The sequence below is a fragment of the Palaemon carinicauda genome, chromosome 3, assembly GCF_036898095.1.
Source record: "Palaemon carinicauda isolate YSFRI2023 chromosome 3, ASM3689809v2, whole genome shotgun sequence".
Classification (NCBI taxonomy): domain Eukaryota; kingdom Metazoa; phylum Arthropoda; class Malacostraca; order Decapoda; family Palaemonidae; genus Palaemon; species Palaemon carinicauda.
Window position 1 is genome coordinate 201,427,493 of NC_090727.1, and position 72,089 is coordinate 201,499,581.

Here is a 72,089-nt window from a genome sequence, read left to right on the forward strand (position 1 = left end):
TAATTTATTAAGGGTAGGACACTTTATAAATCTTGCGCTCCCGTTTATTATTATTATTATCATTATTATTATTATTATTATTATTATTATTATTATTGTTGTTGTTTTTGTTGTTGTTGTTAGCCAAGCAACAACCCTATTTGGAAAAGCAAGATACTATAAGCCTAAGGGCTCCAACAGGGAAAAATAGCCCAGTGAGGAAAAGAAATAAGGAAATAAATAAACGATGAGAACAAATTAACATAAATCATTCTAAAATCAGTAACATCGTCATAACAGATGTGTCACTATAAAAAGACTAATGTCAGCCTGTTCAATATAAAAACATTTGCTGCAACTTTGAACTTTTGAAGGTCTACTGATTCAACTACCCGATTAGGAAGCTGCACTTTGAGTTATAATCGATAGAGTTACAGTAGTAAATCCTGGTAATAATACAGTTTATCACAAGTTTTTTCACAGAATATTAATTAAGGAATTTTTTTTTGTCAAAAGTAATATTTGCAATGTGATATCCAATGATTCTTGCTACATTTATTATTATTATTATTATTATTATTATTATTATTATTATTATTATTATTATTATTATTATTATTATTATTATTAATATTATTATTATTATTATTATTATTATTATTGTTAGACAAATTACAATCAAGTAATACACCTAGATCACAAAATCTATTAAATATCGGGACAAAGTTGTTAATATCTATTTGGATGTCAGCCAGGTTTCTTAAATTATCTCTCTTTCCTATGTAGGTTTCTTATATTGCTTTTCTCTTATTGCAAAGTTCAGTTTATTTTATAGTTTTAGTTGTTTAATTCTCATCCATTCAATAATACTAGTAAGAATATGGTTTAAATTATCAGCTGTATATAATCAAATTTCATTTATGGAGAAGTAAGATTGTGCATCATCTGCAAATAGTTTGAACTTCACTTTACATCTCTATAGTAGTTTTAATAGAACAATAGTAGGCCTACATATATAAAATAATGCTTCATATGATAAAAAAAAGTCAATTCGTACACTAGTTTCTGTCAACCAAGTGATGTTTTAGACACTCAAAAGCTTGATCTTCAATCATTTATACACAACTGTAGCAAAAGTAGAACTTAAGATAAAATAAAATCAAGACACTATATGTCATCATCCATAATTCCCGGTAAATCATTATTTTTTACAACAAATACTACACTGTATATAGCTGTTACGGTAGAATATAATTGCCTGTACAGTATGCTGACTAGTTGTCCAGCAATTATTCAACTATTAAAGATAACTACCGTAACTACTTATTGAAGAAATATTATTACTTGCTAAGCTACAACCCTAGTTGGAAAAGCAGGATGCTATAAGCCAAAGGCTCCAACAGGAAAAATAGCCCAGTGCGGAAAGGAAACAAGGAAAAAATAGAATATTTTAAGAGCAGCAACAACACTAAATAAATATTTCCTATATTCTAGCACTTTTAATATGAATAATAGTTTTTAAATAGCTCTGTATGTAAAGTTAATTATGAATTAGAACGTAAATGATAAAATTAGAGAAGTAATATTTTATTAAGAACCTATTTTCTTAGGGTAGATTCAGCAATGATTCAACTATTATGGATAACTACTGTAACTATGTATTCAAGAATTACATATTTTATCGCATTTAATAAGAAGGATAGTTTAGAAATAGCTATGCATGAAAAGTTAATTATGAATTAGAACATAATGATAGAATTTGAGAAGTAATATTTCCATAAGAACCTATTTCCTGAGGGTAGATTTTTAACAATAAACTAGTCTCTGACTCTCTCTGTGCACCTTGGTTAAGTAACAATTTTATAACAAGTTATGGATCTGACTGTAGTGTGTATGTAACAAAGTGCTTATTTAACCGGCAAGTCTCCCACATTGGTAAAATAACCGTGACACGCTTATCTAGTTTTATAGATACCCTTGGAGAGGGTAAGTTAGCTTACTAATATATAGTAACGCTTGAAATTTTCTTTGAAATTTAACTAATGTTATGCATAACTTTGTCTGATATCCATTTAACCATAATTACGTAACTAGAACAATTACATACTAGAATTTTAATAACAACCAATTCACAATTACCCTAAACAGTTTCAGGATTGAGTTTTAAGGAGCAACCCCAGGGTTGCGACTTTGTCTTAGGGTAAGCGAAGGATACGGCGCCCTGATTTCATCGGGTGATGCTCTGGTAATTTTGTATTGTATTACAGGGTGAGATTTCGAACAGAAAATATATGTTTTCCTATAGTATATAACGTGATTTAACCGAATTTGATATTCATTTCAATCTGAAACAAACAGATCAACCAATTCGGCTAACTTTAAGTTGCCAAATTGGTTGCTGTTATTACGGATGAAATGAAGGTGAAAACCGGTTAAATCACGTTATTTCCTACAGGAAAACATATATTTTCTGTTAAAATGGTTAAATATTATCACTGATGTCATATATGTTGTGTTAAAATATTTAAATATAAGCATTTCTTCAACGGTGTCACTTCTCTTAAACGAATGTACTGCAAACGATAACATTAGCAACGTTACCAATAATACAGTGTTACTAATTTCTCCATATAAGTTTTACTCATTATACAAAAACTACAAAAAGGGCACCGAACCTAACAAACCCATCTAACCTAGCCTAGTAGTATGACAGGTCACAAACCTCAGGTATTTACTGAAAACGGTAAAAAACATTTGATCTCCATCGGACGTTGGCAGCACTGGTTACTGTACTTTTTCATGACACAATCTTTGCAACGGCGCCTCCAAAGTTTATCCAGATATACTGTTTTGTATTTTCCTCTGATTATTATAATTTCAAGAAGGTAATGTATAGAGAAGAAAAGGCTTGTTTCACGTTTATATACCGATTCCCCAGTATGTTTTCCCCACCCAAAACCTTGAGTTCCCACTGGGGGTCCCCCATTATCGGAGGATATAGATGTACATATATTTCTGAAACTATTCATTTTCGACAGGAACGAGTGGCATTTTCGAAGAGAGCGTAATTTTTTCTATAAAAAAAAGTAGTTGTTTTCTTAGGTTACAATGCCCTGTAGTACACTACAATGAAACCGATGCTCTAATGTTTATCTTATAAAATGTGATTTTTCAGTCATAAATTCTAGAATTTAAAATGTCCATGCTTTGGGTTAACGGGCCAGCTGGTTGCATAGAAAACGAGAATCCATCATATCGTCACCCGTGTTTTATTGTAGGGGTGTTTGTATGAAAGCTGCCAACTGTATGTATTATGTCTTAGAATATGGTAGGTAAGGTCACGGGCTGTAGGTTAGGTTAGGGGGGAAAGTTTAGGTTGGTTGATGTCCATTATAATGCACGCGTGAGGAACTGGTCGCTGATATACAAAGGCTCCTTATTGTATATGAGTATTGTGGTTAACGAATTAATGTACATTATTCACTTATTGGTCTTTGCTCTGCTGTGGCTCACCATGCTCGCAATTAAATATTTTAGTTTTATTTTATTGCTGCTCTGTTCTGACAAGCGGTACAAGTTGCGGTACGCGCGTTAGCCGAGCGGCCGAATAATTTGATAGACAAAACATTGGTGATCTGACCACCGACATGCTACCCCAAAGTACCTTTAAGGTAGCCTTGAATAAGGATGGACAGAACTTCCCTTGCGCCTAAAACAATACCTAACCTAAACTCCCCCACCTAACCCAACCGACAACCCATGTCCTTACCTACTTATCTAACAAGAGGGCTAACGTCTCCCTGTGAATCCCCTTAACCTAAATGGCCCCAACTAACCTAAACTTCATCAATTAACCTAAATTTCCCCACCTAACCGACAAGCCTTGTCCTTACCTACTTGCCAATCAAGAGGGTAACGCTCCCCTGTGAATCCCTGGAGACTGTCACATTAACGCCCCATGCAACCCCCCTTTAGACTGTCCTATTCTTAATGATAGGGTTGAAATTACACCCCCCCCCATTCAAGTACATCAGGTAAATTGCTACCTCATCAAACATTAATTATTCACTAACTGGTCTTTGCTTTGCTGTGGGTCTCTTCGCTTGCACTTCAACATTATCTCTTTGTTCCTTTGTTCTAGTAAGCGGTATGTTACGCTACACGTGTTGGCGAGTATTTTGGCAGACAGAAATTCTGTGACCCAACTACTTACACTACTTGGGTGAGGGTAGTTTTTAATGGCTTGACATAGCTTAGTTACTTTACTTTACTCACCAATAATTTAAGGGGTGTTTTTCGGGTCCTAAACAGCAGGGGAACTTTACTACAGTACCAGTAGCCTATCCAGCCATCCAGGTTTCTGAATAAGCAAACCAAATCGCTGCAAAAGTTTACTTATAAAACTAAAACCTACTTGTATATTGAAAAATAAATAAAAATTGAATGCATTATATTGGGCAGGGTATGGTTAGTTTGAGATGTTCGTAGTGGTGCCTCTCCTATTGGGTTGAAATCTGGTTCCTTAGGTTAGGATGGGTTAGTTTAATTCTTAGAAGACTGCTAATCTGGATCCACAAGATTTGTTTGCCATATACTTCCTCTTTTGCTGAACTAATATCTCTTTGGGGAATGTGAAGAGCATGGTCAAACCATCTCTATCTCCATCTACCCCTCATCTTGATCTCGTCTACATAGGCACTCGAGTAATCTCTCTTATAGTTTCATTTCTAATCCTGTCCTGGGCTCTCCAAGGCACTAGAAGAATTGGAAGATCCAGGCCTACATAGCTGAGGACTATGAAGCATGAAGTAGATGATGATGAATGGAGAAGTATTGAATTAAAAGCTCAAGATAGACAACTGGTGAAATCTAACTGAGGCCATTTGCGTTAATAGGTGTAGGAGTAGATGATGATACTTTCTTTAAATACAGTACTTGGAGAATCACAGATGTAGTTCATGTTAATTGTCAAATCCGCAGGAAATCAAGAAAGTCTTCAACTTCTTGAAAGACTTTGTATCTTCTGTTCTCCCTACATTAAGTGGGGGTATTTTGTTCAATTTTGGAACCACAACCAGTATTTGAAAGCTCCCTCCATTTCATTATTCTCTAGGCTGTATGGTTTAGATGTTCACGACCCTCCACGGCCATGATGCCTTTTCTTGATTTTAGTCGCCGTCTTGTTGCCAGATGTTCATGAAGTGGATGCCATGGATCATACATCTGTTTGATCCTTTCATATTTAGGAATAGCATTTCGTCGAATTTGAGGTGGTGCAATTCTGGCCTTGGTCAGTCTATAAAGACATAGGGGTGTTGCCTTTAATGTGCCTGTGATTATTCGACAGGCTCTGTTAAACTCGGCACTTTCTTTGCATGGCACGATCTTTCCCACACTAGTGAACAGTATTCTGCAGTAGAATAGCAGACTACTAGAGTTGTTTGCTTAGGGTTTTTTTTTTTTATTTGCTCCCCAGCTGGTGTTGGATAATCTGTTAGGCAGTTTGTTCATGTTTATAGTTTTTCCTGTAGTTTGTTTGTGTGTTCTTTAAAGATGACAAATTTGTAGATAATTTGTATTTTTCCTAACTATACAAACCTTAGCTATTTGATAGGGGTAATTACTTTTTGCGTAGCTGAAATGACGAGCCATTAGATTTTTAACGAGGGTTTACTACCCCACCGGTAGTTAGCGGGGGTTAGGTCGGGGTAGCTTGTTACTCCCCCCCCCTCACACACACACCTGTGATTAAGCTCACTGTGCTTAGAGGTAGGACTTTTCCCGGGGGACAGGGCTGGCGGGTAAGTTTGATTAAATAGCTAAGGTTTGTATAGTTAGGAAAAATACAAATGACTGTATCTACGAATTTGTCATTTGTTCCGTAACTAAAATACAAACCACGCTATTTAATATGGGTGACTCATCCCTTAGGAAGGGTGGTAAGTCCCGGCCATTACTGTCTATGGCTTTTGCCCGGGGACTCCATATTTGAGTGTGTCAGTACTCGGTAATAAGGAGTCCCTGCACCTCACTAGCATCTTGCTGTGCAAGTGCTGCAGCCTATATAAGCTGTGTGTGAAGGTGTGCAGTGTGACACGTCCTAGGAAGTTAACCTGGAGTTCTTTAGATGGAACTCAAGGCTAGGACTCTCCCAATACCACCTCGTCAGGGTATGGGGACGTGACAGTATTAACTTAATACTAGGAGCACAAGGAAACATGGTTTTCCTGCAGTGGTTCGAGGTCAGCTGTGCAGAGAACCCATGATGCTGCTTTCCCCAAGAGAGGGGAGGATGAAGAAAAGAATAAGGGCCAGACAAACCTTTTCATTCATGCAGACTAAGACTGGGTAACAATGCCCTCAACCTTCTACTACTTGTCCATTAAAGAGCCTGAGGTTTTAAACCAGCTGTTGTGCAGCCATCACAGGGCCGATAGAGAACGTATCGAGCCTCCTGTGTGTCACGTCTTGCAGGTAGTGGGTTGTAAAGGTAGTTTGACGCTTTCACATTCCTGCTTGTAGAACCTGCGTCACTGAATAGTAGCTACGTCCCGTAGCTACACCCCTGACATCATGCGCTTTAAGGCAACATGACAGAGGAGGATCAGGATTCAGGGACAGATGGATCACCCTACGAATCCATGCGGAGATGGTATTCTTGGTGACCCTCCTCTTTGTACACCCAGTGCTCACAAACAAAGCTTGCACTTGGGGACGAACTGTAGCCGTTCTTTTGAGACATAACCTCAGACTTCTTACTGGACACAATAGGGTATGGTCTGGGTCATCCGTTACAGAACGAAGACTCGAAATCCGGAAAGAGTCAAATCGAGGTTCCGGCACTTCCAGATTCTGTGTCTTTACAAAGTCAGAGACGAATCTGAACTTTACCTCCCCCCATTCCCTTGCATGGGCGATGTCATACGAGAGACCATGAAGTTCACTGACTCGCTTGGCCGACGCCAAAGCTATTAGGAACACCGCCTTCCAAGTTAGGTGGTGATCTGAAGCCTGGCGTAATGGTTCGTAGGGAGGTCTCTTAAGAGGCCTGAGAACTCGAACCACGTTCCATGAAGGAGGTCTCACTTCCGACTGAGGGCAGGTAAGTTCATATCTTCGTATGAGTAGGGAAAGTTCCAGCGAGGAAGAAATGTCCACTCTCCACTCCTTTGAGCCTGAAGGCTAGACTTAAGGCTGAGTGATAGCCTTTCATTGCCGAGACTGAAAGGCATATTCTTCCTGAAAATATACGAAGAACTCTGCTATTGCTGGAATAGTGGCATCGAGTGGAAAGATACCCCTTTCACGACACCAACCACAGAAAACTCGCCACTTTGCCTGGTAGACCCCTGTGGATGACCTACGCAGGTGTCCAGACATCCCGTTCGCAACTTATTGCGACAATCCTCTCTCAGTGAGGAGATGCTGGATAGTCTCCAGGCGTTAAGTCGAAGCGAAGCTGCGGCTTTGTGAAAGATGTTGGCGTGTGGTTGTTTGAGTAGCTTATGTTGCAGAGGGAGTTCTCCCGGAAGTTCCGTTAGGAGTTGCAGAAGGTCCGAAAACCATTCCGCGTGATGCCATAGCGTAGCTAATAAGGGTCATCGAGAGATTGACCGATATTCTGGTCTTGTTGAGCACCCTCCTCATCAGACAGAACGGGGGGAAAAACGTACCCGTCAGTGCTGTCCCACCGTTATTGGAAAGCTTGAAGTTCAGGGCTGTAGTGAACAGATCCACAGTCGGGGAACCCCACAAAGTCAGGGCTTTGTTGGCTACTGGATGATCCAAGGACCACTCGGTACCCATTATCTGAGTCGCTCTGCTCAGACTGTCGGTGAGCACATTCCCCTTGTCTGGAATGAAGGGAGCTGATAGTGGAATCGAGTGGACTTCAGTGTATCTCAGTATCTCTACTGAGAGATGGGATAGCTGCTTTGAAGAGGTACCTTCCTGCTTGTTGATGTAAGCCACTACTGTGGTGTTGTTGCTCATCACACTACTGAGTGATCTGCCAGGTATTGTTGGAACTGTTGAAGGGCCAGGAAGATGGCCTTCATCTCTAGCAGATTTATATGGAGGCACTTTTCCGATTCTAACCACAGGTTTGAGTTCCTGTGGTGCAGAACGTGCCTCCCCTCCTCTTCCTTTGAGGTGTCCGAATACCGCATGCAAGAGAAGATCCACTCTTCTTCATAGGTTCTCGTCTGTCACCCACACTGGCGGTTCGTCCCTTCTGCAGGATCCATAGGGATCATGATGTCCGGGGAATCACAGCCTTGATTCCACCAGAACCTGGGCCGCCACTGGAGAGACCTCATCTTGAGGCGACCGTTGAGAACTAGACGAGCCAAGGGTGAAAAGGTGACCGAGGAGACATAACCACGATTGGGTTGGAAGCTCCTCTCGTCTGAGGAAAGGGCTTGCGACTCTTCTCAGCATTGCTATCCTGTCATCTGATGGAAAGGCTTTGTGGAGATTGGTGTTTATAATCATGCTTAGGTGAACCAGTCTTTGCTTGGGAAGCAGAGAGGACTTCTCGAGACTTACCATGATCCTTAGATCCTGGCAAAGTCCTAGAAGTTTGTCTCTGTGTCAAAGAGGGAATGACTCAGAGTCTGCTAGGATCAGGCAGTCATCCAGATAATGGAGGAGGCCGATCCTGAGTGCCCGCGATGATATTAGGGTGAACACTCTGGTGAAACCCTGTGGTGCTGTGGAGAGACCGAAACACAGCACCTTGAACTGGTACTCCTTATTGTCAAGGCTGAATCCTAAGTAGTTCCTTGTAGACAGATGGACTGGGGTCTGGAAGTATGCGTCCTTCAGATCCAGTATACACATGAAGTCTTGCGGTTCAACTGCAAGACTGACTGTGTCTGCGGTCTCCATGCTGACTGGAGTTTGCTTTAATCTGGACCTCTGCCCACAGAGCTCGCCCCCTTGCTGATCCCATGGCAAGGGGGCTAAATGACACCGGATTCGTCCTCGGAAGGTAGAGATGATGTAAACGGGACGCGATATCCCTGACTGATTACGGAAATCGTCCAGAAATCCGCCCTGAGTTGTTGCAACCTGTCTGCACAACCTTGTAGGCATCCCCCCACTGGCGGGCATGCAGGGGAACTGCCAATCCTAACGTTGCGGCCTTGGCTGCTCCCTCTAGGATTCTTCCCTCCCCTGGGGCACTTATTGCCTTTCTTGTCCTTGACCGGAAAGGGCTTAGACCCCACTGTCTTAGCTGCCGTTGTTTTGGTGGGACGTGGCTGCTGAGGTGCTGGAGGTTTATAGGGCTTGAATGTCAAAGCCCTATGTAGGAGGGAGTCTTGGTGACTTCCTACACCTCTCAGCTGCCTGCTTCACGTCCTGGTGGCCTTGCACTACGCAAGTGTCGTTGTCGTACATCACACACACATCACAAACACTGAAAAGTAAACTTACTACATTTCTATACACAAATATATACATAAACATAAAGAATGTTTTTATTTATATTACAAGTATAAGAAAAAGTAAAAAGACAAAAAGCATTAATGGCTGTCCAAGAGGCGAGGGTGAAAGCGGACACTAAGTGGGTGTAAGGGGTGGGTGGGTGGGTAGCAAGCTACCCCTCCCTACCCCCCCCCCCGCTAACTAGCGGTGGAGTAGTAAACCCTCGTTAAAAATCTAATGGCTCGTCATTTCAGCTACGCTGAAAGTAATTACTCATATTAAATAGCGTGGTTTGTATTTCAGTTACGGAACAACTAAGAGTTCTCTCAAGAGTAATATCTAGATGTATGGGATATTGGTGGTTATCTACTGTAATTTCATTTTTTTCAATATTAAACTTAGCCGGTGATCACATAAGCTGTCAGCTCTGCTGCCCGACAGAAAAATCTAAGGACAAAATACGCCAGCGATCGCTATACAGGTAGGGGGTGTACATCAACAGCGCCATCTGTCGAGCAGGTACTCAAGTACTCCAAGTAAACACAGAACCAATTTTCTCTGTCGTGCCACCGGCAAGACCTACTAAATACGCTGTTGCTTACTGGATTGATTTTCACAGTTTTGGTGAAGTACTCATTTCTAGTTATTAGCTTTCGCTTTGCAGAGGTTATCTTCAATACTTCCTTGCATTCTTTGATTGAATTTTGGATTATTTGTTGACGACTTGGATAGATTTTGAATTCCCCCTTTGACTAATTCAAGATGTCTGACCCTTCTCAAGTCCCCAAATACAGAAAGTGTAGTGCTAGGGACTGTTCAAGGCGTCTTCCGAAGGCCTCTATCGATCCTCACACCATTTGTTCCAATTGTCGGGGTAAATCCTGTCAATGGGAAGATCGATGTGAGGAATGCGTTGGGCTTTCGGAATTCGATTTTCTCGAATTCCTTAAATATTCACGTAGGCTAGAGAGAGATAGAGTCAGGAGGAGTTCATCTCGCTCAGTTGATTTTTTCTCTCCCCATGCCCCACAACCTATTCCTTCCCCTGTAGTGGTTGCTCCTGATCCCCCTTCTAGCACTCAACCTTCGATGGCAGATATGATGCGTGCCATCCAGGCTCTGGGTGAGAGAGTCGAGTCATTGGCGAGTGACCGCAACCAACTCATGGCAGACGTCAGGGAGTTGAAGGGTAAAAGTGCAGTGGGAAGTGAAGTGAGTGGTAGTGCTGTGAAAAGTGTTAGTGTGGCGCATGAGGGTGCGTCTGTTCGTGCCTGTCGTCCTCCCAGTCCGGGACCTCTTGCAAGCTCCCAAGCCCAGGGGAGAAGCAATGTCGTACGACCAAAGGGTTCGACAGGCTTTAATCAGCGGACAGACGTTCCCTCCGTGGTTTCGGACGTATCTTGCCAAGATCGACCCACCCACAAGAAGACGAGAGAGCCCGTTCATTCCTCGTCTGCGGAAGAAGTTTCACGCCAGAAACGATGGACCAAGGTCTCACGGCCTCTCAAACGCAAGGTCCCTTCCGAGCAAGTCCAATGGCCCAGGTGTAGCCACTGGGTCAGTTCGGACTCGCTGCAGTCTTCAGATGACTGCACACCTCCTAAGAGAGGCAAAGTGGTACCGCAACGGGCAGTAACACCGTCTGTTGCCGCACCTGCTGCTGTAGACCCTAAGTGGTCTTTGCTACAGTCTATGCAGACACAGTTAGCATCTTTTATGCAGGAGTATCGTGCGGAGAAGGTTGACGCTGCACCCGTTAGCCTACAACCAACCACGGTTGTGCGTCCAGTAGACGCTGAGGCTACCTTCTCCCGCACTACAGCTGTGAGAGTTCCACCACCCGTGCGCAGTGTACCCTGCCAGCCGCACGTTGACGTTCACCGACGCACGGAACCCTCCGTTGACGTTCGCGAGCTACCACAACAACAGGAGGGTGGAGTTAAGTTGCTTTGTTTTGACGCTGTGCGTCAACCTCCGCAACCCACTGTGGTTACCGCTACTCGCCCGCAGCAGACTAAATAGTCAGGAGTAGAAGCTTTGCGTCCCCACACAGCTATGGTTGTTGCCAGCTCACAGACTGAACAACAGTTCCATGACGTTGCGTCCAGTGCAATCACGCATGCACCCGTGCTGCCGGACTCAGCCGACCAGCTGATTCCTACTCCTTTGCCGCTTCCTCCTCAACATTCAGACGATGGACTCTCTGATGATGACGACGCTGCACATCTTGACGACCCGCACACGGACATCGACGAACCCAAGACCACGCCTCCCTCCTTGGACTTTAGGAAAGTGCTTGCACTGTTCAAGGATTTATATCCTGATCAGTTTGTGTCTGCAGCACCACGCTCTCCTCCCTCTGAGTTCGCTTTAGGCACGCAGTCTGCCGCACCTGCCTTTACGAAGCTCGTCCTCGCCCGCTCGTCCAAGAGAGCTTTAAGAGTGCTGGGAGATTGGTTGCAGTCCAAAAAGCAACTTGGGAAGACAGCTTTCATGTTTCCCCCTGCCAAGCTTGCTTCCAGATCTAGCGTCTGGTATGCCACGGGAGAAGTTCTCGGCTTGGGAGTTCCTGCCTCTGCCCAGGGCGACTTCTCAAGTCTTGTAGACTCTCCCCGCAGGCTGGCCATGAGACGCTCCAAGATTTGTTGGACTCCTTCGGATTTAGACCATCTGATGAAAGGAGTATTCAGAGTGTTCGAAGTTTTTAACTTTTTGGACTGGTGTTTGGGAGCGTTGAGCAGGAAGACCTCCCCTTCTGACAAGGAAACTTCCATGCTCATAATGTCCTGCATGGACAAAGCCATACGGGACGGTTCTAGTGAGCTTGCGGCTTCTTTCGTTCCCGGGGTCCTCAAGAAACGGGAACACCTTTGCTCCTTCTTGTCAGCTGGAGTAACCCCATGTCAAAGGTCGGAGCTTATGTTTGCTCCTCTCTCGAAGTGCCTCTTCCCTGAGGAGTTGATCAAGGAGATTGCTGCCTCCTTGATTCAGAAAGACACACATGACCTGGTTGCGTCATCCGCACGCAAAGCCACCCCTTTGCCCTCCGTGTCTAGGCCCAGGATGGATACTCCAGCGTCAAGGTTCATTCCGCCCTTTCGTGGCAGAGCCTCCAGCAGAGGAGGTGCTCGTGCCGAAGGTCTACGTGGGAGCAAGAAGAAAGGTTCCAAGTCCTTTAGAGGCAGAGTCTGACTGCCACCTTCTTCAGACAGCAGTGGGAGCCAGGCTCAAGAACTACTGGCAGGCCTGGGAGAACAGGGGCGCAGACGCACAATCTGTGAAGTTACTCAGAGAGGGGTACAAGATTCCATTCTTGCGCAAGCCCCCTCTAGCAACAACTCCCATCGACCTCTCTCCCAGGTACAGAGAGGAGGACAAGAGACTAGCTTTGCAGCAAGAGGTTTCTCTCTTACTTCAAAAGGGAGCGGTAGTCAAAGTCCTGGACCATCAATCCCCGGGCTTCTACAACCGTCTCTTCTTAGTCGTGAAGAAGACAGGAGGGTGGAGACCGGTGCTAGACGTCAGTGCTCTGAATGTCTTTGTCACAAAGCAGACGTTCGCCATGGAGACGACAAAGTCGGTTCTAGCATCGGTCAGGAAGGAAGACTGGATGGTCTCTTTAGACCTCAAGGACGCTTACTTTCACGTCCCCATCCACCCAGATTCCCAACCTTTTCTAAGGTTCGTTTACGGGAAGGTTGTATACCAATTTCAAGCCCTGTGCTTTGGCCTAAGCACGGCACCTCTTGTTTTTACGAAACTGATGAGGAATATTGCCAAATTCCTGCATTTAGCAGACATCAGAGCCTCCCTCTATTTGGACGACTGGCTTCTAAGAGCTTCGTCAAGTCGTCGCTGTCTGGAGAATCTAAAGTGGACTCTGGATCTGACCAAGGAATTGGGTCTCCTGGTTAATATGGAAAAGTCCCAACTTGTCCCATCCCAAACTATAGTGTACCTAGGAATGGAGATTCAGAGTCAAGCTTTTCGGGCTTTTCCGTCGGCCCCCAGAATCAGTCAAGCCCAAGAATGCATCCAGAACATGCTAAAGAAGGACCGATGTTCAGTCAGACAGTGGATGAGTCTGATAGGGACGCTTTCATCACTGGACCAGTTCATTGCGTTAGGGAGACTGCACCTCCGACCCCTTCAATTTCACCTAGCTGTTCACTGGAGAAAGGACAAGATGCTAGAAGCGGTCTCGATCCCTATTTCCGAGAAGATGAAGTCTTCACTGACTAGGTGGAAGGAGAATATTCACCTCAGAGAGGGTCTGCCACTGGCTGTTCAGACCCCCAACCACGTTCTCTTCTCGGACGCATCGGACACGGGCTGGGGTGCGACTTTAGACGGTCGGGAATGCTCGGGCACCTGGAACGCGGATCAGAGAACGTTACATATCAACTGCAAGGAGCTACTGGCAGTTCATCTGGCCTTGAGAAGCTTCAAGTCTCTCCTTCTAGGCAAGGTGGTGGAGGTGAACTCCGACAACACCACAGCCTTGGCGTACATCTCCAAGCAAGGAGGGACTCATTCGATGACGTTATACGAGATCGCAAGGGACCTCCTCACCTGGTCAAGAGATCTAAACCTATCTCTAGTAACGAGGTTCATTCAAGGCAACATGAATGTCATGGCCGACCGCCTCAGCCGGAAGGGCCAAATCATCCCAACAGAATGGACCCTTCACATGAATGTATGCAAGAGACTATGGGCCTTGTGGGGCCAACCTACCATAGATCTATTTGCAACCTCGATGACCAAGAGGCTCCCAATTTATTGCTCGCCGATCCCGGACCCAGCAGCAGTTCATATAGATGCCTTCCTTATGGATTGGTCCCATCTAGACCTTTATGCATTCCCCCCGTTCAAGATTGTCAACAGAGTACTGCAGAAGTTCGCCTCTCACGAAGGGACACGGTTGACGTTGGTTGCTCCCCTCTGGCCCGCGAGAGAATGGTTCACCGAGGTACTGCAATGGCTAGTGGACGTTCCCAGAACACTTCCTCTAAGAGTGGAACTTCTGCGTCAGCCACACGTAAAGAAGGTACACCCAAGCCTCCACGCTCTTCGTCTGACTGCCTTCAGACTATCGAAAGACTCTCGAGAGCTAGAGGCTTTTCGAAGGAGGCAGCCAGAGCGATTGCTAGAGCAAGGAGGACATCCACTCTTAAAGTCTACCAGTCGAAGTGGGAAGTCTTCCGAAGCTGGTGCAAGTCGGTATCAGTATCCTCAACCAGTACCTCTGTAACTCAGATAGCTGACTTCCTTTTATACCTAAGGAAGGAAAGATCTCTTTCAGCTCCCACGATCAAGGGTTACAGAAGCATGTTGGCAGCAGTCTTCCGTCTCAGAGGCTTAGATCTTTCCAACAACAAAGATCTACAGGACCTCCTTAAGTCTTTTGAGACCTCGAAGGAGCGTCGTTTGGCCACACCAGGTTGGAATTTAGACGTGGTACTAAGATTCCTTATGTCGGAAAGGTTCGAGCCACTACAATCAGCCTCCTTTAAAGATCTCACTTTGAAGACTCTTTTCCTCGTCTGCTTAGCAACAGCTAAAAGAGTCAGTGAGATACACGCCTTCAGCAGGAACATCGGATTTTCATCTGAAACGGCTACATGTTCCTTACAGCTTGGTTTTCTAGCCAAAAACGAACTTCCTTCTCGTCCTTGGCCTAAATCGTTCGACATTCCAAGCCTTTCTAATTTGGTTGGAAATGAACGAGAAAGTGTCTTATGCCCTGTTAGAGCTCTTAAGTACTATTTGAGACGAACTAAATCTTTACGAGGGCAGTCAGAAGCTTTATGGTGCGCTATTAAGAAACCTTCTTTACCTATGTCGAAGAATGCAGTTTCCTATTATATCAGACTTTTGATTCGAGAAGCTCATTCCCATCTGAATGAGGAAGACCATGCTTTGCTGAAGGTAAGGACACATGAAGTTAGAGCTGTCGCAACTTCAGTAGCCTTCAAACAAAACAGATCTCTGCAGAGTATAATGGACGCAACCTATTGGAGAAGCAAGTCAGTGTTCGCGTCATTTTATCTTAAAGATGTCCAGTCTCTTTACGAGAACTGCTACACCCTGGGACCATTCGTAGCAGCGAGTGCAGTAGTTGGTGAGGGCTCAACCACTACATTCCCCTAATCCCATAACCTTTTTAATCTTTCTCTTGAAATGTTTTTTATTGTTGTTTTTGGGTTGTCCGGAAGGCTAAGAAGCCTTTCGCATCCTGGTTGATTTGGCGGGTGGTCAAATTCTTTTCTTGAGAAGCGCCTAGATTAGAGGTTTTGATGAGGTCCTTTAGTATGGGTTGCAACCCTTCATACTTCAGCTCCTAGGAGTCGCTCAGCATCCTATGAGGATCGCGAGGCTCAGTAAGGAAGACGTACTTAAAAAGGCAGAGTAATTGTTCAAGTCGACTTCCTTACCAGGTACTTATTTATTTTATGTTTGTTATTTTGAATAACTGCTAAAATGAAATACAAAATACTTAGCTCTTAAATGTAAACATATAATGCTGGTCTCTACCCACCCCCCTGGGTGTGAATCAGCTTATATGATCTCCGGCTAAGTTTAATATTGAAAAATGTTATTTTCATTAGTAAAATAAATTTTTGAATATACTTACCCGGTGATCATATATTAAAGGACCCTCCCTTCCTCCCCAATAGAGACCCAGTGGACCGAGGAGAAAATTGGTTCTGTGTTTACTTGGAGTACTTGAGTACCTGCTCGACAGATGGCGCTGTTGATGTACACCCCCTACCTGTATAGCGATCGCTGGCGTATTTTGTCCTTAGATTTTTCTGTCGGGCAGCAGAGCTGACAGCTTATATGATCACCGGGTAAGTATATTCAAAAATTTATTTTACTAATGAAAATAACATTTTTTTTTCATATGATCTTTAGTTGCCAGTTTTCTAACAATTCCTCTATTAGAGGGCATCTATTTCTAACAATTCTTCTATTAAAGGGTGTCTTTTGTAACAATTATTCTAATAAAGGGCATCTATTTCTAACAATTCTTCTATTAAAGGGCATCTATTTCTAACAATTTCCAACAATTCTTCTATTAAAGGGCGTCTATTTCTAACACTTATTCTATTAAAGGGCGTCTATTTCTAACAATTCTTCTATTAAAGGGCATCTATTTCTAAAAAATCTTCTATTTGATGAATAAGTACCTGGTAATATGAATATGGTTAAGAAGGTCACCAACGTACAAACGTTCGACTTGAAAACATGCGGAGATACAAGCAAATGTCCAACTGAAAATAAAAAAGATAAAGAAATACTGTAATAAAAAAAATGTTACAGTGTTTAATACAGTAAGCAAAGCGACATTTGTAGTAATCTGATATCTTTTTTCGTATGAAACCCAACTATTTGTTGACTTTAGTAGCGGGAAATCATAGGTATGGAATTTAGGTTAGGTCTACCCAAGGCCAAAAGTTAATATAATTTGACTTACAAACATCTTCTTGGAACCGATTAAGTTTATAAGCTGAGGACCTACTGTACAGTAAATATTTAACTTTCTGGTAATTTTTATTTCTTTAAAAAGTCTGTGTTGTTTTCATTTCCAGAATTATATATGTACTGTAGCTTAAACTTAATTTTGATCAATACTATATAGATGATGATTTTTTAATTTTTCTTACTTGCAGGTTAACATCATCTGTTATGAAGAAGCTTGCAAGACCGGGCCGCCTAGGTGATCTTTTCCATAAGGGCTTTGTTGTCGGTTGCATGAGTTTGACAGTTTACGGATTGATAATTGTTGGCGGCCGGACTTATTCCCACTTCACCCAGATAAAACCCCAACGTTTAGAGGAGCAGAGAAAATTAGCTGAAAGAGAGGCAGCAGCAGCAGCAGAAGAGGCCTCTGGCAGTAATCAGGAAGATGCTGAAACTTTGAAATTTTAGAAATAAATAGTTCAGGAGTGAATTTTTATAACTGCAGTGCTGGTGATGAAAATTATTGTGCAGTATTTTGAAGGATTATAAACCAAGGTAAATGTGAACTTTTATTAGAACTGTTATTCAAAGTAATTTGCTACTGCCAAGTAAGGTCTTGATATTTATAATAGACAATATTTGCCACACTGTCTGGTATACATAAGAAACATACACTGTTTGTACACCTATATAATTGCTGACAATGCAGACCTTACGTTTCCTTACTCGAGGGAGCTTGTGCCTTGCTCGCTTCCAAGCAGGTTTTCGCTTTGTAAGCTCCAGCAGTTGCTTGCTTCAAGAGCCATCAAGAGTTCCCCCTGCACTTTGGAAACTAGGCAACCTTAATCATGTAGCTATTGCTACACCTGACTTGGAAAAGAGTACAGCACTATACAGGTAATAATTTTATGTTCGTAAATATCAACTGATGTTAGTTCCTACACAGATACGAACCTGAGTCCTTTAACAAGAGTATGATTTTAGTGAAGATGGAATCTCTCCTGTTGAAAATTACAATGTTTCGGTATTTTTTGGTGGGTGGCGAGGGAATCCCCGCTCCTGCCAGTACAGCTGGAAGCCACTTTTGACTCCAGCCACCGAGCAGTACAGATATACTCTTGGTCTATGTAATTTAGATGGTTTAAACTTTCCTTTTGCTCTTTCTTTCTCTTTATAAAGTGAGTGATTGCCTTTGTGGAATGGAGAACACGTACAAGGACGCAGCCCTGGCCTGGAGTAGCTGATCTGAAGTCAAGTACGTTAATGAGTAAGAACAACTTTGACCTCCAATTCTTTGTATCCCTCTAGGAAGGGCATGACTACTCATGATCTTCCTCCTGTGAGGAGTGTAATGATGGTTGTTGGCACATTAGGGAGAATGTGGCAAGATAAGGAAGAAGGCAAAAATCGACTCTTCACCTTTGGGGTCTTTCTCACGGCAGAAGTGTAAGCATGATTCTTTACCTTTGGAGTCTTCCTCGACACCTATGTCTGCTGGTTCTCTTCTTTTGCCTTAAGGTATTTTAAGTCTTGGGACTTCTCCATTTTCCTCTTCGGGGGAGTTGGCAAAGTAGAAGAATGACCCTGATCTTTTGTATCTGCTATCTGCACGTGAGGTGGCTTTAGATGATTCCCTCGGTGAATTCTGTGAACCCTGTTTTTCACTCTGTAGTGACTAGAGTTATGGACAAGGTCATGATCTTGACTCCAAAGATGCTGTGGATTCATTAGGCTTGAGGGATATTTCATCCACAGAGAAACTGTGACAAGTCCTCACTAGAACTTCCCATTCTCCTGTTGCTGCCACTTCTGCTGTGTCGGAAGTAGTGCATGACATGGTCCCGTCCTGGCCTGTCCCAGAGTACTGTGGATGCAGTTAACAACAGGTCCTTGCCTGCAGTAGTCTCATCACCCCCTGATATGACAACAACTGGGAAAGGGGAGAAGCAATTCCATCCATCTTCCCCTCCTTAGGGGATTTCGACCTCTTCTTTGGAAATCTCTCATGCTGCTGCCCACCTTCTGAAGGGGAAAAGGTAGTGCTTCTTCTGTGCCCAATCAGTGGCTTCCCATACACACAAGCTTGAAAAAGGTGCCACCAATTCCTCCTGGAAACAGTCACTAGTTGAGATCACAAATTGTGCATACACCCCATCCGAAGCTGGATCACTGGAGACTGTCCGAGAAGGAAGAGTTAAAACTTCAGGGAGACATGAAAACTACACTTCCGCAGATGAGGTTAACGCCCCTTAGCGCTCGCAAGCGCCATTGAGTGCATCCAACTTTCGGATGAAGAAAATTCTTATAAGGTTGAGCCTCATGATCTCGCATGTCCCAGAGCCCACTTATGCCTCTAAAGCAAAACCAGGTCTTGAGGTAGTTCCTCACTCTTGTGCTTGTGCTAAGGTATGCACACACACTCCAGAGTGTACTTAAGCTTCTGAAGAAGAGCTATCTTCTTGAGGTAGATCCTCATTATCCCCTAAAGTGTTCTTACTTTTCTAAAGAATACAGTAGTTAGCTCTAAAGGTTAACCCTCGGCTTTGCACTAAGGTGTGAGACACCCCAGAATGCATCCACTATTCTAAAGAAGAAAGCAATTCTGTGGCTGATACTCACTCTCGCATATGCTAAGGCACATTTGCACAGTAAAGAGTGCTCCCACCATTCCGATGAAGAGCTTGATGGAGAAGTGGTTTCTCAGTTCTGTGTGTGTGCCCCATGGTGTTTCGACTTCTTGAAGAGGAACTGGCTTATGAGTTGCATACTCATTCTTGTGAGCGTACCCCACTAAGAGACAGCTCCCTCTTATCCATAAGAGGTTGAGAGTACAGTTACTCTTGCCTCTTGGTGACTCTCCTGTGCTTGCACACAAACCTGTGGACAGGGGCACCCATCAATTTGTCAGTGCCATCCAGGCTGCAATAGCAAACTCATAATTTTGTTATCACATGGTGAAGACTCTTATGCTCCTATTTTCGAGCACTTCGGTTTACACCCGCTTATCTATTATGCAGCGCCCACCTAGAAGCAATAGTGAACCTGGACATTCATGGTCTCCCGGAGCGTCGTCTGCTCCTGTTCATGTGCATCCCGTGTGTCCGAGCGAGCTCTTGTTCACAAGACCTTGCCTACCAGACTGCTATTAAGAACAAAACCCCATACTCCTTATCAAGAACCCTTTGGTTTAAAAGTTTGATCTGTTTCAGGAGCAAGTTCGAAACCTAAAATGCTCTTATTTTAGAATAATTTTTCCCTCACGAAATAAATAAATTCGCAAGTGTCGGAACGCACGAGTTCCCCTAGAAGTACTGGCTAGGCTTAGGGGATTCCCAGCCACCCGCCAGTAACTACTGACACCTTGTTATAATTTTCAACAGCCGAGTTTCCATCTTCACTGAAGTACTCCAATTAACGGACTGAATGTTTGTATAGTTAGAAAAAGTAAAAATTATTTAAGAAAATTTTTGATCTTATAATTTCTGAATTTTTATCAGGTAGAATAAGAAAGCTTTTTTAATATTTAACTTCTAGTATAATAGCGGTAGCGTTAGTATTTAATTACTAGCTTAATAAGTTTAATAACAGTAGGGTTTTCATTTAGATACTAATGTAATAGCAGTATAGTAAGCTGTCTTTTTTTCATACACAAATACAAATCATCATCTTTAAATAGATGTATGCCTTATGCAAAATGTAACAGTCAATACGATTTAATAAGGTAGTTATAACTACCGGCAGGTAATGAGGAAGCCCTGCCCTTCTGTAAGTTATCAAGACTAGCGCTTTCGACATATGCCGGAAGCAGCACACATACTCTTGCTGCCTCTTAAATTTTGGCGGTTTCAATTTTTCACTTTCTCTTTCTCGGAAACAGAGGATTTTTATCCAAGGTGTTAAAAAGGAACTTCATGCTCTACTTGCAACCCCTAACACAGTTCTTGAGCTGGAACATGATACTTAATGTTTTAGTAGTTGGATACATGCATTATCAAAATAATACTAGTTATGAGAATTGTTAAGGTGTTGATACAACACTCAAAAGTTACTGCTAACTCCAAGAAAATAAATTGCATTTTTACTGCCTTTTTACAGCAAAGAAAAAATCACAAGTACCAGTAACTTCTCTATACACGAACTTAATATTTTAAGAATGTTCTTATAGAAAACCCTCAAAACATTAATTAGGGAACAATGGTCCCTTTTGCACAAAAATTAAACGGAAGATATTACACTGGTAAGACCAAAGTTGACATATTGGTAGTACATCCTGAAGGTGTTTAGGGAGAGGCACAAAATTATCTCTTGGTGCAGCGGAGCTGCTCAAGAGCAAGAAAGATAATGCATAGCATTAGAGACTGCTGTAGTAAAATTCTTTTAACTGATATTTCTGGGAAAATAAGGCATTTTATGATATGAGTTTATTGTGAATTAAAAGATGATGAAAACAAACTTTAAGTCTAACCAGACTCACTTACAGCAGGCTTAAAGTTTGTTTTCTTCTTCTTCTTTGTCTGCATCTTTTCCCACTTTTATGTCGGGTTGATGTTTCTGGCTAGCATTCTCCATCTACCTCTTTTCCACACTGGCCAGAAACATCGACCCCACATAAAAGTGGAAAAAGAAGCAGACAAAGAAGAAGAAGAAAACAAACTTTAAGCCTGCTGTGAGTGAGTCTGATTAGGCTACTGAAATGTATTTTATAATGATGAAAACACAAACCTCAGAAATTAAATGTTGGGGCTTTAGTGTAAGTACAGTTAGGCTTCCAATATTTGGATACTTCAGTCAGTCTTCTGACTTGAAACTTAATTGTTTTTATCTGACACTGGATCACTGGATCCTGTGTGTAGCCTATCTCACCACCTTTGCCCTTTCTCCCTACACTAGCTACATGGATACTTACCTTTTAGTAAGGGTATTATAGGGTCCATTTTTTCGGAACAAGGTGTGCCAGTCATTACTGTCTAACTTTAGATTGTGTTCCTCTCCATATTGTCCCAGTACCTTAGTTATTCTTCGTCTTTACAAGTGACATGATTGTTTTGACAAGGAAGTACCGTACTCCAGGTTGTTATCTATGATGCTACTTTTAATGGACTGAAGTCAGTTCGTATTTATGATGCTATTTTTAATGGGTTGAAGTTAGTTTGGTATTCATGATGCTATTTTTAATGGGTTGAAGTCAGTTTAGTATTAATGATGCAATTTTTAATGGGTTGAAGTCAGTGTTGGTATCTATGATGCTATTTTTAATGGGTTGAACTCAAGAGTTAGGTATCTATGATGCTATTTTTAATGGGTTGGAGTCAGTGTTTGGTATCTATGATGCTATTTTTAATGGGTTGAAGACAGTGTTGGTTGTTGGTATCTTTCATGCTATTTTTAATGGGTTGAAGTCAGTGCTTGGTATACATGATGCTATTTTTAATGGGTTGAAGTCAGTGTTTGGTATCTATGATGCTATTTTTAATGGGTTGAAGACAGTGTTGGTTGTTGGTATCTTTCATGCTATTTTTAATGGGTTGAAGTCAGTGCTTGGTATACATGATGCTATTTTTAATGGGTTGAAGTCAGTGTTTGGTATCTATGATGCTATTTTTAGTGGGTTGAAGTCAGTGTTGGTATCTTTCATGCTATTTTTAATGGGTTGAAGTCAGTGCTTGGTATACATGATGCTATTTTTAGTGGGTTGAAGTCAATGTTTGGTATCTATGATGTTATTTTTATTGGGTTGAAATCAGTATGGTATCTGTGATGCTAGTGTTAGTGGTTAAAATAATGGGTTGAAGTCAGTTTTTGGTATCTATGATGCTATTCGTAATGGGTTAGAATCATAGTTTGGTATCTATGATGCTATTTTTAATGGGTTGAAGTCAGTTTTTGGTATCTATGATGCTATTCGTAATGGGTTAGAATCATAGTTTGGTATCTATGATGCTATTTTTAATGGGTTGAAGTCTGTGTTTGGTATCTATGATGCTACAGTATTCTTAATGGGTTAGTCATATTTGGTATCAGTGATGCTATTTTTAATGGGTTGAAGTCATTAACTCACCTTAATTGTGGAAGGAGATTACTGTTTTAACATAGATATGGGTTGGATCAGTAACTGATGTAAATATTAGAAGGTAGTGTTATGGGTTTTTCTTCAGTGAAAATTAATTGTGTGTGAATAAAGTATATACTACCCTGATACATTGTAGGGAGATGCTATTTAATATACTTTGCAGATAACAAAAATGATAGTTTGGGTTCATTAAGTTGATTGTCATTGTAGTGTGTACTCATGGGATGTAAGGAAAGAATTTTATTTAAATGTTCATTGTGGTTTCATTACTTATGACTAAAGATACTTGTATATGTGCTGTTTTATTTTGATAAGAATGTTAAACTGTGTATCTTTTTGCAGGGATATTTTGGGAGCTGAAGTTAGCGGTGTTGAGGCTTTACCCGAACATGGCGTGTATACAGTATTTGTTAAGCTTGACAACACCAAGCTGGAGCTTCTACATCCCCTTGGGGAAAACAGTCCTATTCAGGTACCGTATGTAATTTACTGTGATTTGAAATGTAAAGTATATAGTGATTGGATTATTGATAATGTTGCTTATTTCACCACAAATCCATTTCTTTACAATAGCCTAATCTGTGGTGGCATCATCTCCCCCCAAAAGAAATCATATTTTCCACAGTCAATAGGGAGGACGCAAAGATGAGGTTGAAAGTAGGATAGAAGTTGCCCGAGGGAAACAGCTGTAGATGACCATGGGTATTGTAACAAGGAAGTGCCAGATAAGGTGAAAATCATGATCTATAATGTACCAGAATCAGACCAGTGATGATGTATGACTTGGAAACTTGTTTTAAAGAACAGAAGCCGTTGTAAATAGAAATGAAGATGTTGTGGTATGTTTTAGGGATCTCAATGTGTGAGAGTCTGACAAATGGAGAAGTTTGAAGTAAAGGATGGTGTGGTTTGAACATTTAGTAAATGATGACCAGAAATTTTACCGTAGGCCCTGTGGCCACAAGGGATTTTTCTGCAAATTGTTTTATAAGGTAAAAAAAAAAGACATGCAGTCATGTAATACGTTGGCCTTTGATAATTAGCATTCTCTGTACTTAATAAAGATTTGAGTAAATAATTTTTAAACAAGAACAAGCAATTCTATTACTATAGTTTTAAAATAGTGGTTTTTAGATACAAAATGCTTGGAAACTTTTTGTTATACGACAGTTGAGAAGATGACGTCAGTAGAATTTTAATTTATGGCGGTAATTCTGGATGAGGTGGCTTTGGTAAAATTACAAAGATTGGGCTTGTGATGAAATACAAGCAAGTGTAGCCTTGATATTTGTTACTAGGTACTGTATATATATTAACAATTCTTACAGATGAAGTCTGACGCTGAAAGCAACCGAGGCAAAGATTCCTAGGTCCGTAGTAAGGATGAGTTGGCGGGTAGGGTGGAAAGTTAAGATGTAGGCAAAGAATTAGATAATTTACTAAAATGAAAGTTAATTTGGAGAATGCTGTGGTTGAGGAAGATATTTCTGAAATAGTTGGAGGAGACGCACCAAAGCAATTGACCGCTAAGGTTAAGGATAACAATGGCAATGAAGTGGTTTGGGTAAACTACTTTTTATAATTACATTTACAGTATTGATTTGTGTGGGAACTTGTCTAGATTCATTAGATTGCATAATTGTTATGAGTTATAGAGGCACTATTCATATCATATACAATTTTGATAATGTCTTTGGAGTGTGATTTTATATGTTAAGTCAATTATATTATATTTTCCTTGGGTTTCTTTAACATATGAATAACATAATTTATTCTGTGGAAAGATACAGTATTAGACAGCATCATGGCCTTTTGGCTTGCTCCATTGGAGTGTATGCTTACAGTATTATATTGACTTAATACTATTATTAATTCAGTTCATATCTTGGATATCTTTGGTACGTGTCAACCACTCTCCTGTCATGATATATTGTATGGTGGTCTGTAAGAGTAAGGAACCTTTGCTGTGTTAAGTTGCTCTGTGGTTTTGAAAATTTCCATGGATTCTATAAGAGAAGGGTAGTAACATTTTAACTTCCACAAATCTTGACTATAAAGGTACTAGCCATTGATCAAAGGTTATCACCAGTTGGATAAGTATTATAACAGAGCTCATTAATCGGCCACTTCTGTCTTAGATAGCCATCCAACATTTCAAATTGAAAGGATTATATGCTGTGGAATAAACTTCCTAATCAGGCACTTGGATTGGTGGCATTTGGAATTTCAAACTTACAGCGAATATTTTTATGTTGAACAGGCTGACATAAGTCTCCCTTCATAGTTTATATATGAGAGATCAGTTGAATGTTTGTTATTGATCTTCAGGTAATTTCTATTAATTAGTCATTGCTTCTTATGCAGTTCATTTATTTCCCTGTTTCCTTTCATCACTGGGCTATTTTTCCTTGTTGGATCCCTATGGCTTATAGCATCCTGCTTTTCATCAAGGATTCTAACTTAGCTATTACAGTAATAATAATAATTATAATTTTGTTTGTTCTCATCAAAATATATTGGTTAGTTGAAATGGCCTTTTATTTGTAGGGTGCCACAATTATTTTCTAACTAAGCCTCTTTTCATTTACATAATTCTAAACTTTTTCTCCTTATAAACTATCAATGTTGGCACTTGCGAGCAAAAAGTTTGTATCTATGAAATGAAATATTCCCCAAAATATGTTGATATTTTCACTTAATATACAGTAATACCTCAGGATGCAAAATTAATTCATTCCAGAGTGGCTTTGGTAACATGATTTTTTCGTATAATGAAATAGAATGAAATCGAGCCAAATTCATATGAATTATTCAATTTACGCAACCTAACGGCGAGTATTTAGTTTCGTATTTGGAGTATTTTTTCGTAATGGGCGAAAAAATCTTCGTCTGTCGTTTCGTATGAAGAGTTTTTCGTATACAGAAACTCTTGTATCATGAGGTATTACTGTACTGTACTTTTTACTTACAAGAAGAGTTGTAAGTGGGAAACTCGACTATTCCATGTTCTTAGTAATGCAGTAATAATATTCCCCATTTTTATTTTCAGAATTTCTTAGACAAAAACAAGAACGGAGGTATGCACCACATTTGCATAGAGGTAAATGATATTAAAGCTGCCATGGAGGACCTGAAAGCTCAGAACATCCGCTGTTTAAGCAAAGAGCCCAGGATAGGTGCTCATGGGAAACCTGTCGTATTTTTGCACCCTAAAGATTGTGCTGGTGTCTTGGTAGAATTAGAAGAGGCATAGTACATTACATTTCCTTTTTAGGAATCATAGAATTTTCTCTTTAGTTTTGTATAGATCTTTTGGGATTTAAGAGTAATTTGGGTGGTTTGGAAATTTTCAGCTACTGTATTTAATTTATGTAGATTAACACTTGTAGATATGAGCAAATTTTAAACCAAGGAAACTAAATGATTTTGTCCTTAAGGTTATTTTGGTAATTCACAATAAATTTTGCGATATACAGTGCACTGTTTGGAGGATTTTTAATTAATCATTGCTTTTCAAAAAGGCATAAAAGTTAATGATTTCTGTAAAGTATTATCAAAGCACAATAGGACATCCGATCTTCTTGCTGTTAATTGGTTACCTTTGGAATCTGTTAAAAGTAACTGATAAGATTCTCCAAAGAAAAATTAAATATCATTGACAATTGTAACTGATATATTTTTGACAAAAGAAATTTAAAATAATGTATTTATGATTTTACGGCGACAGTTAAAAGATTTATTGTGTACATAAAATGTTGAGTAATTTCAGGTGTGATAGTAATCGATCAGCTTGCACACACCAATAGGACGAGTCTGAAATGGCTCCAAATGCCTAGCAAGCTTCCATTAACATAGAAGCTCTTTATTGAAATAGAGAATGGCACTATTAAGGTTATAATTTATGAGTCAACACTGATGAAGTTGTATAATAATGATGTAATAAAGAGCAGTTGAAAATTAAATCAAGTTTTATGTCACTTCAAGGTAGTATTGCAGCCTTTCCTAATGATAGATTTAAGACATGCAGGACTCCGCTTAAACAGATGTCTGGTACTAAGAAAGGTAATATTTCAGCACCTCAGGCTAATATAGATGGTGATGGTGTGAAGGTGAATATCACAGGAACTGGAGAATTTAGCACAAGTGGGACTGAGTGGCTTCATTATCCTGTTTCCAGGTGGCCGTCTGCAAATACAATACATACTGTACATCCTATCTTGGCACTATGGGTGCTGGTAAATTGGACAAAAACGAAATCTATAATTGTATTTCTTGGCTCATAAGTTGTCTGATATTTGCACAGTAGGTAGAAGAGATTCTTCTTGTATTTGTTGTAGAATTAGTAATGTTACATTACATATTCTATTGGGTAAATGAGATTATTTTTCTATTGTGTGTACAAACTAATTTCTATAACTCATAGCTATGTGGTCATTTCAATGCAGTTCTTCAAATAATCATCTGGTTCCGAGTTTGTATTAAGCTATTGCATAGGCCTTGGTACTGATAGTGGTCTTAAAATTCTTAATGTACTGAAATCTCATGCTTCTGGTCTTGAAATTTTTGACTGGACTTGACTTAACTTTGGTGCAGCTTTTATCGGTATTAATTATGGTTGCTTTGTTTTAAAACCTGATCATATGAGATTTGGAGATTCATTTATTAGTAGTATTAATCTCTGTGTCCTCTCCTTTCTTGTTGTCTAATCTCGTTTGATATTTACCCCTTAGTGCAACAGTTCTTACCCAAGCTGTACCCTTGAGCTAAGGGCCTTTCCAGCCATAGTGCTCATCTATTTGGGTATCATTATTGCTAGTTACTAATAAATTCCTAAAGATAGTTGCCGATAGACTTTGTAGTGACTACAGGAATGTAATATTTGTCTTTCTCAGGGTAGTGTTCTTAGCATTATACTTTTATGTATTATACTGTACATGCATATATGGTTTGGCTTTGATCAGCTTGTTACTTACGGTAATGACGATCCTCTCTGTATGTCACTAATTTCATCACCATAATTGTCTGTGCATTAAGCATATTGAAAGTTTTCTTACACTGGTTATTATACCTGGTTTATTTTCAGATTTTCAAGAGTTTCTTGAAACTGACTGTGGATATCCCAAGAATGAAGTAGATTATAGTATGAGATATGTTAGAGGTTGATACCATCCACATGTACATGTACTTTATCCTTTAGTGGCCCCTGTATACTTCTTGTTTCGAAGTATTGTCTTTTAGTGTCCCTTGTATACTCCTTGTTTTGAAGAGCTTTGTCCACATGGCCATTGGTGGTGCTTGCAAATACAGTATGTATAATTCCAAGTTACTTCATTTTAGTTAACACTTTCAGTTCTCTCAAGAGAATCCAGGTCATTATGTACTTTACTTTTATTTTGCCAAGAGATGAATAATTAAAATTTTTTTCAATATTCATACCTGTGAAATTTGTTTCAGGGCTCTTTCCCAAGGTATGGTTTTACATGGTGAGCTAGATTTTGTCTCTGTCTTATCATTCTCTTAACATTTTGTAGGCCAAATTCAATAGATTACCTAAGTGCGTTCCTTTTCATACAAACAATATGTTAGCTGGTAGATTTTGAACTGTTTGTCAATCGGACCTTTCTTGTCCTAGGTAATGAGCTGCATGGCCCTTGGCAGTTTCATGGATTTTGTTTTAATTCCTTTGGACTTATTCTTTACAAAAATCTCTGAAGGAAAAGTCTTTTAAGGTTTGTTTTTTAGTTGGAATTTAACTTATAACTGCAGTGTCTGTAGTCATGGTTAAATGATCTAATAAATGATCTAATAACATGAACCCAAATCCTGGGTTTAAGTAAAATGATTCATTAGTTTTAGGCAATGATATGCAAATATATGACCAATATTTTATTAAATAAACCAGACCTGTTACAATCAGACATCCCCTTATAAACTATTGAGAAAATAAAAGGTTGATGAATATGGAGAAGATACTTTATACTCTTAAATGTATTGTACTCAAATACAATTTTTGTTAATGCAGTAATCACATATTTACTAAATGTTAATAACTCTGCTAAGCTTCTGAACTCTGTTTAGAAGAATGTCACCGTGCTTGATTACGGCTTGGTACTGCCAGTTCTTGGAGTCTGGTCTGTTTGTTTCAACAATACCACCAACTTTGTCAATCTTACAGTGAAGTCGACCAGCAGCAATATAACGAGAGAGTTCCCTGAAAAGATAATTATTTGCTTAGAGGCATAACTTTCATCAGTTTCAAGATAATGTCTCCTTCACGCTAACATCAATGGTAGAATATGACAAAGTAAGATTATACATAACATGAATCTGCGAAGAAGCAGAGTAAGAAAATTATACAATTTTTAAGTCATTCTATATGTTCCAACACTAACACAAACCATTGCCCTTCAATTGGAGAATTGATTTCAGTGCAAATGGTAAGTATAACTTGTAGCAAGGTGGTTGAAGGTTTGCGGCTTAGCCCGACAAATCACTGGGCTCATTGTTGGATTTTAGCCACAGGACAATATAAATATACTTCTCAGCATCTTTACCTCGTTTATAGCTGTTTGAATCTTGGTTTTTCTTTAAGATGTGTTGATAGATCATCATGTGCAAGGGATATGAAAGGATGACGTGTCTGTTGGTGTTCATTCCCTCGTTATGTGGTCTTACCCAATGTGAACATTAGTCGGAATTCCTCGGATACCACTGTACTCCATCGTACAAAGCAGGTTTTATTGCCACCAAGTGTTAAGATGTGGGACGACGCCCTTCTTCCCTGCAGGCTTCCCGATTTGAAAAGAAAATAATACATGCAGAGATTCTTCCAAGCATAAATATTCCCACTCGTTCTTGCATCAAGTTCCAGCAGGTAACTTCATAGTACAGTACCATTTCAGAACTCAAGACACCACATCGCATACATCATCGGTAAAACTCATCATCAACCAGCAGCAGATCTTTACAACCCGAGTTGCACCTTTCCGAAGCTGAACCATCCAGTACTTTGCCAGCCTCGGGGGACTCAGACCTTTAAGCTGTTGCTCTTCTTCTGTAGAATATAGCCTCGATACTGTTGTTGGTATACACTAAGAAGGATTTTCCAAAGGTACGTTGAGACCTATACTCTATGAAAACAGAAGTCCCAGGACAATGTCAACCCTACACCCAATTCTAGATCAGCAGAAGAAAAAATTCCCAAAATGGATTATAATTTAGTCAAGATATTACCACTACTTAAATCTTAATGACCTTGAGGAGGCAACCGTAGCTCTCGTCAGTGGAAGAATTGATTCCATGGAATATTGCTTTGGATCAAAGCCACCCTGACTTGCTAAGGTCAAAACTTCTTGAGCAGCTTTATATAGGGACAATTCCCAAATTTCTGGTTTCCCTAAGCACAAGCCAATCAAATAAGATCCTGCCTCCCAACTCTTCTACTGAACCGATCCATAAATCTACACAGAAAACGTATCCCGCCAGAAACTCTACCACAAGGTTCTCGACAGTCACGTCTACTGACACAGAAGTTGCTTCCATTGCCAGATTCCAAACAACAGGGCAATGGCAGTCCCTTACTTTGCCATCACCAAGATATGACAATCTTATGCGAGTCACAGAAGGAATACACAGATTTGATCATGTCAAGAGCCAAGACCACAACATTTTTAGCCAACCAAGACCCCACTTCTCCCTTCACGAGGCAGGCGAGACAGGAGGTGGTAGTAAGGAACCCCATTTCCATGGAAACAAGCGGATGCCACAGAACGAGGAAGAAGGGCAACGTAGCAAGCCAGGACCACCTCATCCATTGACCAGTTTTCAAAGAAACAACTATTTGTGCTGAAAATTTTGTCTCACCTTTATTTGGCACCAAAGAAGATTAAGGTATTGTGACGTTCAGGTTCAGTTCTGTAATTCCAAATTCTTCCTCCCCTAGAAAGGCACGGAAAATGCTCTGCCCTTTCACTTTCAGCCTGGTCATTCTAGGAAATTAACAGGGGAAAGAAAAAACGAGGGGTAGGCAAAAGTACACAATCACCCTCCTACCACTGCCATGACACAGCACAAAGCTATGTCACCACAGATGGCAGGAGTGAAGGCGATGGCGGAAGATTCGTCTGTACCCGTTCTCTCCAGCAATTCACTCTTCCTGATGGAGGAAAAGCTAACAAGAAACTGAAGTCCGGTCATTGATCTCCCTCCATCGATCAAGTTGTTCTCCAGACACCATTCAAGATGGAAATGGAGGGCAATGTAGTCTGATACAAGAAAGAAGACGTCTTTCCTATGGACCTTAAGTGCAAGGCAGAGGATGAAGCATCTGGGAAACATAAATCGAAGCAGCGGTTACGCAACACTTCCAACACAAACAACCAACCCGCATAAACCGTGACAAAGACTTCCAAGGCATCTTGAGTCAGCAGCTAGTTCCTAACATGCGTCTCAACCAGCAATCGCTCCGGAAATACCTGAAGCATCACTTTGACAACCAGCAATACCCCCTCACCATCTTTTCCGTGAGGGACTGTTCACAGATGTACAGTATATGAGGAGGGGCATACCTAAGGAAGCAAATCCCCCTTGAGGGTATGATTCACGTAGGAACGTACCTGCCTTTTCAACCTCTGGGAAATGCATACAATGTTGCTAATATTGCATGCAGTTCAAAAGTTTGGTAAAGCACTTGGTATAACTGGTAGTAACCATGAACAACAACAAATCTATTTGAGGATTACATTAACAAAAGGGCTACTGTTCCACAGACCCTTTAAGAGCTACACTGGCAGGTGCCTACTTATGACATTGAAAACGAGGTAGGGCTGTCAGCAAGATTCATCCATACATAAGAACTGTTCAAACAAACACGCTCGATTGTCAGGATGACTATGAAGGGGGTCAGAAGTGATCATTAAACCTTTACATGGCGGAAAGGCTTCTTTTCGGGACTGACCACTGATTGGCCTTCCAATATTCCTAAAACTGACTATATCAGCTGAGGTGGGCTGTAGATTCTTGACTTGCCCTACCTTATACCTGATAACATTCCAGAGTTTTACTCTGAAATCACCAGAATGTCTGGCCTTGCAGATAAGATATGAAAGTAAGACAACTTCTATGAAAGTAAGACAACTTCTAACCTGTCTCAGGTTCTAACGTCTGAAGGGGTTTTATGGTGTTCTCCAGTTAGCAATTCCCAGTGGAGACCCAGTCAATGACCTCGTGCTGTTAAAACTCATTTCAGCTTAGATACCATTAAAGATAACCATTATCAAATATCAGTCCTACAGGAAGTACCTCCACTTCATCCACAAGTGTGCACGTGTACCAGTTGCAAGTCCACCTCCCCTCCAATTTTTCATGCAAATGTGCATTGTAGTCTCAACCCCACTCGATTAGGATTCGCCGGTTAAGGTGCCTTTGATGACCTGCTAGTCCTGGCTTCTTTCATAGGCCATTGCTTCAAGTTCCTGATCAACTATTTTCCTTTTGTCATAATTGGAAAAGTATCTGGCCATGCTGACAGCAATATCTAGGGTATTCCTTTCTGAAGTTGTGTAATAGTTCCTGTTCAAGTGTGAAATCTTGACTACTGAGGTAATGTGACACCATTCTTGTATCTTTCTTTGGTGATGGCGACAAAAACCTCACTAGCAGAGTTACACTCACCTTCAGAGATGCTTTTGTTCTTAGACACCTGAGGGATAAAGTTGTTTTATGGATAAGACAGTAAGTAAGCAAACAATACTAATGTAAGGAGGGACTGTCTGATATAGTCGTTAAGAGTTGATGAAGAAGGTGAACGACAAGGAAGTGGATGTTGTTGTAGAGGTAACAGCACGTCCCTTCATCCTTGAGTAGCAGAAAAGGTTCTTGTTTTCTTGGGATTACTGGTGATAGACTTGTTCGTCACATAGCTGAACAGGAGAGGAAACTTGTCCGAAAACTCGTGTTCCCCATCTCAGACGCATGAGAGGTTTGACGTTGTCTAACCCACTAGATCAACAAGATTCTACATACCTTTGCATAGGGGCTCGTCTACTCTGTCAATCTGGCAGTTTCTACTTTGATGGCAGGATTGCGGGGAAAGATAAAGGTCGAAGGCAGTCTTTTCAGCCCTACAAGTACTACCATGGCTAGCTTCCTGGATCAACCAGAAGAAAGCAGCAGCAGCCTACTTTGCCATTACTCAGCACTTATCAAATCCTGATATGTTTACAGCAAAATAGAACATTGTGCAGTACAAAAGTGGTGACATTCACTGCACACCAGTTAGCTATCAAAGGGCCACACCTTGGTCCTGAAGAGGAGGGATGCAGTTGTTCCCTCAATTCTCCAGACAAGTTGGACATGGGAATGCTACAGTGCTGAAGGTATGTCACTTTCTTAGCTTTCTTAGGGCATTGAGGAAATGGTGAAAAAGTGGAGGAAAGCCTCATCCATTATGCAACTACCTTCAAGGGTACGGGTGCTTCGAAGGCGGGTGCAGCTGGACCTTCACTCTCTGCCAAATCGTCAGGATTGACTTCGAAGAAACCTACAGATGCCTTGAAAGACGATTGGGACCTTCCATTGTTTCTTTCTATAAGAAAAGCATGGACAGTACTCTATTGTGACAAACCTGGCCAAAAAAGGAGTGGCGAGGAAGCTACCAGCAAGGGCAAGGTAGAGAAAGAGATATATCTAAGAACACTTTCTTTATAGCTTCTTGAGACCACAGGTTGTGCCTTAGCAGTCGGGAAGTACCTCTCAGTTGCTCAAGTATTAAGATGCAAATCTCCTAACACCAGAGCTTTTACCTCCCACTATGGGGAATATATACCCATGTCTTAGGGTATCTTTACCCTTGGTCTTGTGAGGGCTGCTCACTCTCATGAGATGAAAAACATTAATCTAAGATAATTTCATCATATCTAGAATAACATATTTTGCACTTCATTTCCCTTTCTTGCAGGGTAAAGTTACAGCTGCTGAGCTGGACTGGACGTTAAATGCAGATGAACATAACCAAGCAACCATTATCTGTTAAGAAGCATCTCCCCCCCCCATCCTCAAAGACGAGAGGGAGGATGGATAGAATTTATTTAAACTCATTCATACTGGGTATAAATATATTTGGACAACGTACCCCATACAAGGCTAAAGGTTCTTCTTTGACACAAGTACATATTCATTCTTGTTATGGGCATAACACCTGGGGAATCCATATACCCAGACCGTTTGGGTTATTGGAGTCATCACTTTTACTCTTGTACAGAACCAAGAGCTCTGAAAATTCCTGAGAAAGTTAAACCAGCTTGTAATTTGTTTTGGGTTCGAAGGGACTTCCCTCTTCCTAAGTTTACTATTAAAGGACAATGGTTTGAATTTGTGTAAGAACAAATCACAATTAATTATTACACAAGTCAAATTATATGGCAATGGTTTTAAAATCGAAATTACAGTAACAATACTTTGATCAATATAAACAGTTTTTCTCTTGATTAAACAAAAGTAGGGGTCTCTCACCTGTCAATAAATTCTTTTGAAACTCCAAAGGCTGTCGCCATGTACAGCAGAGTGAGAGAGCGGTAAGACTCTAATAACTGTGTGTATGCGAGGATTCGCATTTCTCTGACATAATACCTATAATGAGGAGCGAGTAGACGATCATGACGAAGCTCTCCTTCTACCCATGCTGTAAGAATAGTTTTTATATAAACAATGGCTTTGAACCAAAGTTTGTGTAGCTCGCTCACTACGCACAATCAGTAAGTAACTGTTGGCAGAATTGAATTAAATATAAAATTTAGGCCTTAAGCCTAACACTGAGGCATCAAAGGCTATACGGCGCTGTATGATGCAAATTGATCATACCCGTACTCTCTCAACATTTGGTATCATTTTAACTTCATAAAACCAATCACACAACTATCATGCAATAATATATAAATGCAAAATAAGAAGGGATTAAAAAGATTAAATAAAAAAACTAATAAAATTAATTAAAGCTTATGATACATACCAATACTCTGTATAAATTATTTTAAGTTCGGGGTATTACAATTCTCCCCCAGCATATCTCTTAAATGTCCTGGAGAAAATGTGTAGTCCTCTGAAGATTAAAAACAGGACAATCGACTAATTTATGTTTGATATCTACCACTCCACTTTTATAACATCAATGTGCAACCTCATTTCCTCCAACTCTTAATCAAAAATTAGAATATTTCTTTCTCACCTCGACTATCATACCACTTGCTCAACAATGGACCTCATTACATACCCACCCATTTCACCTTCAACTCTATCTGGGACATAATATTTCTACAAAAAATGGCAAACAACAAGACATGCAATAAATTAGCTCAATACAGATATATCACTGAAAATTAAAGCTATTTGTAACAAAAACCACTTATTTGGATTAAAACTTCAAAAGTATTAAATAAAGGACTTTAAAAATTTGCTGGTTAAAATCTAAAGTGATTCCTACAGAATAAATCTGTGCCAGTATATTTCTTAGTCACTTCCCTATTTCATTTTTATTTAAGATTGATATTTGACCACTTACTGTTTAGTACTAAATATAATATATACATGGAAAAAAATTGAGAAAATTAACACACATACACACTAAAACATTCCACAATGTCTTTGCAGCTAAATTTATTGAATAATTTTTTCAAATGCTTGGTCGTAAACATAAAAATTCTGATATAAGAACTGGCTTTTAACCAAAAATTTACTCAGCAGTGAAAATATAGTAAACTATAAAAAGTAATAGAATAGATACTTGAAATATTTTACTTACCAAGTTTCTGGAAAAAGGTGTGGTACTGACATTCGTACAGTGACAGGAGATAAGTCCTAAGGTCTTCCGAGGAATGAAGAACCTCTTGAATCTCCGAGCCTTTGACAACTTTGGTCCGTAGGTCATTTCGAGGGAGTGCAATCATGCAAACCAAGACGGTGTAACCAACAAACCTGCAAGCATATTACGGATATGAAATGCAAGAAAGTGGGAAGACTAAAAACAAGAGATGATAATTATTACTACTTGCCTAGCTACAACCCTAGTAGGGAAAGTAGTCCAGTGAAAAAAGGAAACAAGGAAAAATATATTTCAAGAACAGTAATAACATTCAAATAAATATTTCCTGTAAAACGTTAACAAAACAAGAGGAAGATGAAATAGATAGAATAGCTTGCTCGAGTGTACCCTCCAGCAAGAGAACTCTAACCCAAGACAGTGGAAGACCATGGTACAGAGGGAAAATAGCCCAGTGAGATAAGGAAACTAGGAAAAATATATTTTAAGAACAGTAATAACATTCAAATAAACATTTCCTATACAAACTATAAAAACACTCACAAAACAAGAGGAAGATAAATAAGATAGAATAGCTTTCTCGAGCAAGAGAACTCTAACCCAAGACAGTGGAAGACCATGGTACAGCGGCTATGGCACTATGCAAGACTAGAGAACAAGAGATTATTATTATTATTATAATTATTACTTGCCAAGCTACAATCCTAGTTGGAGAAGCAGAATGCTTATAAACCCTAGGGCTCCAACAGGGAAAATAGCTCAGTGAAGAAAGGAAATAAGGAAAGAAACTACAAGGGAGGTTTAAGAACAATAACAATAAAATAAATCTTTCATATATAAACTATGAAAACTTCAAAATAACAAGAATAAGATAAATAAGTGTGCCTGAGTGTGTACTCTCTAGCAAGTGAACTGTACCCAAAGACAGTAGAAATCCTAATATTTTCATAGGTATTATTTTATGAATCCGTAGAAAATACTTTCAATCACAAATATTTTTCACACAAAAGTTTTTTTTTGAAGTGATATTTCAGATTTGTAAGCTATAAAATTCCTTATCTTTACATGTTTGAATGGCAAAAATCGGTAATAAAAAGAATGATACAATTTTCTCTAAAAATTTGATATGAGAAATCAGGCTTCAATTTTCTTTTTTTTTAGATTGATATAATACAGTGGTCTACTATATATAACTATGGGCATTTACCAGAAATTTCTCTTTCCACTGGGCATCATGCAGATACAATTATTATTATTTCAGGGTCACTCATTAACCAGTGGTAAGCCCCTTTCCCTCAAATTCAGAAACAGTGCTTCCCAAACACAAAAATATAGGCTATGTGTACCAAATACGCACATGGGCAAGACTGGGTACCAGAATATATTTTTCTGTGTAAATTCTATGTTTCTGACACTTTATACATCTTTCTGAATTATCAAAATAGAAAAATTTCAAATATGTAAACGAGCTAAAAACAAAACATGAGGAACATAGCCTATGTGCAGCGCAAATGTTTATTTAGGAATACAATATACAAGAAAATGGATAATCTATTCCTCAGACATTCATAGGAAATGGTGGGATTACTGAATATAATTTACTATTTTGATAGCTTTTCCTAGAAATTTTCAAGGAAAGTAAAGAAATACCCAGGCTAAAATAGGGTTGCACGCAGGGCTGGACATGCTTGCGTAAATATATAAAAGGATTTTTTAGCAAGAAGACCATTAAAAAACCCATTTGAAACACAAAATATAAACATTCTCCACCCTTAAAAAGCATTAATCTGAATTTCTAAAATTCCAACCAATAATCGTGAGTCTCTTTTGTAAGTACAAACCAGATTTTAAAATACCACATGTAGATTTATATAAATTTCATTATTAGAAAGTTTCCCTTTTAACTTCATTCTTAACTTGGTTTTAACTGCATACTTGACTTTGGGATCACCTTCAATGAAAACCCTTTCTTTGAGCAATTTCCACCCCTAAGTATGTCCAATACACGGGCTTGATGAACATTGTAAAATTACTAAAATGGGCCATACAGCTTTCTAAGTAATTAAGCAGCAGAAGATTAACATCAAAATAGAATTACATTTCTAGTAGAACACAAAACGAGCCCTCACCTGGTATAATCCATCAATTCATATGATGTGAAAGTGCTTATGGTATCTAAAAACAAATTGGCTGCTTTCTTGAAATCTCTGACAGCCATGGAGTAGACGCCCTCGTACACTTTCAGGCGATTTCGACGATCCCAGTCTCCGCCTTCTTCTATGAGGCTGTTTGAAAACAAAGTTTGAAAATATGTATACTTTACTGTATGTATTAACATATACAATCATATCAGATTATTATTATTATTATTGCTTGCAAGTAACAGCCCTAATTGTAAAAGCAAGATGCTACAATCCCAAGGGCTCCAACAGGGAAAGTAGCCCAGTGAGGAAAGGAAATAGGGAAATAAATAAGCTATAAGAGACGTACTGTAATGAACAATTAAAATAAAATATTTCAAGAACAGTAACAAATCTTTTATATATAAACTAAAAAAACTTCAAAATAACAAGAGGAAGAAAAATAATATAGAATAGTGTGCTCAAGTGTACCCTCAAGTAAGAGAAATCTACCCCACTATATTCATAATAATATGTTAAATTTTCAAAACTTACCTCTTAGCTTTTTCCAAGTTACGAGTGATGAGCGAGTGGTCGAGGTAAAACAAACCCAGACGAATATTGTGGAAAACAAGATCTAACCGCTGGCCAAGGGAAACGGTTTTGTCATAAGTTTTGGCAAAAGCTTTGACAGCTTCCTCCTGAAATTCAAATGAAAAATGTTATTTTGATTATAAAATAAATTTTTTAATATACTTACCCGGTGATTATAATAGCTGCAACTCTGTTGCTCGACAGAAAACTCTACGGAAAAAATTCGCCAGCGATCGCTACACAGGTAGGGGGTGTACTTCAACAGCGCCATCTGTCGTCCAGATACCCAGTACTCATTGTAAACAAAGAACTCAATTTTCTCCTCGGTCCACTGCGTCTCTATTGGGGAGGAAGGGAGGGTCCTTTAATTTATAATCACCGGGTAAGTATATTAAAAAATTTACTTTATAATCAAAATAACATTTTTCAATATTTAACTTAGCCGGTGATTATAATAGCTGATTCACACCCAGGGGGGTGGGTAGAGACCAGCAAAATATGTTTACATCATTATGAGCTAAGAATTTTTTATTTCATTTTAGAAGTTATCAAAATAACAAAAACAAAATGAATAGGTACCTGGTAAGGAAGTCGACTTGAACAATTACTCTGCCTTTTTAAGTACGTCTTCCTTACGGAGCCTCGCGATCCTCTCAGGATGCTGAGCGACCCCTAGGATCTGAAGTATGAAGGGTTGCAACCCATACAACAGGACCTCATCAAAACCTCTAATCTAGGCGCTTCTCAACAAAAGAATTTGACCACCCGCCAAATCAACCAGGATGCGAAAGGCTTCTTAGCCTTCCGGACAACCCAAAAACAACAATAAAAACATTTCAAGAGAAAGATTAAAAAGGTTATGGAATTAGGGAATTGTAGTGGTTGAGCCCTCACCCACTACTACACTCGCTGCTACGAATGGTCCCAGAGTGTAGCAGTCCTCGTAAAGAGACTGGACATCCTTAAGATAAAAAGACGCGAACACTGACTTGCTTCTCCAATAGGTTGCGTCCATTATACTTTGCAGAGATCTATTTTGTTTAAAGGCCACGGAAGTTGCGACAGCTCTAACTTCATGTGTCCTTACCTTCAGCAAAGCTTGGTCTTCCTCACTCAGATGTGAATGAGCTTCTCGTATTAACAGTCTGATAAAATAGGATAAAGCATTCTTTGACATAGGCAAAGATGGTTTCTTAACTGAACACCATAAAGCTTCTGACTGGCCTCGTATAGGTTTAGTTCATCTTAAATAGAACTTAAGAGCTCTCACAGGGCATAAGACTCTTTCTAGTTCATTTCCAACCATATTCGATAGGCTTGGAATATCGAATGATTTCGGCCAAGGACGAGAAGGTAGCTCGTTTTTGGCTAGAAAACCAAGTTGTAGAGAACATGTAGCCGTTTCAGATGAAAATCCGATGTTCCTGCTGATGGCGTGAATCTCACTGACTCTTTTAGCTGTGGCTAAGCAAACCAGGAAAAGAGTCTTTAAGGTGAGATCTTTAAGGGAGGCTGATTGTAGCGGCTTGAACCTTTCTGACATGAGGAATCTTAGTACCACGTCTAAATTCCAACCAGGTGTAGCCAAACGACGCTCATTCGTGGTCTCAAAAGACTTAAGGAGGTCCTGTAGATCTTTATTGTTGGAAAGATCTAAGCCTCTGTGACGGAAGACTGATGCCAACATGCTTCTGTAACCCTTGATAGTGGGAGCTGAAAGAGATCGTTCTTTCCTCAGGTATAAAAGGAAGTCAGCTATTTGAGTTACAGAGGTACTGGTCGAGGATACAGATACTGACTTGCACCAGTTTCAGAAGACTTCCCACTTCGATTGGTAGACTCTAAGGGTGGATGTCCTCCTTGCTCTAGCAATCGCCCTGGCTGCCTCCTTCGAAAAGCCTCTAGCTCTCGAGAGTCTTTCGATAGTCTGAAGGCAGTCAGACGAAGAGCGTGGAGGCCTTGGTGTACCTTCTTTACGTGTGGCTGACGTAGAAGGTCCACCCTTAGAGGAAGAGTTCTGGGAACGTCCACTAGCCATCGAAGTACCTCGGTGAACCATTATCTCGCGGGCCAGAGGGGAGCAACTAACGTCAACCTTGTCCCTTCGTGAGAGGCGAACTTCTGCAGTACCTTGTTGACAATCTTGAACGGAGGGAATGCATATAGGTCTAGATGTGACCAGCCTAGGAGAAAGGCATCTATATGAACTGCTGCTGGGTCCGGGATTGGTGAGCATTATATTGGGAGCCTCTTGGTCATCGAGGTTGCGAAGAGATCTATGGTTGGCTGGCCCCATGTGGCCCAAAGTCTCTTGCACACATCCTTGTGGAGGGTCCATTCTGTTGGGATGATTTGTCCCTTCCGACTGAGACAATCTGCCATGACATTCAAGTTGCCTTGGATGAACCTCGTTACTAGCGAAATGTTTTGACCTTTTGACCAGGTGAGGAGGTCCCTTGCTATCTCGTACAACGTCAAAGAGTGGGTCCCTCCTTGCTTGGAGATGTACGCCAAAGCCGTGGTGTTGTCCGAGTTCACCTCCACCACTTTGCCTTGAAGGAGAGACTTGAAGCTTTTCAAGGCCAGATGAACTGCCAGTAGCTCCTTGCAGTTGATATGCATTGTTCTTTGACTCGAGTTCCAAATTCCCGAGCATTCCCGACCGTCTAATGTCGCGCCCCAGCCTATGTCCGATGCGTCCGAGAAGAGAACGTGGTTGGGAGTCTGAACAGCCAGGGGCAGACCCTCTCTGAGGCTGATACTGTCCTTCCACCATGTCAGGCAAGACTTCATCTTCTCGGAAATGGGGATCGAGACCGCTTCTAGCGTCTTGTCCTTTTTCCAGTAAAAAGCTAGGTGATATTGAAGAGGACGGAGGTGTAGTCTTCCTAACGACACGAACTGTTCCAGGGATGATAGGGTCCCTATCAGACTCATCCACTGCCTGACTGAACATCGTTCCTTCTTCAGCATGTTCTGGATGCATAACTGGGCTTGGCTTGTTCTGGGGGCCGACGGAAAAGCCCGAAAAGCTAGACTGTGAATCTCCATCCCTAAATACACAATAGTTTGGGATGGGAGCACTTGAGATTTTTCCAAATTGACAAGGAGACCCAATTCCTTGGTCAGATCTAGAGTTCACTTTAGATCCTTCAGACAGCGACGACTGGAAGAAGCTCTTAGAAGCCAGTCGTCCAAATAGAGGGAGGCTCGGATGTCCGCCAAATGAAGGAATTTGGCTACATTCCTCATCAGCCTCGTAAACACAAGAGGAGCTGTGCTTAGGCCAAAGCACAGGGCTTAAAACTGGTAGACAACCTTCTCGTAAACAAATCTCAGGAAAGGTTGGGAGTCTGGGTGGATGGGGACGTGGAAGTATGCGTCCCTTAGGTCTAAAGAGACCATCCAGTCTTCCCTTCTGACCGCTGCTAGAACGGACTTTGTGGTCTCCATGGAGAACGTCTGCTTTGTGACAAAGACATTCAGCGCACTGACGTCTAGCACCGGCCTCCACCCTCCTGTCTTCTTTGGCACTAAGAAGAGACGGTTGTAGAAGCCCGGGGTTTGATGGTCCAGGACTTTGACTACCGCTCCCTTTTCTAGTAAGAGAGACACTTCCTGTTTCAATGCTCGTCTCTTGTCTTCCTCTCTGTACCTGGGAGAGATCGATGGGAGACGTTGCTAGAGGGGGTTTTCGTACAAACGGGATCTTGTACCCCTCTCTGAGCAACTTCACAGATTGTGCATCTGCGCCTCTCTTCTCCCAGGTCTGCCAGAAGTTCTTGAGTCTGGCTCCCACTGCTGTCTGAAGAAGCTGGCAGTCAGACTCTGCCCTTAAAGGACTTGGTTCCTTTATTCTTTCCTCGTCTCCCTTTGGCACGAGCACCTCCTCTGCTGGAGGCTCTGCCACGAAAGGGCGGAATAAATCGGGACGCTGGGGTGTCCATCCTTGGTCTAGCTGACAAGGTAGGCAAAGGGGTGGCTTTGCGAGCAGAGGACGCAACCAGATCATGAGTATCCTTCTGTATCAAAGAAGCAGCAATCTCCTTAATCAGGTCCTCTGGCAAATTGTAACACCAGCTGACAGGAAAGAGCAAAGGTTCTCACGCTTCTTGAGGACTCCGGACACGAAAGATGCAGCCAGCTCATTAGATCCGTCACGTACGGCCTTGTCCATGCAGGACATGATGAGCAAGGAAGTCTCCTTCTCCGACGGAGAGATCTTACGGCTTAGAGCTCCCAGACACCAGTCTAAAAAGTTGAAGACCTCGAAGGCTCTAAATATACCTTTCAAAAGGTGGTCCAGGTCCGAAGATGACCAACATATCTTTGAGCGTCTCATGGCTAGTCGGCGGGGAGAGTCTACAAGACTTAAGAAGTCGCCCTGGGCAGAGGCAGGAACTCCCAAGCCGAGAACTTCTCCCGTGGCATACCAGACGCTCGATCTAGAAGAGAGTCTAGGAGGGGGAAACGCAAAGGCTGTCTTCCCTAGACTCTTTTTGGACTGCATCCATTCTCCTATCACTCGTAAAGCTCTCTTGGACGAGCGTGCGAGGACGAGTCTAGTAAAGGTAGGCGTGGATGACGGCATACCTAAAACAAACTCTGACGGAGGAGAGCGCGGAGCCACAGACACAAACTGGTCCGGAAACATCTCTTTGAACAGTGCTAAAACCTTCCTAAAGTCCAAAGAGGGTTGCGTAGACTTCGGCTCGTCAAGATCTGAATGTGGTTCATCTACGTGTGCAGCACCATCATCATCAGAAAGTCCCTCATCCGAGTATTGAGGAGGAAGCGGCAATGGAGTAGGTAACGGCTGGTGAGCTGAGTCCGGTCGCACGGGTGCATGCATGACTGAACCGGACGCAACGTCATGGAACTGTTGCCCAGTCTGTGAGTCGGCAACAACCATAGCAGCGCGGGGACGCACAGCGTCTACTCCAGACTGTCTAGTCTGATGAGGGTGAGCAGTGGCAACCACACTGGGTTGCGGAGGTTGACGCACCGCGTCAAAACAAAACAACTCTGACGGTTGTTGTACCTCACGAACGTCAACGGAAGGCTCCGTGCGTCGCTGAACGTCAACATGCGGCTGGCAGGGCACACTGGAACGCATGGGTGGCGGAACTCTCTCAACTGGAGTGCGCAAGAAGGTCGCCTCAGCGTCCACAGGACGCACAACCGAGAGTGTGGGTGGTTGTAGGCAAGAGGCTGTACTAGCTGGTGCAGCAGCAACCTTCTCCGCACGCAAGTCCTGCATCAGAGACGTTAATTGGGACTGCATGTTTTGCAGCAAAGACCACTTAGGGTCTGCAGGAGCAGGTGCGGCGACAGACGGTGTAACTGTCTGAGGCGGTACCGCTTTGCCTCTCTTAGGAGGTGAGCAGTCATCGGAAGACTGCAGCGAGTCCGAACTGACCCAGTGGCTACAGCTGGGCCGTTGGACTTGCGCGGAAGGGACCGACTTGCGCTTCAATGGTCGTGAGACCTCGGTCCATTGTTTCTTGCGAGAAACACCTTCCGAAGACGAGGAATAAATGGGCTCTCTCGTCTTTGTGCGGCAGGGGCGATCTTGGGAAGATGCGCCCGATACCACGGAGGGAACGTCTGTTCGCTGATTAAAGCCTCTCGAACCCATTGGTCGTACGACATTGCTTCTCCCCTGGACTTGGGAGCTTGCATGAGGTCCCGGACTAGGAGGACGACAGGCACGAACAGACGAACCCTCAAGCGCAACACTATCCACAACACTATCACTCACTTTAACACTTCCCACTGCACTTTTACACTTCAGCTCCTTGACATCCGCCATGAGCTGGTTACGGTCAATAGCCAGGGACTCAACTCTCTCACCCAGAGCTTGGATGGCACACATCATATCAGCCATCGAAGGTTCCTGAGTGCCAGAAGGGGGATTAGGAGCAACCACTACAGGGGAAGGAATAGGTTGTGGGGCATGAGGAGAGGAAATGTCAACAGAACGAGAGTAACTTCTCCTAATTCTATCTCTCTCTAGCCTACGTGTATACTTTTGGAATTCGATAAAATCGAATTCCGAAAGCCCAACGCACTCCTCACATCGATCTTCCAATTGACAGGTTTTATCCCGACAATTGGAACAGTGTGAGGGTCGATAGAGGCCTTCGGAAGACGCCTTGAACAGTCCCTAGCATTACACTTCCTAAACTTTGGGACTTGTGAAGGGTCAGCCATTTTGAATTGGTCAAAGGGGAATTCAAAAACTATCCAAAATCGTCAACAAATAATCCGAAATCAAAAAAAGAATGCAAGGATTTTTGAAGAGAAAGCCTGCACAGCGAAAGCTCAAAACTAGAATAGTGTACTTCACCAAATAGTTGTGAAAACAAATCCAGTTAGCAACAGCGAATTAGTAGGTCTTGCCGGTAGCACGACAGAGAAAATTGAGTTCTTTGTTTACAATGAGTACTGGGTATCTGGACGACAGATGGCGCTGTTGAAGTACACCCCCTACCTGTGTAGCGATCGCTGGCGAATTTTTTCCGTAGAGTTTTCTGTCGAGCAACAGAGTTGCAGCTATTATAATCACCGGCTAAGTTAAATATTGAAAAATCTGTATTAAAATTATCATTCTAAATAAAATGAGAATACGTATGTACAATCAGCAACAGAAAAAACAAGCAACTGGATAAATAACTTGAACCAAACTTTACAAGATTAAAATTGTAAGATGAGTCTCGGCAAAACATATCAAAACTCATGTTGAATCTTCTATTGTGGGGTTAGATATTCAATTATTTTCCCGCTTTTTTCTATCTGATGCACACCGATTTTCCATCTGCTCACCACTTCCTTCAAATAAATGCTTTAGTGATGTGAGCCTCCTAAATATGACAAACATAAAACTGCCATTCTATAGTGACACCAATATAAATATTCACCATTCTTTCCGATACTTCAAGACTGCTGTGCAGAGAAACAAATGCTGAACAAATATAAAATATGCCCTAAAGTATTAACTGTACATAAAGCAATGATTTAAGAAATTTTTATATAACTTTTATGCCAGAAACTCCTCTAAGTTATGTGGGCGTTCTAACCTACAACCACCAAACCGCCACTTTACAAAATACTCCTAAAATCTTTTGAGATATGAAGAGCAATGATAAGGATTTCCTACAAGTTCGTCAAACATGAACAATCAGTATAAATAGGGAAGAACACTTTCTTCCTACTTCCAATAATCAACCATCCTTCATTGCAGCCACAGAGGAATCATTGTCTGGGTGACCAATAATGACTGCATTCTCTTGAAAGAAAAAGCTATAAGAGCTTCCCGTATGTAACAAAAACTGCTACGGTACACTGGAGTTTTGTCTCAAGGGGAGCACTGGGATAACTCACCGACTCTGTTCCACACTACACAGGGGTCACCACATTTGTGAACACCACTGGTGTCGTGTACCCTATTCATTCCTCGGATGGAAAGATACTACTTAGTTTGGACACACCACTAAGGATGATATATATGAACTAGGAGTAAATCAGAATACAGTAGTCCTCTTGAAATAGACCAATATTTCTATCTTTTCTAACAACTTCAAAAGAATTTTCAGGTCTCGGAGAAAGGCTCTTGATTATCTAGGTATATCAGGACTTTTATTCTCAACTGACACAAATTCTTTGACAATGGGTCCCTCATTTGTTAATACTTGAGAACCCCATCTTATAATGAGAGATCTTCACATAAACCATTAAATCTTCACCCAAAACTCAAACCTGGAATTAATTGGCCCCCATCTCCAATTTAGCAATTCTTGAGGAAACAAACAATAATATCACCCTTATAGAAAATTTGGCACTCAATATCCCACCAGGAAAGTAATGAAATGCTACAATTACTGTGTAGTGATGTAAAGCAAACAAAGAATAAAATAGTAAATGAGAAGATATATGAAAATTAACCTGTAGACCATAGCAACACAGACACATCAGGAGAAATAAATTTTTACCAATCATAAGAGTACTATATCTCTTAATGACAAACATTAATACTGTACAGATAATTCCAAATATTATGGTAAACAACACCTACAATATGTAGGGATACATCGATATGAATATTGACAAGTCAGATCAAAGGACATGGCAGAAACTTCAAAAACACTAGCCATCAAAATAATGATTGTAATCCCTAGAATTAATCCAGTCACTCACATTCATTCTAGTCTTACTCGTGGGTGACATCTACACTCGACCAACTGCTACTCGCCTCCAAGAAAGCTGAGGTGTTAGTTGACCACGTTTTCCGCAGCCACCACGGGACCTAAGGTAAATGTGTCTAGGTTCCTGCGGGTTATGTCTTGCAGGTAGTGGGCGGTGAAAGTTGTCTGTCTTTTCCACAGCTATGCTTGTAACACATGCGTCACATAGAAATTTTTCTTAAATGCCAGAGTTGTGCTGTCACCTCTGACGTCATGAGCACGCAGATGGCGGTCGGAACGAGAGTTGTCCGATTGATTGGCCCTCACAATCCCCTGCCTGATCCAGGAAGATATCGAATTCTTCGTAATCTTCCTCTAGTTTCTCCTGGTGCTTACGAAGAGTCTGCTGATTTGCGGGCGGGCTTTTTCGGTTTTCAAGTATTTCCTCAGCACCTTCACACAGCAGAGTAACAATTGATCAGGATCGGCTCACGTACGAAATTGAGTGACACCTGTCCCCATCCTCTTGAACGGGCGACATCGCTTGCTAACTCTCTTGGCAGAGGCCAGAGCTAGAAGGAAAACCGTCTTCAGTGTCAAGTCTCGATCTGACGCTTGACGAAGAGGCTCGTAATGGGCTCCTTTCAATGAACGTAGGACCTTGACTATGCTCCAAGGTGGTGGTGTGACTTCTGACTGAGGGCATGTGCACTCAAAATTCCGCATGAGGAGAGATAACTCCGTCCAGGAGTAAATATCAACTTTATTCAGCTTGAAGGTAAGTCTCAAGGCCAAGCAATAGCCTTTTATAGTTGATACCGAACCAAGTTTTCCTCCAAGAGGTACAAAAAGAACTGCTATTGTTCGTATATAGGCACTGAGAGGAGAGATATCCGACCACGATACCAACCATAAAAGATGGACCACTTTGCCTGATATGCTGGAGCAGATGACTCCCGAGGTATCCTTTGGTTTACTTTGCAACTGGTCTCGAAAAGCCTTTCTTTGCGAGCAGTTGCAGGATGGCCTGCAGACATGAAGACAAAGCAATGGAAACTAACTTCTCCAGAGAAGCTAGGTGTCCCAGAAGTTTTAGCCACCGATGTACTGGCAATTTGTCTCGCGAGAGAAAGGTCTGTGCTATCTCTCTCTGTCACTATTAATTCCTCGGATGGAAAGATATTGCTTAGTTTGGTCCTGATTCTCATTCCTAGATAAACTGTGTCTTGAGATGGTAGCAGATGAGACTTCTTGTAATTTACAATGACCCTCAGATCTTGGCAAAATGCGAGAAATCTGTCTCGATGGAGGAAAAGAAATTCCCTCGAGTCTGCCAGAATCACCCAATCATCTAGATACTGAAGTAGACGAATGCCGTTCATGTGTGCCCAGGTGGACACTAGGGTGAAAATCCATGTGAACACCTACGGTGCTGTGGATAGGTTGAAATATAGCACTTTGCATTGACAGATCTTTCCTCCTAATGTGTATCTTAGGTACAGTACTGTACTTCCTTGAGGATGGATGAATGGAGGTCTGGAAGTATGCATGGCCTGAGTTTACCCAGCACGAAGCATGACGCAACCAACCAAAATTTTGATTATCAGTAACCCCATATAAAAGACTCAGAAGTTTGTATCAGCGTAGGAATAAATATATATTTACCTTATTTACATTCATTTCCCAAGTATGAAAATAAAATATGATGAAAAACTGGTAATAAATGGATTCAGCAGTAATATCTGGACACAAAATATATCCAATACCACTCAATTGGTCAATAGCCTTTTCTGTTCAGATGTAAAATTCATGAAAATAATAATGTTATTTTGATAATAAAATAAATTTTTGAATATACTTACCCGGTGATTATATAGCTGCAACTCTGTTGCCCGACAGACAACTCTACGGTAAAAACTCGCCAGCGATTGCTACACAGGTTGCGGGTGTGCCCAACAGCGCCATCTGTCGTACAGATACCCAGTACTCAATGTAAACAAAGACTCAATTTTCTCCTCGTCCCACTGCATCTCTATTGGGGAGGAAGGGAGGGTCCTTTAATTTTTAATCACCGGGTAAGTATATTCAAAAATTTATTTTATTATCAAAATAACATTTTTCAATATTTAACTTAGCCGGTGATTATATAGCTGATTCACACCCAGGGGGGTGGGTAGAGACCAGCAATATATGTTTACACTTTTATGAGCTAAGAGTTTTTATTTCATTTTAGAAGTTATCAAAATAACAAAAACAAAATAAATAGGTACCTGGTAAGGAAGTCGACTTGAACAATTTCTCTGCCTTTTAAGTACGTCTTCCTTACGGAGCCTCGCGATCCTCTTAGGATGCTGATCGACCCCTAGGATCTGAAGTATCAAGGGTTGCAACCCATACAACAGGACCTCATCAAAACCCATAATCTAGGCGCTCTCAAGAAATGACTTTGACCACCCGCCAAATCAACCAGGATGCGAAAGGCTTCTTAGCCTTCCGGACAACCCAAAAAACAACAATAAAAACATTTCAAGAGAAAGATTAAAAGGGTATGGAATTAGGGAATTGTAGTGGTTGAGCCCTCACCCACTACTGCACTCGCTGCTACGAATGGTCCCAGTGTGTAGCAGTTCTTGTAAAGAGACTGGACATCTTTCAAGTAAAATGACGCGAACACTGACTTGCTTCTCCAATAGGTTGCGTCCATTATACTTTGCAGAGATATATTTTGCTTAAAGGCCACGGAAGTTGTTACAGCTCTAACTTCGTGCGTCTTCACCTTAAGCAAAGTTCGGTCTTCCTCACTCAGATGTGAATGAGCTTCTCGTATTAACAATCTGATAAAGTCTGACCAAGAATTCTTTGACAAAGGCAAGGATGGTTTCTTAACTGAACACCATAAAGCTTCAGATTGGCCTTGTAAAGGTTTAGTACGCTTTAAATAGAACTTAAGAGCTCTAACAGGGCATAAGACTCTTTCTAGTTCATTGCCTACGATCTCCGATAAGCTGGGGATATCGAAAGATTTAGGCCAAGGCCGAGAAGGCAGCTCATTTTTGGCTAGAAAACCAAGTTGTAGCGAACAAGTGGCTTTTTCTGACGAAAATCCTATGTTCTTGCTAAAGGCATGAATCTCACTGACTCTTTTAGCCGAGGCTAAGCATACCAGGAAAAGAGTCTTAAGAGTGAGATCTTTCAGGGAGGCTGATTGCAACGGCTCCAACCTGTCTGATATGAAGAATCTTAGTACCACGTCTAAATTCCATCCAGGGGTAGCCAAACGACGCTCCTTGGTGGTCTCAAAAGACTTAAGGAGGTCTTGCAGATCTTTATGTTTGGAAAGATCTAGGCCTCTATGCCGGAAGACCGATGCCAACATGCTTCTGTAGCCCTTGATAGTGGGAGCTGAAAGGGATCGTCCTTTTCTCAGGTATAAGAGAAAAACAGCTATTTGAGCTACAGAGGTACTGGTCGAGGATACAGAAACTGACTTGCACCAGTCTCGGAAGACTTCCCACTTCGATTGGTAGACTCTAATGGAAGAAGCTCTCCTTGCTCTAGCAATTGCACTGGCTGCTTCCTTCGAAAAGCCTCTAGCTCTCGAGAGTCTTTCGATAGACTGAAGGCAGTCAGACGAAGAGCGTGGAGGCTTTGGAGTACCTTCTTTACGTGTGGCTGACGTAGAAGGTCTACCCTTAGAGGAAGACTACTGGGAACGTCTACTAACCATCGAAGTATCTCGGTGAACCATTCTCTCGCGGGCCAGAGGGAAGCAACTAACGTCAACCTTGTCCCTTCGTGAGAGGCGAACTTCTGCAGTACCTTGTTGACAATCTTGAACGGTGGGAATGCGTAGAGATCCAGATGTGACCAATCTTGGAGGAAAGCATCTATATGTATTGCTGCTGGGTCCGGGACTGGAGAGCAATAGATTAGAAGCCTCTTGGTCAGCGAGGTTGCAAAGAGATCTATGGATGGTTTTACCCCAAGTGGCCCAAAGTCTCTTGCACACATCCTTGTGGAGGGTCCATTCGGTTGGAATTACTTGCCCTTTCCGACTGAGACAATCTGCTATGACGTTCAAGTCGCCTTGGATGAACCTCGTTACTAGGGAGATGTCTTGACCTTTTGACCAGATGAGCAGGTCCCTTGTGATCTCGTACAACGTCAGTGAGTGGGTACCTCCTTGTTTGGAGATGTACGCCAAGGCCGTGATGTCCGAGTTAACTTCCACCACTTTGCCTCGAAGGAGAGACTTGAAGCTTTTCAAGGCCAGATGTACTGCCAACAGCTCCTTGCAGTTGATATGCATGCTCCTCTGACTCGAGTTCCACAGTCCTGAGCATTCCCGACCGTCTAGTGTCGCGCCCCAGCCCACGTCCGATGCGTCCGAGAAGAGAACGTGGTTGGGAGTCTGAACAGCCAGGGGAAGACCCTCTCTTAGGTTGATAATGTCCTTCCACCAAGTCAGACAAGACTTTATCTTTTCGGAAACCGGGATCGAGACCGCTTCTAGCGTCTTGTCCTTTTTCCAGTGAAAAGCTAGATGGTATTGAAGAGGACGGAGGTGTAGTCTTCCAAGTGACACAAATTGTTCCACGCATGACAGCGTCCCTACCAGACTCATCCACAGCCTGACTGAGCAGCGTTCCTTCTTCAGCATCTTCTGGATGGATAGCAGGGCTTGATCTATTCTGGGGGCTGATCGTCTTGTTGTTCAGCAATGTCCTCATCAGAGGGTTCCTCATCCGAAAACTGATGAGGAAACGGCAACGGAGTGGGCAACGTCTGGCTCGCTGAGTCCGGTCGCACTGGTGGATGCGTGACGGAGCCGGACGCAATATCATGGAACTGCTGCACAGTCTGTGAACTGTCAACAACCATGGGTGCGCGAGGAAGCACAGCGTCAACCCGAGACTGTCTAGACCGTCTGGGTTGTGCAGTCAACACCCTACCGGGTTGCTGAGGTTGACGCACTGCGTCAAAACAAGTCACCTCTGCTGGTTGTTGAACGTCCTGAACGTCAACAACCACCTCCGAGCGTCGCTTAACGTCAACGTGCGGCTGGCAACCCCCACTGGGTCGCATCGGTGGAGGAACCACCTCAACTGGCAGACGCGAGTAGGTTACCTCAGCGTCAACAGGGCGCACAACCGACCGGTTGGAAGGTTGTTGGCCAGAAGGTTCGGTAGCAACCTTCTCCGCATTAAAGTCGTCTATCAAGGACGCAAGCTTGGACTGCATGTCTTGCAGCAAAGCCCATTTAGGGTCTACGGGAGCAGGTGTGGCAACAGACGGGGTTAGCGACTGAGGCGGTACCGTTTACCATCCCTGAAAGCCTTGTTATGCGTGACATAATTGTACAGCAAAACTTCAAAGGCTCGAAAACAGCTGTGAAGTTGACCTGTAAACAACTTGGAGCGTCTTCTGGCCAGGCGCCAGGGAGAGTCTACGAGAATTGAGAAGTCTATCTGGGCAGAGGCATGAACTCCCAAGCCGAGAACTTCTCTCGTGTCATATCAGACTCTCGCTCTATAAACCAGTTTAAAAGAAGGGAAAGCAAAGGCTGTATCCCCCAAACTCCTCCTGGTGAAAAACCAGTCGCCTAGCCAACGTAAAGCTCTCTAGGAGAGCGAGAGAGCAATAGCTTAAAAACAACGGCTTCGAAGTAGCTAGGCCTAGTGTAAGCTCTGACGTTTAGGCGAACGAGGAGCAGCAGTTACAAAAGATCCGGACAAAGATCCTTAAAAAAAATCATCATGATTTAATTAAAGTCCATAGGAGGCTAAGCAGCTTTAGGCTCCTCTCCCTCTGACAGAGTCCTCAAAGGAATATCAGTAGGAGGGGGAACAGCAACTTCCTCATCTACAGGAACCTTGTCCGATAAAAGCCGAGTCTCAAGCAAGGGAGAGACCTACCATGGTGGCAATGCTTTACAAGCAGAGTCCACACTCACTGGTGCATTAGTAGCGGACCAGAACGCAACGTCATGTAACTGCTTGACGGTCTGTGAACTGACAACAACTGAACTGTCAACCACAACAGGTGCGTGAGGACGCACAGCGTCCACTCGAGACTGCTTTGACTGCCTAGACTGAGCAGTCAAAACAACTCTAGAATGCGGAGGTTGACGCACAGCGTCAAAACAAGTCAACTCCGATTGTTAGTGAACGTCTTGAACGTCAACAGGAGCATCAGCAAGTGGCCTAACGTCCAAATGCGGCTGAAAAACCACACGAGACCGCATCGAGTGTGGTTCTAAACAACCTGACTGACGTGACTAAGCTACGCCAACGTCAACAGTAAGCACAAAGGAACGTTAGGTTGGCTGAAAGCCAGGATATCGATGAGATAAACGGCTAGACTCAACGGACTAATCGGCAGAATAGTCTTCCATAAGGGAGGCAAGCATATACTGCATGTCTTGCCATACAACCCATTAAGGATCAACGGAAATGGTTGTGGTAAGAGACGAGGGTAACGTCTGTGACCACAACACTTTGCCTACAAAAAAAGACTCTCGGAGTCTGTGTTACGCTTTTGTTAGGCGGCGAGCAGTTATCCGATGACTGCATAGGGTCAGAGCTGTCCTAATGGTTGTAACCAGGACGCTGGACCTGTCCTGAAAGGACTGACTTTCGCTTAAGGGCTTCGAAACCTTGTGACAGGTTTCTTATGCGAAAAGCCTTCGGATGACGAGGAGAAACAACGTCTCTCTCGTCTTATGGTAGGGGAGATCTTGGTAAGATACACCCGATACCATAGAGGGAAAACGTCTGTTCGTTGGTCAAGGCCTCTCGAACCCATAGGTCGTTTGACATTACTTCTCCCCTGGGCTTGGGAGCATGTAAGAGGTCCCGGACTAGGTGAACGACAGGCACGAACAGACGAACCCTCGGACGCAACACTATAACACTTTGCGCATATCACTTTATCACTTCGATTTTCTGTTTTGCACTTATTTCACTGAAATCGAAACTTTTACTGATTTCTACCTGAAACACGCAATTCTACCCTTCATTAAAAGGTAGTAATTGCGAAATCAGTCGTATAATGCAAGCTCATTAATACCAGCAAAAAACAGAAAACATATTTTAAGATAAAAAAATCAGTGGCTGGGAAAGAGACTAAACACTAGTTCATATAACTACGTTTTCAATCTCTCACCGCACATAGCCTGGGGACGAGAATAAAAAACTAAAACGTTTTATCCTTCCTCCCCGTACAGCGACTAGGGACGAGAGTAACTCGAGAACAACGTTACCCGCTTGAACGGAACGTTTTCTCTCCTCTCTCTCCCTCCGTCTCTATCTCTCTCTCTCTCTCTCTCTCTCTTGATTTCGCACCTGAGAGAAGAGCCCAATTATATTTCGTCAAAAAAACATGTTATTTGACTAAAGGAAAGAAACTGAAAGGTTTTTCAAATAAAAAGTTCCTTTAAAATAGAATTTAAAACATTTAAGCTAAGAAAGAATGAACAAAACGTCAGAATCGATTTACCCTTACTGCAAAGTGAAACCGTGATACACTCTCTCTCTATCGTAACGATAGAGCGCATGTTGAACGTCCTGAACGTCAACAACTGCGTAGCATAAATAAACTAAACGTTAGTTCATCTTTGAAAACAGTACGAAGTCTATCAAAGAAAATCTTTCATAAAACATTACATTTAAAAAGTTTTAAATCCTTAGCTCATTACGATATAAAGGGCTCAACGTTGATTAACTTCGGTTTCCAAGTTAGGACCGCCTACTCTCAGGAAAGGTCTATATAAACAAAACATTAAAATTATTTTTATATGTTTATAATAAATGGAAAGTTAATCGAAGAGGCCTAATAAAGGCGGAGAGATATAAAATATATAGAGGAAAATCTATAACGTGATATAATTACTAAAAGCCTAAACACACTTCCGTCTAAGGAAAGGGTCGGCCATTTAAAAGTGAAAGAAAGTCCATACTCTCTTTGTCACCATAATTAAATCTATCCAAAACGAGTTCAAGATTTAAGATGAAGATAAAACACCTGCATAGCGAAAGCTCAAAACTAGAATAAAGTACTTCACCAATTAGTTGTGAAAAAACTCCAGTTTAGCAACAGCGAGTAAGTACGTCTTGTCGATAGCTCGACAGAGAGAAAATTGAGTCTTTGTTTACATTGAGTACTGGGTATCTGTACGACAGATGGCGCTGTTGGGCACACCCGCAACCTGTGTAGCGATCGCTGGCGAGTTTTTACCGTAGAGTTGTCTGTCGGGCAACAGAGTTGCAGCTATATAATCACCGGCTAAGTTAAATATTGAAAATTATACTTTACTATATATATATAAATTAAAAATATTCCAGAGAAATGTGTCCGAAAAGAACCTTCCCGCACAATTATCTTGACCTGAATAAAGTACCTTATCTCCTATACGTGAGAGGTATTCTGCCTTGTTGAGATTGGCTTCTCTAATTTCTGTTTCTCCCATTGATGTCTCAGCTTCCTCAATTGCTTCGTTCATCTTCTTGAGTTCACTTTCATTTTCCTTTTTCATTTTGTCTAATAAAGAACTGTCTAACTGCCAGCCAAGGTCTCGACAGCATTCCTCATAAAACGGTGCCATATCTGAAAATTTACAAAATCTATAAGAAATTACAAAATATTTTGACCTCATATATATGTAGATAATGTACAATTTAAAAAAGACAGTGACAGGTTAAATGGTTGGTCACAGACATAAAGAGATATTTGAGAGCTTTTGGGTGAGTTAGTAAAGAGCTCCCCCCTTGGCTATGCAATCGTGGTTGGTACGTGCATGTGACTGATAACACACAGGATCATGACTGACTTGTCCCTGGAAAAAATCTTTATAAAATTATGACAAAAAAAAAAAAAACTCAAATTTATCAAGTATTTCATATTTCTACCTATACGAACTCCAAGTCCTTACGATCCCTTACCGCTAAGTCTACCAATCAAAACCGATAAATCAAGAGTATATGGGAAAAAATATTCAAAAGCAAATAGTGACAGAGTAGAAATGCATATGCTCACCTAACCTTACACCTGTTGGTGTATTCTTACTGGTTAATGGGCATGGGTAATCAGTTAGCTCAACTAAGACTACCTTGTGGGTATGCCCTGCCATCCTACAAAATATTCAAAAAGGATATTCAATCCAATTATACTTTCTCCAAGAGACATAGCCTATCGTAAAATACCCTCACCCACTCTTTCCTCTGTTATGTCCATTGGGGTTGGGGAATACAGTAATGTTCCAAACATACATCACGTTTAACCAAATGATTTGCCGATAAGTTAATACCTGATGGTACTACACTACAAGCAAGAGAAAACGCCTAAAACCTTCCTAACCCAACTTGGAATGTCGTGTACATACTACTAAAAAGTAAATGTCGCATCTATGATACTCAAGTACCCAATCCATGCGAAAAATTATAGAATGGTACAACTAAAAGTTTGGAGAAACTAAGACTGTTACTTGAGAGTATTTTAAGGTGTTTTTAATGTTTCTGATGACACAATTTCTGGTGGAAATCCAGTTTTTGAGTTATGATGTATCCTGCTTTTCCAACTAGGGTTGGGGCTTAGAAGTTATAATAATATTACACATTCCGCTATTGAAAACAAATACACAAAAAGTTTAGAATATAAAACGTCAGGCTCTGTATTTTGTTCGAAACGTGTAACTCACGATTTAGGACCGAAGCACCACCAATTACATTATTCTGAACTGTCCAGAGGGAGGAAGATCCTCCTGTGGCAGGAATTAAAATGATGAAAGGAACAAAATGTTAAATTTTTAATCAAAACACGCAACTTCGCTAAAATTGGTTTAAACCAGCAGTATAAGAGACTCAAATTAATGTATTTGCAAAGAACTATTCAATTATTAAGTTCAAATGTTCTAAATAATATTGTATGGAGCCTTAGTATGAAGAGGGACAGGACTTCCCTTGTCCATTGAGCACCATCTAACCTACACTTCCCCACCTAACCTAACCGACAAGCCATGAGCTTACCTGCTTACAGTAATAAGGAGGGAAGCTAACGGCCGCCTTTGAATGACGTAGTCTGAGCGTCAAGGTTGAAAATAAGGGAGTTAAGGGGAATGGCCATCATCATATATACATTGGGGGTGTATGTATAATAGCGGCCACTTGTATGTATTATTATGTCTAACTTAGAATACAGGAGTGTAAGGGGGGTTGCATGGGGGCATTACCGCCCGTTAGGTAGGGCTAGGTAGTTAGGCACAGACACGGCTTGTAGGTTAGGTTATGGGGGAAAGTTTAGGTTAGTTGATGTCCATTTTTAATTAATGCGTGAGGAACTGGCAGCTGATATACATAGGTTCCATACATTGCAGGGATTCAAAATAGCGTATCTGCAAATATCTACTGATTTATGAGGGTTTCAACGTCATAACCACAATAGTGGAGGCCTTTGTATATCAGCGGCCAATTCACCCCGTCTGCATAGAAAATATGAATTTTCTAAGTCCCCTTGCGACCACCCTTTAACTGACGTATTCTTAACCAGCCGTCATCATACATACAGGTGGCCACTTTAATACATATACCCCTATTTTTCTAACATTTTATAATAAAACCGTAACGTGGCCAGATTAGTGGTATACAAACCTAACTTTCGGAGCGTTTATAGGGTGATGGCCAGATCCCGTAGAAAACGGGAATATTCTGAACTGTGGTCGTCGTTCTAAAAACGATTTTGGCGGGAGAGGCTGACTTAAAAAACCCACCTAACCTATGCCAAATGCCGTTTCGTTACGCCGGGAGGTCTCGCCCCCCCCCCGGACCCCCCCTTACACAACAGTTTCCTTACCTACGAGTATGACGGGAGAAGCTAATTTAAAAAACCCACCTAACCTATGCTAAAAGCCGTGTCCTTACCCAGGGGGGCTGCGCCCCCCCCCCTTACACAACATATTCAAGATCCGTAGACCATTTCCAAACGTTTTTATTCTATACAAGATAACAGTCGGAGCGATAATAAGCAAATTAGGACGCTTGGCCGTAGCGCTACAAACTACCCTAACTTTCTTCAGTATTGTAAGCTATTCCAAAGTAGCTTAACCCAATAATAAAAGTTTCAGGTTCCTTCCTGATAGACAAAGGAGCCTTAGTAAATCAGCGGCCAGTTCCTCACGCGTTCGGAGGGGGGCTGACAGACCCCCTTACACTTCCGTATTCAAAGTTAGACATAATAATACATACAGGTGGGCACTACCATACATATACCCCTAGACAGATATCTTATACAGCTGTAAAATAGACCGGTCTTTTAAGGACGAAGTAAAAGACTAGCGGTCACTAGCCTAACACTACCCAAAGTTAGACCTCTAATTGGAATACAAAGCTTTATATAACGAATTTTCTTCAATATAAAAATAAAGAGTAATATAGTTTTATAATTAAATCGTAGATATTTAACTAAGTTTACTGTATAGGGTCCATGCGAAAACTTACTATCCTTCTCGATGGCTTGCAGAAGCTCCTCTTTCCTCCTCGTATCATTTTTGAAATCAGTCAAAGTTAAACTGAACTTGAGCTGGGCCAAATGGAGATCAGGGTTTTTCTCCAAACCTTGTTCTTCTAAATTCTCAGACGGCATTTTCGGTTTGTAAGTTTTCGTCCACAAACTTCACAATGACTTTACTCAATCAACAGCTTTTGTGCCAAGCGTCGACTACCAAAGTTTGTAGTATTGTTTCTCATAATTTTCCGAAAATTGTGAGAATTTTAGGAACCACACATTTATGTACTGTACATTTATATATATCTATGTGTGAAAAAACATTAATTTTATAATAATTTATCAGATTATTCACATACTAGATAGAAAATACAGCTCCTATTTGAGTCATTGTAGTTACTGTAGCTAAAGAACAGCCAGAAATCAATTCTAAATTACTAATATAAAGATCAATTTCATTTACGGACATTTAAGTGTGAAAAACCTTCATTATATAATCATGCATTCATATAAGTTGTAATATAACTCATTCCCCAATACTAAACTACGAAATTGTCGTTTCTATTTGAAAATCATTGTAAATATACAGTATAATCACAGAAATTAATTCTAAATTACAGTTAATATGCATCATATTAAGACTTCTCATTTATAAACTATAATTTACAAATAATGATTCACTTTTGTATCCACGATACGTGTTTTTACATCCGAGACTTTAATGTAAATGGATTTGGCAGTGAACCATCACCATTTTAATATCCTGGGGGGCCTTGGGATTGAACAACTGAGAAATAAGAATTTTGCGGTGTTGAGTAATAAAAGAAAAAAGAAAAAGGAAAATTTATTCATATACCCATAATAATGCTGATGTGAAAGCTTGAAATTTCAGCTGCACAACAGTACAAACTGCCGAGAATAAATATAAAAATATATTCACCTAATCAGACATACAATTCTAACATTTCGAGAAGCTAATTCTAAAAGTATTGTTAAACGCAATTGAAAATTATTTCCAATTAAGGGCCTACAATGGCATGTCCTCTACTGAAATATATAAAAGACTGATCTACAGTGCCTGAAGTGATATTTCCTTACTGATAAACACATTTCAAGCATACTTGAGCACTTTCTCTTACATGGCTATTTTATAAAAATATATTTGTATGGAGGGAGGTATGCCCCATCGTACCATGTTTGAGTAATATTAACCTTCCAGTTGTTTAAAATATTGCAAGCTACGGGCCAATAATAATCCTGATACTGATATACCTTTTCAATAAATTTATTGGAAAAAGTAGAGGTTGGTAGGTTTCACAGTAATATGTAATCTCTAGTAGGCCTATGTGGGTAGTATTCTGGACCATTATTTTTGATATCACAGTACAGTGTGTGTGATAAGGGGTTTGTCCTTCAGAGCGAGACGGACGTATATGCACATAATGCTTCTGTCTTTGCATTAATCCCATCTGAATGAAAATCTGTGGTTACTGAATAGGTTAACAGATTAACAAAAACTAAGGCAAGGTGCAGATTATGAGAGAGGAAGTTAAGCCCTTGGAAAAAATTTGAATACATTCCCCATCCAGATATTTCATTGTTTCTTTATTAAATGCAGCAGATCATTTAAAATTCAAAGTATCAGTCTGAATTGCATAATCCACCTTACAGTAATAACTGGTCTCTTTTCGAGCTGTGCAATAGATGGTATAATGAGAATCCCATATTTATTGTAGCCTCCACTGTCCAGAGGAAGATTTCAAATAATTTTATTCTGACAAGTTTTAAATACTGTATTGTTCTCCTATTGGGTCTCTACTGCAGCCAACACTCATGTAAAATTTTGAAAACTTGGTCTATTAAACCCCCATTCCTGATCTGGATATCAATCTCTGGCACAGTAATTCTAATAGTTATTTGTGCTTGTTGTAAGTATTAGAATTTTCACAATTCTGACTATTACTTTCATTTAATCTTCCTTGATTACAGGTTACCATTCATATATTGATAGCGTTTGTTCAGATTGCCCGGAATATACAGTGATAGCCATGCGGCATACTTTAGGATCTTGTCTTTTTCTCTGAGGATCAATAATACTTAGTACTCTAGATGCTTATCCAGTGTGATCAAATTGTGGAACAATCTTCTTGATCATATATTTGAACTCCTGCCAAAGATTTTGTAACAGCACCACTTGGCAAATGGAGAAAAAGCCATCAGTTACAGTGGAGTAAAAGAGATTGAGCAGGGAAAAATGAAAGAAAGGAAGCTAAAATGGAGATAAAATAGAAGGATTTTAGCAAGGACAGATAGGGGAAGAACGAACGTGGTATTGACCATTAATGTCTCAAGTGACTTGATATAACCCATTACCTATGATTATTATATTATTATTAGTTTGTTGAGTGTAGTGGGAAAAATGTATGGTAGAGTACTAATTAATAGGATTAAGGATAAAACAGAGAATGCAATCTTAGAGGTACAGGGTGGTTTTAGAAGAGGTAGGGGTTGTATGAATCAAGGCAGATTCGGGAGAAATATTTAGCAAAAGGTAAGGAGGTGTATGTTGTGTTTAGGGATCTGGAGAAAGTGTAAGATAGAGTTGATAGGGAAGCAATGTGGAATGTGATGAGGTTATATGGAGTTGGTGGAAGGTTGTTGCAAGCAGTGAAAAGTTTCTACAAAGGTAGTAAAGCATGTGTTAGGATAGGAAATGAAGTGAGTGATTGGTTTCCGGTGAGAGTGGGGCTGAGACAGGGATGTGTGATGTCACCGTGGTTGTTTAACTAGTATGTTGATGGAGTGGTGAGAGAGGTGAATGCTCGAGTGCTTGGACGAGGATTGAAACTGGTAGAGGAGAATGACCATGAATGGGAGGTAAATCAGTTGTTGTTTGCGGATGATACTGTATTGGTTGCAGACGCGGGAGAGAAGCTTGGCTGATTAGTGACAGAATTTGGAAGGGTGTGTGAGAGAAGGAAGTTGAGAGTTAATGTGGGTAAGAGTAAGGTTATGAGATGTACGAGAAGGGAGGGTGGTGCGAGGTTGAATGTCATGTTGAATGGAGAGTTACTTGAGGAGGTGGAGCAGTTTAAGTACTTGGGGTCTGTTGTTGCAGCAAATGGTGGAGTGGAAGCAGATGTACGTCAGAGTGAATGAAGGATGCAAAGTGTTGGGGGCAGTTAAGGGAGTAGTAAAAAATAGAGGGTTGGGCATGAATGTAAAGAGAGTTCTGTATGAGAAAGTGATTGTACCAACTGTGATGTATGGATCGGAGTCGTGGGGAATGAAAGTGACGGAGACAGAAATTGAATGTGTTTGAGATGAAATGTCTAAGGAGTATGACTGGTGTATCTCGAGTAGATAGGGTTAGGAACGAAGTAGTGAGGGTGAGAATGGGTGTAAGAAATGAGTTAGCAGGTAGAGGGGATATGAATGTGTTGAGATGGTTTGGCCATGTTGAGAGAATGGAAAATGGCTGTCTGCTAAAGAAGGTGATGAATGCAAGAGTTGATGGGAGAAGTACAAGAGGAAAGCCAAGGTTTGGGTGGATGGATGGAGTGAAGGAAGCTCTGGGTGATAGGAAGATAGATGTGAGAGAGGCAAGAGAGCGTGCTAGAAATAGGAATGAATGGCGAGCGATTGTGACGCAGTTCCGGTAGACTCTGCTGCTTCCTTCGGTGCCTTGGAAGACCGTGGAGGTAGCAGCAGTAGGGGATTCAGCATTATGAAGCTTCATCTGTGGTGGATAATGTGGGAGGGTGGGCTGTGGCACCCCTAGCAGTACCAGCCGAACTCGGTCTGTTTCATTTGTTTGATGTCGGATACCCCTTAAATTGGGAGAAGTGCCTTGGTATATGTATGTATGTATGTATGTATGTATGTATGTATTATTATTTGTTAAGTTACAGCCCTAGTTGGAAAAGCTGGATGCTATAAGCCCACGGGCTCCAACAGGGAAAATACCCTAGTGAGGAAAGGAAACAAGGAAAAATAAAATATCTTAAGAACAGTAACATTAGTCAAATAAATATATCCTACATAAACTATAAATACTGTAAGAAGGGAAATAGAATAACACACCGTGCCCAAGTGTACCCTAAAGCAAGAGAACTCTAACCAAAGACAGTGAAAGACCATGGTACAGAGGCTATGGCACTACCCAAAACTAGAGAACAATGGTTTGATTTTGTAGTGTCCCTCTCCTAGACATCACTTGCCTCAGCTAAAGAGTCTCTTCTACCCTTACCAAGAGGAAAGTAGCTACTGAACAATTACATTGCAGAAGCATACTTCTTGAACAAAGAAGATTTATTTGGTAATCTACGTGTTGTCAGGTGTATGAGGGCAGAGGAGACTCTGGAAAGAATAGGCCAGAGTATTTGGTGTATGTGCAGGCAAGGGAAAAATGAGCTGTCACCAGAGAGAGAGGGATCCAATGTAATACTGCCTGGACAGGCAAAGTATGCCATAATGGGTGACTGGTGTCCTGCCCAACTTACTACCAACTAGACTACACTAATTCATGTAGTAAAAAGCTATTTCTTTCACGTTACTGTACTATACTATGCCATCTACAAAACACCCTATATACCCAATCATTTACTTACATGAACATAAGACAAAAAAAAAAATGCAGAGTTTTTATTTTACATTACCTTTTCCCTTTATGGGGCTAAGCTGCAAATCAAGTGTTCAATTCTCTTCTGTCTGAACTGCCAACTTAGGGCTTCATTTACTGCCCTTTCATGGGTTGTAAGACCTTTTATATCCTTACTGCTTTCCATAATCATATTTCGTTGCATCAACATTACCGCTTTCTTTTTAACATCCTCTAAACCACAGTTCCACTTCCAAGTCCTTGGAGTTATCATAGTTTAGTCTTTGACACTTCCATATCTTTACTGTTTGCTCTTAATACATCTCTGGTTGTGAATTTCTTGCTCCATAAATAAGTAATTGTTAATAATTATTCTCTAAATACTTACCCAATATTCATATATTCATATGCTACAGTATAAACTTCTGAAGAAAGCTTGATGGAAAAAGTGGAAACGAATGTTATTCTGGACATCACGTAGTTTAGTTGCTTACACTTTCTTACTACCTAATGTGAATCATTAGTATTTAATGATAACCATCTTCAGTTCGTTTCTGAGAACATTAGGATGTGGATAGGTGGAGGGTGTATGGTATATACTACATAAATATAATTTAAGTAGCCTACTGAAATAAACGGATTTTGAGCGAAGCGAAAAATCTATTTTTGGGTGAGATAGCCATGGCGTCCTGATGGAAGGTTCCTTTTTGGTAGCTTCCTTGGGTATAAGACTACTAAGATATTCCCAGAGAATTTAACCACAGGTTATCACAGAATTCTAACTTCTGGAGCGAGTATCTCAAAGGTTTCCCTTTAAGACATCGTAATACAACAGGGGACGCGCATGTCTGAACGCGCCACATAGCTATCTTCACCCCGAACAGAGTTAATGCTTCGGTGTGTAAGGACTGAGAATAGCTGGGAGCCGTTCCACAGCTAATCTCACTCGTGGCTACTACTGATACTCGAGACGTAAACAAACGGACGCCATTGCTCTAATGACGTCACGCCCGTCTTCATCCTGAAGCCAGTTGCTGCCCATCACCATTATACAGTTGCATAGGGTGGGAACAAAACTGGACGAAGTAGTAGGGAGGGTCCATCAGGACGCCATGGCTATCTCACCCAAAAATAGATTTTTCGCTTCGCTCAAAATCCGTTTTTTGGGCTCAAGCCATGGCGTCCTGATGGAAGAGTACCAGAGAATCAATGTATCGTGGTAGATTTTCCCCCAGTATTAAGTGCCTAGGCATTGACAAAACAGCAAAGTAATCTTAGATAAAGAACCATAGGAACGAAGTATCCTGCCCCCCTTGGCAGGAAGTTCCCATGGGCTATGCCGACGTCAAAGTGGTATTGAAGGGCTATTCATCCTGAGAGAAGAACTTGAAGAACTTAGAGATGAAGCGGAATGTTTGGTATTTGTATAGGAACATTCTGAATTAGACCAGTGGTGGTTGGGCACTGTGTATAGAGTTCATCTCTTGGTTATCAGAAGTAAGTATTCGTGTAGGAACCTTACTGAGACAGGGTGAATATAATTTAGGATTAAACATCTTAAATTCTTCATAACCATAAGAAAGGAGGAATAATAAAACTATGACAGTATGTATTTCATAGTAAGTAGGAGCTGAATGAGACGCATAAGTAATAAAATAGAAATTTTATTTCACAATGCAGAAATTAAATAATTTACAGCAAAAGTAAAGTTCATTTACAGTAATAATAATGTACATAGAAATAAAGGCTTGCTCTTGAATCTGAAAAGGAATTTCAGGATTAGTAGGTACTCGTTCTCGAGGAACGCAAGTCTTTAAATAACACATCATGCTCAAGGCATGCGGCACTTGTGTGACACTATGACATTTCACCTGGGATAAGAACAGTTATAAAAGCACTAAGTGTTTTTAGCCATCACTATGAATCGCTCGAGGGTCAACATAGGCACCCGAAGAGTTAGAGTCCCAAGTAACTCACTGTTCTACGCAGAGTTAGGTGCAGGTTTCATAACACTACCTGCGGCTACCACAAAATGTTTGACTTCGTGCACTTGTTTCGCATAATGTTTAAAGAAAACTCGCGAGGACTTCCAGCCCGTAAAGTTTTTAAGGCTTTCAAAGTCCATGCTCTGAAAGAAGTTCAGAGAAGATGCCACTTTTCTAGGATCATGACCAGCGGGTGTACTGTTCGGATCCGCTCTGCGAATGAAGTAGGTGATTTTCGCTCTTAATTGTTTCAGTGACAGGTCGCTGCCCAATGTTTCTCCTTTGAAGAGTTGGCCTCCACCAAAGTTCGAAGTTCTGCGAAGATAGACCTTGAGACTCTCTACTGGACATAGAGAGACATCCTCCTTCAGGGGGCATATTCTCCAAGGGCCCCATCTTTTGGTGGGTAATTCATTTTTAGCGAGAAACGTCGGATCAGGGGAGAGGGTCACTTCTCCTGAATCGGTAAACAGGATGTGTCCTTCTTCTCTTGATAATGCCACTATTTCGCTGACTCGAGCTCCCGAAGCGAGAGCAAATAAAAATATAACTTTCTGAGTCAGATCCTTGAGGGGGCATGAATCATTGTCCAAGTTGGAGGCGAAATGGAGTACCTTGTCTAGTGACCAGGAGATCGGTTTCGGAGGGGGTGCTGGACGTAGGCGAGCACATGCTTTTGGTAATTTGTTGAAGATGTCGTTGGACAGATCAATTTGGAAAGCATATAGAATTGGTCTAGCCAAGGCCGATTTGCAGGTTGAAATCGTATTGGCTGCTAATCCTTGTCCATGAAGGTGAATGAAGAAGGACATACAGAAATCAATTGTGATTTCTTTAGGATTTTTTGCCTTGACAAAGGAGACCCATTTCCTCCAGGATGATTCATATTGCCGTCTCGTGGATTCGGTCTTGTATTCCTCTAGGAAGTCTAGACTTTTCTTCGAGATCCCAAACCTCTTCTTTGCGGCAAGGGAGAGAAAATCATGAGATGAAGGTCCTTGATTTTCGATGATGAAGCGAAGACAGTCGACTTCTGTACTTGTTGAGAGAGAACTGGGCCCGGGAGAGGGATCAGCTTGGGCTGCAGCTCCAGGACCAGGGGGGTACCAGTTGCTCCGGGGCCACTTGGGAGCCACTAGGGCCGCTGTCCCTTTGAAGGTTCTCAGTTTGGAGAGGACTTTCAACAGAAGGTTGGTGGGAGGGAACAGGTAGATCTTGGACCACCTGTTCCAGTCCAGTGACATGGCGTCCACCGCTTCTGCTTTGGGGTCCTCGTACGGGGCTACGTACAGAGGAAGTTGATTGTTGTCGCTCGTTGCAAAGAGATCTATCTGAAGTTCTGGGACTTGGTGAGAGATGAAGGAGAATGATCTTGCGTCTAGATACCATTCCGACTCTATCGGGTTTGTCCGAGATAGAGCATCCGCTGTCACATTGCGGAATCCTTGTAGGTGAACTGCAGACAGGTGCCACTTCTTCTTCTCCGCCAGACGGAAGATTGGGAGAAGCACCTGATTTATCTGGGGCGATCTTGAGCCTTGGCGATTGAGACAACGAACTACCACCGAGTTGTCTAGGGTTAGACGGATGTGGATCGAGGGCGGTGGGGATAACTTCTTCGGAGTTAGAAGGACCGCCATGGCCTCCAAGATGTTTATGTGGAACGTCTTGAATAGTGGAGACCAGGTACCTTGAACCTGTTTCTGGTGGGAGTGACCTCCCCAACCTTCCAGTGAGGCATCCGTGTGGATGTTGAGTGATGGAGGAGGGTGTTGGAGGGGAATGGACCTTTTCAGGGCCTTTTCTTCCGACCACGGTTTTAGGAGGCGTCGTAGTCTGTTTGGAAGCCGTCTCTTGAGGTCTCTTCGAGCGATGGATGCCGAGCGTCTCCAGACTCCCGCGGCATCCTTTAGCTGTGCACGAAGCACTGGGTTTGTCACTGAGGCGAATTGTAGAGAGCCTAGAACTCGTTCCTGCTGTCGTCTTGAAATGCGTTTGGATTTCAGTAGTCGCTTGACAGACCCTGCTATTTCCTTCCTTTTCTTCTGGGGGATGGAAAGGCGGTGTGACTGAAGATTCCAGTGGATTCCCAACCACTGAAACTTCTGAGTTGGAGAGAGGCGAGATTTTTTCTCGTTGATCTTGAATCCCAGGTGTTCTAGGTACTGGGTAACTTCGTTGCAAGACTTTGCACACTCTTCGGGCGATGGAGCCCAGACTAGCCAGTCGTCGAGGTAGGCCATCACCTGGACGTTTCTTAGGCGGAGCTGTTGTACTATGGCATCCGCCAGTTTTGTGAAGATCCGAGGGGCCACATTGAGGCCGAAGGGCATGGCCCGGAAGGCGTAGCTTTTCCTTTGGAGTCGAAATCCTAGGTAGGAGGAAGCGTGATGGTTCATTGGAATGTGCCAGTAGGCATCCGCCAGGTCTATAGAGACCGTGTAGGAACCTTGAGGCAGAAGGGTCCTTATTTGTTGAAGCGTCAGCATCTTGAATTTGTTGTTCTCTATGAACTTGTTGAGGGGGGATAAGTCCAGAATGACTCTGAGTTTGTCTGAGTCCTTCTTGGGAACACAAAACAGTCTCCCTTGGAACCTGGTGGACTTTACCTTCCTTATCACCTTCTTGTTCAAGAGGTCTAGAACATATTCTTCCAGAAGGGGGGTTGATTGCTGGAAGAACTGCTGGAAGATTGGGGGTGGTTGCGTCCAACTCCAGCCTAGACCGTTCTTGACGATGCTGTGTGCCCAGGGATCGAAGGTCCAACGATCCTGGAATTGGCGGAGTCTTCCTCCCACCGGAAGCACTTCATTGCTTCTGGTGTCCCGAGGACTTGTTGCCTCGGCCGCTAGCTCCCTTTCCTCCTCTACCTCTGGAGGGACGGCGAGATGCGTCTCTGCTTGCACCCCTGAACGAGCCTCTACCTTTGGCATGAAAGGTAGTTGATGGTTGCTCAAAGGCAGGGGTGAAGACCGGTGACTGTGACAACACCGGTTGGGGGACCAATTGAAAGGTCTGTTGTGGTTGGGCAACCACTTGGGAGGTAGCGGGTCCCGGAAACTGACGTCTTTGCTGACGTTGCTGGGGTTTTGACTTCTGAGGTTTCCTCTTAGGCTGAGGTCCATCGTCCTGAGAGGGTTTCCTTTTCCTGGACATGCCCCACTTGTGGAGAAGGTTCCTATTCTCCGTGGCGGCTCTGTCAGTTATTTCCTTCACAAGGTCAGAAGGAAACAGGTGCTTTCCCCAGATGTTGGAGGAAATCAGCCTCCGGGGTTCGTGTTTCACGGTGGCACCGGCAAACACGAATTCACGACAGGCTCTTCGAGCCTTTATGAAGTGGTACAAGTCCTTCATTACTGTCAGTAAGTGGGATTTGGAGAGTACCATGTAGTGATCTGGTACTCTAGTGTCACAGGCCATAACTTCCAGTTGGACTTGATGAGAAAGAGATGCCGCAAGCCTCTCCTTCGTGTCTTGTTCCCGGCGAAGGAGGTGATCGTTGAGCTTAGGGAGGTCTTCATTAAACTGACGTCCGGCGACGTCAGGATCGAGCCTTCCCACGACGAAAGTATGCTGAACATCTTTCCAGTGTCGAGCGTCAGGGGGGGTCACGATGGAGAAGGGTCTGCACTCCTCCAGTGCAGGGCAGGGTTTCCCTTCTTCCGCCGCTTTAAGGCATGCAGCTAAGGCCTTTTCCAAGAATGGAAGAATCGTAGTGTCAGGTGCAACGTACGTAGGGTGCTTCTTGCTCAAAGCCGGAAGCTTAGAGCAGGTAAAGCCTCTACTCTTAAATGCGGAGGCTAGCATAGCCTGGGCCTTTGTGAGATCGAACACTATCTCTTCTTTAGGTTCGGTCTCTTCCTTCGAGGCAGGTTCGGAACGAAGCCGGACGTAACAGTCCGGGTAGGCCTCAAAGCTTGGGAAGAACTCCACATCTTCCAAAGGGACCGTGCCGATCTTATCACTGACAAAGATCCTGCCGGTCGCAATAACCATATGCTCTGCATACCTCCACGGGTTGGCATGAGAGCAAGCGGGGAGATCCTTGACCGAAATCTTCTTCGGCTCTCTGGATCCAATCATCGACCTGATGGACTCCTGGTTCTCCTTCAGCCTGTCGTCCATGACGGCTCTAATCAGCCGGATCAGTTCTTGAGTAGAAGAAGAAGGATCCGGAGTCGAGGAGGTAGACGGAATGGACATTTCCGTCGGTGTAGGAGTAGGAGGGGGGATGGACGAGGGAGCAGCTCCTAGCTCCGACTCGGTGTACTCCACCTTGTCTTCTTCCTCTTCGGCTCCTTGAGCCATAAGCGTCTTCTCCGTGTCTTCCGAGACGTCTGAAACCTGTCCATCATCCTCGGAATCTAAACGACACTCGTGCATGGACTGAGCCATGACCACATCAGGTTCCACCGTAATTTGGAGAGTGGGGATCACATCTTTGGGTACCACTGAGTCAGGGGAGGCCTTAGGGAACAATAGTGACCTCAGTTCTTCGGTGGCCAAGTACGGTCCGGTAGCATTTTTCTGGAAGCCACGCACCCACTTGCGCAGCTTTCACGAGAAATGTCTCTAACCTCCGCTGAAGGAGGGTTATGGAAGGCCTCAACTAGGTGGGCCTGGCAGACCGTACAATCCAGTGGATTCCAAAACTTCAAATCCCCTTTCTTGTCTGCACAAGGGGCGTGAGTCCTGCAAGCCGTATGCCCGTAAAACTGCGGGCGTTTCACAGCGCAGAAGGCGAAATCACACTTCATCTGCTCCTCCTGTGGAAGAAAGAGAAAATGAGTATGGGGGAGTCATAAGAATGGCTCTTAAACTAAGTTAATATTAATCATTAATTTTAACTTAAAGAAGGTGTGATGCATAGAGAATGAAAATAGTAAAGGAGAACATGCTCCATGCATCTCGCCCGGCTGGTTACCATAAGCTTGGTCCCTGGATAATCCAAATGACCGAGGGCACTGGATATAGTTTCCTAGAATTCCAAGTATTTTGGAATTCCATGGAAAACCAAGGACAAGATTGGGATCGAATTCATTCGGTTCCCAGTTAAGGGCCAGAAGGCCTCATTTAAAAGGTAACTGCTCCTGGCAACCAGCCGCGCTAAGATGCACATAGCATGCTGGAATTAGAAGAATGCAAAGAGACAGCATGATCACTAATAGAGCAGTACTAGGTACTGATCTTAGTAGCAAAAGCAGCTTATCTGTTTGCGATATAGGGCTATCATAGTCTTATGATAGCTACAGTAAGGGGGTGCAAGTATTCTTGACGCCTCCGGGGCATCCGGCAAGCCGCCGGCATGTCGGAGCTCGCTCCAGCATAGATTCTGGCATTAGGACAGACAATTTTCAAAAGTCAGTTAAATACCAGGATGGCGGCCGCCGGCACAACGGCGGCACGCCGGCAGGGAGCGGCGGCTCCGGCAGTCGGAGGATGCCAGGTTGGTGACTGGGATAAGGATGGTAAAGGCTGTATCGGGTTGCCGGCAGTATATGCCGGCACTCCGGCGATCGACCGGCAAGCGGACGACTAGATAGGAGTAGGAGAGCCGCCGGTAGTAGCCGGCGGCAGCCGGCAGTCCCTCGGTACACGGGGGGCTGACGGCAAGGTTAGGGAGAGTCACCAAGTAGGAGGCAGGTATTGCCGACAGTAGAGGCGGCAAGAGACCGGCACCCGGATAGGGAGAGAGACAGGGGGGAGGGGGGGGAGGGAGGGATGTAGGAAGTACCGTCAGGATTCCAGACATCCCTCCCCCTCCCTGAGGGGGTGTACCCATGATAGAGGCAGGCTCTAACATCCATGAGCAGGGGTCACTAGGGACCGGGAGCAAGGTAGCCCAAGGGAGGGCTAGGGAACACCCAAAGAGGGGGGGGGGGAGACTCTCATATGCAGAACCATACTAGTAACTAACCTTATAGGACACTATGAAGGTATATGTACCAGAGCGGACTGCACAGGGAAGCTCGGGTAGCCCTACTCTTCCACCCTAAGGAGGAGTTGTAGGACAGGGGACAGATGAGTATAAACTAACCTAAGCATAGGCTAGGCTATACCAGAGATAGGTGGGGAGGGAGAAGAGAGAAGTCTTCCCAGGAAGGGTTTCTGTACCAGAGCGGCCACTAAGGAAAGGGAGGACACTCCCTAACCTAAGATCAGGCAGATCAGCTAAAACGGTGCAAGAGTACAGTTTCAGCATGGAACAGAGAAACCTTCCTAACCTAACCTAGAACAGGGCTAAGAGTCCTGAACTAGGAAAGGAAGAAGACATATCGCTATCGCAGGAAAGTCATAGACTATCCTAGCCATAGAGGTAGGCTAGCCTAACCTCACTCTCGGACGCAGCCCTAAAGGGGGTTCATTCCTTTAGGGAGGACAGAGAGGCGATATATACTCTATTAGACAATAAATCCCTTTACTCAGAAAAGGAATCAAGGCTAAATAGAGGGAATGCCAAGGCAGGGGATGAAGGAAGCATATAGGGGTCCTAACATTAGGTTAGGCTAGAAAGTCACTGACTAGCCTATCCCCTATATGGTCCCTGAAGGCGAAAACATTTGCATCACTGTCAAAAGTATTGTAAAATAATAATGCCACTATCTTCATAACTTAGTCTAGGATCACTAATAAATCATGCATGAACACTTGTATGTAGGCTCCTGGCCTGGGGGCTATAGTAGCCGACTGGTATGAGGTCAAACGATGACCGATAAAAAGCGTCTAAACACGATATAAAAGTTCCTAGCTATGAAGACTAAATAAACTAATGTATTCGATTAGTATAAAAAGCCGGAAACGTTGTTGTGGCTAACTAAATAAGACATGCATAACAACAACGACGCCATAAAATGGCGGGTCCGGTAGAGGCACAGCTCTGCCACAAAACAGCAATTATTTCGAAAATAATATTTACTTTACGGCCAGAGCTTAATTAAACAATACTGGAACCTTGTACTCAACTTTCCAGAAGAAGGCGAGGCTGAAGGTAACGACATAGCGAAGATGCAAAACGATAAAGTTAACACAGGGAAAATCCGTCTAAGTAGGGCAGCTACTAAACAAAGGATGAAGACGGGCGTGACGTCATTAGAGCAATGGCGTCCGTTTGTTTACGTCTCGAGTATCAGTAGTAGCCACGAGTGAGATTAGCTGTGGAACGGCTCCCAGCTATTCTCAGTCCTTACACACCGAAGCATTAACTCTGTTCGGGGTGAAGATAGCTATGTGGCGCGTTCAGACATGCGCGTCCCCTGTTGTATTACGATGTCTTAAAGGGAAACCTTTGAGATACTCGCTCCAGAAGTTAGAATTCTGTGATAACCTGTGGTTAAATTCTCTGGGAATATCTTAGT

The 72,089-nt window shown here is 42.0% G+C and overlaps 2 protein-coding genes across 3 annotated transcripts; one reads left to right on the forward strand and one right to left on the reverse strand.

Moving 5' to 3' along the window:
* Positions 1 to 1,806: 1,806 nt before the first annotated feature.
* Positions 1,807 to 26,904, forward strand: LOC137638848 (ethylmalonyl-CoA/methylmalonyl-CoA epimerase-like). 2 transcript variants are annotated; one of them, XM_068371260.1, is made up of 4 exons: positions 1,807 to 1,965; positions 17,082 to 17,769; positions 23,285 to 23,414; positions 25,992 to 26,904. In XM_068371260.1, exons 2-4 carry the CDS (start codon positions 17,576 to 17,578, stop codon positions 26,193 to 26,195), a joined length of 528 nt encoding a protein of 175 aa, XP_068227361.1. In that variant the 5' UTR covers positions 1,807 to 1,965; positions 17,082 to 17,575; the 3' UTR covers positions 26,196 to 26,904. The 2 variants fall into 2 exon arrangements, with proteins under 2 accessions (XP_068227361.1, XP_068227362.1); XM_068371261.1 differs by having other exon boundaries at positions 1,811 to 1,914.
* Positions 26,905 to 28,815: 1,911 nt separating this feature from the next.
* On the reverse strand, positions 28,816 to 58,347 carry Rpn7 (regulatory particle non-ATPase 7). The gene is made up of 7 exons (XM_068371259.1): positions 58,143 to 58,347; positions 55,052 to 55,257; positions 38,432 to 38,577; positions 37,886 to 38,041; positions 35,739 to 35,911; positions 34,454 to 34,622; positions 28,816 to 29,153 (listed from the first exon to the last, which is right to left on the reverse strand). Exons 1-7 carry the CDS (start codon positions 58,285 to 58,287, stop codon positions 28,979 to 28,981), a joined length of 1,170 nt encoding a protein of 389 aa, XP_068227360.1. The 5' UTR covers positions 58,288 to 58,347; the 3' UTR covers positions 28,816 to 28,978.
* Between the last annotated feature and the right edge of the window lie 13,742 nt (positions 58,348 to 72,089).

Coding starts and splice junctions, on each gene's coding strand:
- Rpn7 (XM_068371259.1), bottom strand. CDS start 58,287: ATGCCGTCTGAGAATTTAGAAGAACAAGGTTTGGAGAAAAACCCTGAT. Junction 38,578..55,051: donor TCTCACGTATAGGAGATAAG/GTACTTTATTCA, acceptor TTTGAATTTCAG/GAGGAAGCTGTCAAAGCTTT. Junction 38,042..38,431: donor AACTTGGAAAAAGCTAAGAG/GTAAGTTTTGAA, acceptor GTTTTCAAACAG/CCTCATAGAAGAAGGCGGAG.
- LOC137638848 (XM_068371260.1), top strand. CDS start 17,576: ATGCAGACCTTACGTTTCCTTACTCGAGGGAGCTTGTGCCTTGCTCGC. Junction 17,770..23,284: donor AAGAGTACAGCACTATACAG/GTAATAATTTTA, acceptor ATCTTTTTGCAG/GGATATTTTGGGAGCTGAAG. Junction 23,415..25,991: donor GGGAAAACAGTCCTATTCAG/GTACCGTATGTA, acceptor TTTTATTTTCAG/AATTTCTTAGACAAAAACAA.